This window comes from Nanorana parkeri, unplaced genomic scaffold (assembly GCF_000935625.1).
Source record: "Nanorana parkeri isolate BGI_ZX_2015 unplaced genomic scaffold, ASM93562v1 scaffold521, whole genome shotgun sequence".
NCBI lineage: Eukaryota > Metazoa > Chordata > Amphibia > Anura > Dicroglossidae > Nanorana > Nanorana parkeri.
Window position 1 is genome coordinate 720,308 of NW_017306789.1, and position 72,089 is coordinate 792,396.

Here is a 72,089-nt window from a genome sequence, read left to right on the forward strand (position 1 = left end):
GGCATCTTCAAGGTTGTCTGCGCAGAGAAGGAGGTCATCCACATACTGGAGGAGTACGACTTCCGGGTACAATTTCATCCAGGTGTCCAGAATGAGGGCCATGGCTCTGGCAAATTGAGAAGGAGAGTTTTGGGCCCCTTGGGCATAACAGCCTAAGTATACTCGGTCTAGGAAATTATAAATAAATGTGTACTCTACTATAGGATGTGAAAAGTTACTAAGTGCAAATTCTGCTGTGAGAAATTATAAATCTCGGTAGTGGCTACCATGGTAATACTTGTGCAATACAACAATCAGGTGTGGGAAAAGGGGTTTTCAATCACCAGCCGGTGTATTGATTGGGTGTTTCTGTGTACTAAGTGTACTTGGTTTGTCCAAACGAACCTCTTAATGATGTGAGAATCTATTCAAAGACACCAATCCAAATATAAATGACTCGGTGTCACAGACTGGTCGTGTGAAGAAAAACAAAAATAAATTCTAAAATCCCAATCTATAAATCGTGACAAATTTTAAATATAGTGCGAACACTTAAATAATATAGAAATTAAACAGTATGAAAAATTATCACATATACAGTGCTGCTCCGTGCACTCTGATTCCTCTCAAAGAAAAAGATTAAATGCGGGGTTATTTAGCTAGTGTTCGCACTTAAAATCCCGTCCCGTCCACGCCCACACATGTTACATCAATGGTTGAGAGGAAAGAGGTATCGGCAACTCCTTTGCTCTAATTACGCTGGGGAGGGTTATTTTAGCAAGAGGCCCCCCTGTGTCCCCAGATGATAGAGCCATGGCAGGGGTCAGCGACACAGGCTTGCCGGATTCCTAGCGGAGGAGGTTCATATGATCCGGAGGTGGAGGAGGCCAGGTGTTGGATGGGTGGCCAGGTGGGATGTCTCGTCCCTGGCGTTGATAGTCTCCCCTTGGGTCATACTCCTGGCCGGGATGTCTCTGTACAAACCTTCGAGGACTTCGACATTCTCTTTTGATATGTCCGGGTCTTCCGCAATTGTAACAGGCTCGTGGGTTTCGTGTGGCTGGTGGCAGGTAGGGTGTGTCAGAGGTCATCATGAGAGGTGCTACCTCCCTACAACTTTGTAATGATTCTAGACCCTTTGCCACTAACAGCAAGGTATCAAGAGGCAGTTACAATTGCGGAAGACCCGGACATATCAAAAGAGAATCTCTCAGATCTCTCCTGTCCTCTTGTCAGCATGTTCCTTGTCAACACATGTGCATGCAGGACACCTTTTTTGTCTCCAAGAACTGCCCCTCCCTCTCCTAGTCTCCTGCTTTACAGGGGATTTTATAAAGCTGGCATCTAGATAGATTTAGGTATTTACACATGTTTAGGGCTGCAACAACTAATCGACATAATCGATTATTGAAAAAGTTAGCATGTAAAAATAAATTTAATAAAGGCAGACGTTATTAAAACAGTTGACTACACTTACAGGAATTACACTTGTTCTTTCAAGGGAAAGCAAACATACAGGAACATTAATTATTTGCCAAAACATGGGCGAGTCATAATTATGAATAATATTTTTTGGACAACTGAATGAATGTCTATTTTTTGAGACTGTTATTATATGTAACTGGGTAGTTATGTTCTATAGCAATTTCCACAGTTCCAAGGTTGTGAGTCCACAAGCAAGCAGGTGGAGTGGGATCCTCAGGGTGCAGGGTCTAGGGGACAGCTGGTATTTTGCCAGGGACCCCCTCATGGAAGTTTGGACTTAGCTGCATGCTGACCCCAGGTCACAACCCCTGAGTTCATCTTGCTTGCATTCCAGTCAGCGCTGGCAAAGGTGAGATGGCAGCAGGGAAAAACATAGAGATCCAGAAAACAGACCAAAGGTCAGGGCTGGTAGCAGACAAACATAATCGGGGACTAAGCTGAGTCAGTACTTGAAGTGTCAATCCAGGCAAAAGCAGGTCAAGAGCAAAGGCACAAATGGCAGCTCGGAGGTAACAGGAGTGTTGCAACAGGAGTTACAGGCAAAGGGAGCTGGTCTGAGCAGGATTTAAATAAGGGAGAGAGATAAGGTCTGGACAGGTAGCAGCCAAGAAACAAGGCATATTAAGCATTTGGTGAGGCGGGAGACACCCTTAGCTGCTAACTCTGTGCAGCAAGAGTAGAGGATATGCTAGTCAAACCACAGGTACCAGCAGACCCACAGTAGCAAGGAGGTAAGAACACCTCCTAGCCTGTGAAAGCACAGGCAACAGATCAGCACTGTTGCTAATCTGTGACATTTGATGCTGAAGAAGAAATAATATGAAGATCTGAAGCATCATATGGCACTTGGTTTCACCATGGCAGTGGTCAAGCTGTAAGTATGGCTTGCTAAAGCGGGTTTAAATAGGGCCACACATTCTAAATACATTCTGTAGACACTGCACTGAGATGCCATAGCTGTAGAGTCCACAGCTCCAAAAAGTACCCATTAAATGTAACCTGTAACAAAACTGGGCAATTCAAATTGAGCATATGGTAAAAAATGTAAACCCTGGTGATCTTTTTACTACCAGTGTGCACATTTGACAAGCACACATGTGTTATGACCACAACCAGGAAGACCATTTGGCACCATAAGTTTGCTTCTACAAATCACAGAGGCACGGAGGAAGATATTCCCATATAGCTAGTAAAAAACTTGTTTACATATTGTTCCAATATTCTGAGCAAGGTTGGGTTTACAGAAACATGAAAATGTTTTGTATGAAAGAGGGTTTTTGCTCCATAATTTGCATGCCTTCCGAGTCCAGTGATAGAAATCCTGCCCTGGCTAAGGTAGATGATAAGGTTATTTACTGCAGTCATCTGTAGCTTCATAGACCAGCCAATCATCACCTAAACCTATTAAAGATAATTTGTTCAATAGCAGATATGAATTGTCTACGGGTACCTCTGGAGATTTCCATAGCTCTTTTTATGGTACCTGCTGTCTGATGCAGCGGTTGATGCCGATTCTGTTGTTTTGTGCTATATACTCAGAAGCAGAAGATAGTAGGGGTTATAAAGTGAGCTAAGAACCATGTTTTTATGCTGCTTTTAGAGGGAGCCTCATGAAGCAAAATGTCCACCTTGTCTCAAAGGAGGAATTATGGGTTGCGCCGATACTAATACTAGTATCGGTATTGGTGCTGATACCGAGTATTTGGGTGAGTACTCGTACTCGCCCAAATGCTCTGATACCTTCCCCGATACCGGAACCTCCGGTCAGAGGAAGGGGAACAAGGAGCCAGCTTCCAGTGCGATCAGGAAGCTGAGCGGCGAGTAATGACCTGCCTCACGGCTTCCTGATTGGCCGGGAAGCCGGCTTCATGCTGATTGGCTGAGAAGTCAGCTTCCCGGGCCAATCAGCATCGAGCCGGCTTCTCAGCCAATCAGGAAACTGGGAGGCGGGTCATTACTCGCCGCTCGGCTTCCTGATTGGCTGGGAGGCCGGCTCGATGCTGATTGTCTGGGAAGCCGGTTTCCCGACCAAGCACAATCAAGCTGGCCAGACAACATGGAGCTGGCTTCTCGGGCAATCAGATTGCCCGGGAAGCCAGCTCCATGCCAGCGGAAGCAATGGTATCGGTACTCGGTATTGACGAGCACCGAAAGCAAAGTATTGGTATTTGATGCTGAAAACCCGCTATCGCTGCATCCCTAGGAGGAATGGCTCTGAGTTTCAAGTACACTCGCTTACAGATTGCTCCTGTGTCTCAGTTTGATTCATTTTACATTGTACATTTATGCACATTTTTGTAATGATTTTTATTATAACTTGCAAATAGACCCATTGCCTTTCTTTGAGAATTCTGAAACATCTAAAGATCTAGGCAGCTATACAAACAAAGAGATATATAACTCAACAATATGCAGTTGGTTAAAATTAGACATGTGAACCAGCAAAAACATTTGTTTTGTTTAGAATTTTTCTTTCTTTTGGGTTTCTAGGATCGGCTCCGAACACTGTTTAGTTTTGTTATTTGGATTCGTATCTTGTAAAATTTAATTTTCATTTTGGATAGGGTTTTCTGATTGGCCAGAAAACAGTCACATGTCTGGTTTAGTTTTATTTTTAACGAAATTTGGATGATCCAAAACATTCGGGCATTCAGATGCATCCAAATATCCGAATTCACTAAATTTCGTCTATATTTGCATTCGGAACGAAACAAAATTTACATGTCTAGTAAAAGTCCAATGGGGATACTGTCTAAGAGGGGAATTCCCCTCACTCTGTAGATATTTATATATCACTTCCTACCAACTTTTGTCTCCAGGACAGGATGTGAAGGGCATAACTTTCTAAGTCACCTGAAACAAGTGTGCAGATCAGGAAAGTCAGGACGGTATAAGAAGCCTTTATCTGCTTACTTGCGGAGGGTCTGTGACTCAAAGTATTGAAACAATAGGTGAGCATTAGAGCCAGGAAACTAGACTATCAAAGAGGGCCATCCATGGCAGCCTTCACATTTCTCTAATGACAGATTTGACAATCTATTGTTATCTAATAACAGGGTTTCTTTAAAACAAATCGAACTTTACAGAAACTTTATGGAAAGTTACATTGATACATAAGCATCTTAGTGACCTACAAAGTCATCCATCTGCTTTTCTTCTGCTATTGAACAGAATGACCAGTGCTTACAATCCATCATTAATTCTTCTAGAGCAAATGATCATTAGCAGACTCCTATTATTGTCACATCTGCAAAAATGTCTCCACATTACTTGATAAATGATCACCAACAAATCTGACTTACAAGCAATATTCTGAGCATTAAATGGAACAATAAACCAAATAAATGTATACGTGTTTTCTGTATTTCTATGTTTAGTCAAATAAAATCTAATTAGATGTCTTTGGTTTCCAGAAAACACCTCATTGCAACATTATATAGGATTACTACTAACTTGGAAAAACACAGAAAAGGGGAGACATGTATCAGAGCTTCTGCATGGATAGCTCTGAAAAAGCAGTAATGTTTTATGACAGCGTATCATTTGACAGTGAATTCTAAAGGTACAAGATAAAAAAAATATGATTTTGGTTAATACTTGTAATGAATATTATAATGTAGTATTAAGCATATGAATTTCTCTGTAATTCATGCATTTTTATACTTATCTCCACGCGTTAAATGCTGTCCAGCAGAAGTGCCAGTGGCATCATTTAGTTCAAACACTGCCAAAGGTGTGTACAATGGTCAACGTTTATTCACATGGTTTAAAATGTTCCTATAAAACAAATCTGCTTTAAATGCCCAGCACTTTTGTCACTGGGGAAGGGGGATTAATCACTCCTGTAATTTATTGTTGTGTGTGTAAATTTTAGCATGAGCTATTGAGCTCTATAAATAGCATGATTTAAATTGTATCTATACCCAAAACCAAACTATTTAATATATTACAGCTTCCCAGTCCGGTGGCTAAAAACATATCCTTGTCACTTCCTGTGAGCTTAACAGATAGCAAAACAATCTTATCTTTCTTGTGTAAACTAATATTCCCATCAATCCTAATGTAATGAACATGAACAAAAGCAACATGTTTGATGTCCAGTCAGGTTGGGAACCATGTCTCCATACATAGATACAGTGGATAAATAAATGTAGCCACCCAGGGACAGGAAATGTGTTATTTGCAGGATCACCAGGTGAAAATAAAGGAAAAAGGTCTGAAAAAAGAAAATAAATGCACCCACCTCATCTAAGAATTGGTAAGCTGCAATATATAACATTTTTGATTTTGGGTTTAGATATGATTATAATATAACATTTAAAATAAATATGTTGTACATGTTACTGTGTTACTGTAATATCTCAAAAATATTTCAATTAAATCACACTTGGTAATTCTACCAAGTATATCCATAGATGTATCCACAGCCACTTCTTTGCCTAGCGGGACAACTCAGTTCATCTGCAATGTTGTCACCCTTCCCGATATGCTCCTAAGTTGGACTACAAGCAGACGTTTTGAATACATAATGCATTGGTATGTTCTGCCATAGATGCCACAGTAAAACTGTGCCATTATGCTGCTCCTAGAGCATGTATTTATCCACAGAAAGTTCATATGAAGAGTCTACATGGTGTGCACTACACAGGGAGAGAATTCATGAACAAAAAAGGAGGAAAACTTTTTACCAAAAAATAATATGGTCCTGTTTTGCTTACAGTGTTCTACAAGACTAAGTATTCTTTTCTGAGAGTTTAGTTCTACTTTACCAGAGCAGCTGGCAAAGTAGAGCTAAAGAAAAGGCAGGTAAACAGGCAAGAAAAGGCAGGTAAACAGAAAAAGCAATGGTAGCTGCTTGACTGAAAATAGATCAACATGAAATATTCATGCACAATATATGCATTAAGTGGCTAAAGTTGATTGTGGTTATGTTGTGTGACCAATACAAATAGTGCTCAGTGGGGTTCTTCTCGTAAAACTTGGCTCCATGAGAGTTTTTTTTGTTGGTTCATGAATGGGTTGTAGCTACAACACTGTGCAAGGCTATTGCACTTACAATTTAACAAACAATTAGTTAACTAGTTAACAAAGTTGTCAACTACTCACATTGAAGTGAATTCTAACAGGGTTATTCACAAAAGGATGAAGAGATGGGGAAGGCAGGAGAAGTGAGCAATCTAGGACAAAATAGCTGAACTGGAAAGTGAGCTGAACAGAATTTTTCCAGATCAGCTATATTGTCCTAGATTGTTCACTTCTCCTGCCTTCTCCAAACTCTTCACCCTTTTGTGAAAAACCCTGTAAATATCATTCCATGTGTTCCCTACACAAAAAAGAAACCTCTCATTGTCTGCTATCTTATTTAAATTGGATATCAGTGAAAGGATCCCCTCAGATTTATGGTGTGGGTTTGAAGTAATTCTACTTACACTGCTGCCCAAGATTGACATCATATTGCTTAGTTAATGGAGTAACAGATGGATAACTGCTGCAAAAAAAATCTTTGAGCACACTGTAAAGACCAGTAGTGTTAGCAGCATACCGGGCTACTGTATGTAAAGAAGGCATGGTGGGAAGCCCTGAATACAGAATGCTGAAACAGCAGCAAAGTGTCATCTCAAATGCTTCACTGACAACCGTATTGATCATCTCATTTTCTTGGCAGTTACATTATGCTACCCTCATTATGTGGACCCCCATTGTTTTGAATATTATTTAATTTTTATTTCCCTATTCTCTACTTTGTTTTGATAGGAAATGCATAAAAACGTGATCAGCAGCTACTAAAATGTATTCAGCCTGAAAAAAAAAGCTAAAATGTATTTAGCCTGGAAAAAAAAGAAAACTAAAGCAGCCACCATGTGCGAGAACTGGTAAGCTGCCATATATACAGTGTTTGTTCTTGAGTTTAGATATCCTTTAAATCCTTAAAAAAATTGCTTGATCAATGCTGACCTGGTTTTAAAACAGATCTATTATTATTATTCTCACTAATATGCTCTCATACAGTCCTCATCAACTTTATCCTACCTTTAACTCTCTACTTTGTCCCCCATCACCTCCTAGCTCCTAACTTGACTAACTAATTCACTGCCCGGGACATCGCCAGTCATTTAAAAAACAAGATAGAAGCAATTCATGATGAGATTGCCACTGTCTAGATATCTCCCCCATGTAGCATACCACGCCGACCACTGCATTCAATACTTTCCTTCTTTTGACCCTGTTACTCTAGAGGAGATTGCTGAACTTTTTTCTGACACCCACCTAACCACTTGCCCCTTGGACCCCATCCCCTCAAAGCTACTCCGGTCAATCCCTTACTTATGTGATCTCTAACCCACACCTTCAATCTCTCCTTCTCTACTGGCATCTTCTCTCCTCTAAAACATGCACTGATCACCCCCATACTTAAAAAGCCATCGCTGGACCCCACCAGTCTAAACAATTTAAGACCCATCTCCTTGCTCCTGCTTACTTCCAAACTTCTATAACGGCAGATCTACTACTGCCTGAACTGCTATCTCACCAATAACAACTTTCACAATCCCTTACAGCCTGGTGTTTGCCCTAAACACTCCACAGAAACTGCCCTTCTAAAACTTACTAATGTCTTACTAACTGCTAAAACCAATGGCCGCTACTCTGTACTTATATCATTAGACCTTTCTCCTGCCTTTAAAGGAGAACTATGGGGTCAGGGCTTTTCCCCATAGTTCTCCTTAGGGTAACGGGAGGACACAAACTAGCATCCTCCCGTCACCCTAAGCTCAGTATACCGCGAGCTACAGCTCGCAGTATACTGAGACGCCGCAGCCAGAGCGGATCCCGACATTGATTTCGAGATCCGCCCAGCTGCGTGAGTGACAGCTGGCTCTGCCTATCTAGAGGCAGAGCCAGCTGTACCCACCCCCTCCCTGGTCCGTTCCGCCAGTCAGCGCTGGTGGATCAGAGCGGGGAGGGGGGAATCCAGCCCCTCCCCTGTCACGGCAGAGAGCCATGACAGGATCGAGAAGTGAGCAAACACCGGTATGTGTTTGCTCACTTCCCGATCTACTGAGCCGACCTGTGACAGTCTCATTGTCACAGGTCGGCTAGAACTATGAGGTGAGTGAAAAGCACTCACCTCATAGTTCTCCTTTAATACAGTTAAACATGCACTCCACTTTAAAAAACGTAATTCTCTTGGCCTCCAAAACTCTGCTCGTTCCTGGTTCTAAGCGCTTCTTCAGTGTCTTTCCTCTTCCTCTTTCCATAGGGATCCCCCAAGGCTCTGTCTGGACGGTGCAGATGACACCAAAATCTATCACTCTACTCTTCAGCTCACCCCTTTAATCTCCTTGTACATTACTAATTTATAAAGTGACATATCAGTATGGATGTCAAACCACTCCATAAAACTTAATCTTTCCAATACCAAGCTCATAATATTTCCTTCCTCCTAAACACCCTCCCTTGACTTTTCCATTGAGATTAATAGCACAACTATCACTCCCTCCCCTTATGCCAGAGTGCTAGGTGTCATCCTGGACTTTGATTTCTACCTCAGGCCCCTCATCCCATCATTGTCCAAATGGCTTTGCCTCGAGAACACTTCCAAAATATACCCCTTCTCAACCAAAGACACTTATAGATATTTATTCACTCTATTGTTATCTCTTGACTTGCAACTCCCTCCTTGTTGGCCTATCGTTACACAGGCTAGGCACTCTGTCTGTCTATCTAGTGTCCACCATCCCTCTCTGCCAATCTACTACAAATAATCGAACTACAATTAATACATCCTGGTCACCCGCTTAGTCTAAATTAGGCTATAGATGGCCTGAATTTAGCTGATTCCTCCACTGAGCTGGGTGGAAAATATTTGGCTGAGCAGCTCCAGGTGACCAGGTTGTATTGATTAACTGCAGTAGAGAAAAATCAGGTCATCTACCTGGCTACACTTTCTGGCATGGTTGTGCAAATCTCAGGACTGAATGGTAAAACAGTCACCTTATATTTATTGCAGATGTGTATTTATCTCAGCTTTAATATGGTTCGTTAGGTAAATGTACCAGTTAGTTGCTAAATCTGTTGCATTTATATGTATAGAAAAGCACTTACAGAATGTATGGCTGAACTGTATTCATCTTTGTAATATATTAGAATATCTAGCGACCATATGCCTGTTTATCCTTCCTCTTTGCAGTTTATAGATTTAGCTACTTTCACGGGCAGCTTGTTTATTAAAAAATATAAGACATGGAACGTGTCCTATATATGTGGGTGTTCTGAGAGTTGATCCTATCGGATCAACTCTATAGGCACAAAATCATGCAGATTTTCCTATAAGTAAGTGTGCTAAGTTGCCTGCCAAGTCTACAACATGCCTAATTACTAGTTTGCTTTAATGCAGTATAAAGCATAATCATTGAAACAACAACATAAGTGTTAATAATTCAAAGTGTGTTTTAATACAGAATTAATTCAATTATAAAATGTTAGTATTACACTTGACATATGGAGAAAAATGTTGGCTTGTGTCTGCCTACACACTTATGTGGGATTCAGTTTTTGAAGCTCAGGTATTATGGAAAGCGTTAGTACCTTGAGAAATAAAATCAGAACGCTAAACAAGCTGCATAAGGCAAGTTCAAGACCTTATTTTTAAAATACACATTATGTTATTGCTTAGAACTTAAAGGAAATTGGATTGTGAGAAGAAACAGTGAAAATGAGGCTTTGCTTTTTGGGACTTAAAAGCAAAGGTTTGATGGGACCCCCTGGTGACCTCCCTCGGTGGCACCTGACAGTGTAAACTGTGTCAATAATTTCATTAATCTTAACATAAAGTATGGCTAAATCAAGGACAAGTAGCAGTAAAACTGTCAGCATAGTCAGTACATTACCAGGGACCAGTGCTGCGGATATAAGTTGTCAGGGAAGAGAAAAAGCAGCTTCTCAAATCTCAAGGCCATAGTGTAAATTCTAAGCCCTTCCACCTCTTCCATTAGCACAGCAAGTAAATGCTGAAGGAGTAATTCCCATGCAACAGCACAGTCTTCCCAGGGATGAGCACAGCCTGGCTGCGTCTTGTGGAGCAACACCCACACAACTCCACAATATATTTTCTCTTTCAATTAAGAAAATGTTCTCCTCCCTACTATAAACAGGGCAAATATTACTAATAACTTCAGTCTTCATTTGTGGTACAGATTATTAGGACATTGTATTAGCTGAACTGAACAGTAAAATGTTCAAATGTTTTCTTGTTTGCTTTTTTATTCTTATGCGTTAACTCTCTAATGACTTTATATCTTTATGTAAAACTGAAAATCCTAGGTAAGGCCACGCCACTTCAGATACTATATCCTTCACAAATGCCAGCCAGTTTATCTTCTTAATTAAAAATGAAAGCTGCAAAGCTATGATTAATTGTCTGAGGTCATATTAATTAATCCAGGTGCTTCGTCTCTTTCCTCTTATCTGGTTGATAGATTCAGAGCCCTGGAATGAAACCCGGTCATCGGTCCATGAATCATTATTGTACTACAGGGGGTTATAATTGTACTACACTGGTAAGTGACTTCTGGTGTATGAGGTTAATTTGGCTCCTGTGTTCAGGGCTTTGGTCAGGGGCAATGGCACTATTGCGGTTGTTTGTGGCAACATTAAAAAAAAACCTAGAAAACCTATTTATAGTAAGTGTATGGTGTGAAAACCATGCCAGGAAATGAACTAATCCATAGATTCAAAAAGAAATGGCAAGTTTCCAAAATAAGCTAATTTTTGTACTGTACAATTGGTTCTGTTGCCCTTCTGCGGCCTGGTGAACTAGATCCCTCTAACTGCTGGTGAACAATGGGGCAGAAAAATACACATAGTGGCTAATCAACTGTAAGCTTTTATTTTCCAATCTGCATTTGAAGAATGGTATCTTAAATCTTATTAGTGGTAGTGGATAAACATTAACTGTCCTTGCTTTTTTAGACCTTTATCATTCAATGTAAAATCTATTTCTCTGAACTTCATGTACACTATTGGATGTATGCTGTATCCCACAGTATGTACAGAACCTATTATTGGCACATAAGCTTTCATCACGTCACTAAAGTGCTGATAAGCAGGCGGTTAATAACAAGAGATGCAACACAATTGTGTGGGACAATTGGGCAACTGTGGAGTTCCACAGGGGCTGCCAAAGGTGTGATGACAAGCAATTCTAAAACTTGGAAGTCCTTGTTACTGCACGCAAAGCATTTACAGTATGATAAAAAAAAATCACTATGTGACTGAGCACCAATTGTTCTATAATCTTTGTAGAAGTGGGAAGAAGTTTCAATTTGTCAGCCAAGTCAGAGAAAAGAATATAGTTGGTTTGGCACTCTAAGGGTGCAAAGAAGGTAGGTATCAAGTAGAAGTATCGCCTTTCTTTAATCTTAGTGAGACTATAGTTACCATTTGAGTTGGTTTTACTGTAGACAACAATAGATTTTTTTTTCTCCAACTGATAATCATACACTAATATATGTTCTTATTCCATAAACCTGCAATGTGTGAGGATTAACAATAAAATTATGAAAATTTCAACTAAAAACTTTTTCCCATTGAGCACATTGGCTTCAATACAACCCACACCCCCTCCCACCCCTGAACGCAGGTAGTTGGCCGACTTACATTCCAGTGCATCCTAGAGGCCCCGGCATCCTGTCCTCCCGTGATGCTCGTGTGGCCGACGTTGCACATGGGGAGAGGTATTCTGCCCTTTTCCATCTGCAGCGTCTGACACATTCAGCCGCACGAGCATCGCGGGAGCATAGCCGTAACCAGCTCCTTTTGCGCCTGAGGCAAAGCGATCGGCTGGTAGATCGCGATCGCCCTTATAGGCACCCCTGCTCTAGAGAAACAGTGTTGTCACCCTAAGACAGAACGTGTGTTTGGACTGCACAACACCTTCCCATCGCTATAACGTAGAGGGTGTTCTGTAGTTCAAAAAGTGATCTAAGCAGGGCCCGACAATGCCTGGGATAAGACTGCATGCCAACACTGGAATTCTAGCAGGAACAACAGGTATTTTTTGCACTCTTTGAACAGATATAATAAAACACTTCCAATGTAATATTTAACAGACCAGAAGAAGAAAAGTTCATTCTTAGGGTTGACATACACTTTAGGAATCAGCAAAGGCAATTTGTTCCACTAAACTTAATCAACAGATCGCCTGCTGTTATAAAAAAAAAAAAAGAGAATGTGTAGTGAAGAAGTGGTTAATGACAACATTAATTGCTCTTTAAGTTTGGTTATTTCCTTCTGGGGGCCAGACCTCCGTTAGAGAGAGTGCCTGCAGCAGCATCTGTCACCAAGACTAGAAGAAGCAGGAGAGTCAGAGCTATGGGATAGGATATGTACAAAAGAAGAAAGACAGGAAGGATATGGAGCAAAGGAGGAATCATGAGGAAGAAGGGTGTACACCTGGGGAGGGTGGTGATGGGGGGAGGGGGGGGACATCAGAGCGGCGTAGAGACCACAGAAAGGAGCTCCATGCTTACCGCTGCAGTCCTCGGTGTGGTTAATCATGCTCTCTCCTCTCAGTACTGATTTGCAAGAGCAGATTAATCAGGGAGCTCAGCTTGATGAAATTTCATGTTATTGTACTCATTTTAGCAACATCTTTTATTATCTTCATTATTCATTTACAGGGGACTGGCATCAATTATGCAAATGAGTTCACAGACTTTGCAGATTACTTCATTTGCTACCATTGTTTGTGGAAATTTAATTATTAAATATTATTAAGCTTGCGTTTTCTTCAATTTTCAAGGCTCAGCTTCATTTGATTTTTTTTCCTCCAGCTGCTCTTCTTTCCGTTTGGTGCCAAACCGCTCTGGCATGATAGGAAGACCAAATAAAAATCTCCTCAATTTAATAATTTTGATGTTAGTCCCCTTGTTCTCAGCTGCTTGCTCAAAGCTACGGAGAAAGAATAGCAGAGCACATTCAATTTAATGAGAAGAAATTGAATTCAAGTTTGTTCAGAATTGACTTCAATTAAGCGGAGTCTTAATGATAAATTAATCTCCCTTTTTTCTTTATTTCCTACAATTTGTTATTTTTTTTATTCCAGGAGATTGGACTACAGTGAAAGACCAAATGAAGAATGCCCATTTACACTAGATTAGGATAGCGATAGGAAAAAAAACTGCAGTGCTATTTACAGAAGCAGGTCCTTGGCAAATCAGACTTGTTCAGCAGCAGTGCCTATTATAATTGTAGTTCATTATTGCTACTTATCCATTCAAAGAATTATGGATGCTGTAAAAGATTTAATATTGTTAATCTTTAAATTGGTGCATAATTAGTTTTTTTCTTTTTTTGAAAGAACCACTGGGGAACTTAGTCAATAAAACCCAGATTAAATAGTTAAGAATAATCAAATAGTGGCTATTCTCTAACATTTTAATTTAAGCAGGTGATTTTTTTTCTCATCAAATAAGCACTTTTTAGCTCTGCATAATTGTGTATAATGTATTGACACCTGTTTATTGCACTGTCTGTGAAGCATTAGATGCTGAGAAGAATTTCTGAAGGCAATAGGAATTATATGTTAGTATTATGGTCCAATCACACAGAGTAGGTAGGATACTTGAAAAGTAAACCAAGACGGTTTCACAGGGCCCAATGGGTGAATTCTCTTAAAAGTTCTCAATAACCCTCCAGCCAAAATAGAATATAAAGTGTGGAGATGCAGACAGGGAGAGAGTCTAACTGCTTATCCAGGCTTAGCTGTAATGTTCCAGTCTGCTACAGTCCCTTGTGTGATGGTGATCCTGAAACACAACTGCTTGTAATGCTGGAAAGCCCTCCTCAACCTCTCACCTACTATCACAATCAAGCGGCTATGGTGGCCTTGGACGGCAGCTGCGGAACTAATTTAGTAGGCTGTATGGGATTCGGTCAGTCAGGCGACTTCCTACACACTCAGTGCGCTAGGAAGTCGTTCCACATCATGTATCCCAGCCTTAGCTCAAGGGAAGTTACTATAGTGTTAGGGGTCTGATGGGACTGTAGTATGACCCAGCCGGAGGAGCTATAGATTGTATCTGACACCTACTGAAAACCTGATGCACAATAAAAGGGAAAGGTGTAGCATTAAATGACACTTATCTGTAAAGTCCTGGTATGTAGATCCAATAACTATTAAGAAATCTCTGTTGTGAGAGTTATTGAATATGTAGACTTTTATTGCCGAATCATTTTAAAAATACTTTTTGCCTGCTGATCCAATATTAATCAAGCTTTATTGAGTCATTAAAAACAGAACAGTATTCATTTAAAATATTCTGACTGTCACCCTTTCCTGTGTTCTGATCTAGTGCAAAATGTTGCCTCTCGTCCGAGGTGCTCGACTACCAGCCAATCAGCTCTCAACCACTGTGTTAAATTGCTAGTGCACTTGTTGCTCGGTGTTCGAGCAATGTGTCTCCACACTAACGGCCGGACCTCCTTTGTTTTCTCTAGGTTATTTGCTCCTAAGTATTTCCCAGTTTTCTGTTTCCTTTGCTCTGTTGTTCCCGGTGTTCTTGATTCTTGCTGTGTTACCAGTGTTACCAGTGTTAACATGTGATTTCTGCCTGTGACCCTCCATGGCATTTCCTGTGTGCTGTGTATTCACCCTAACTGCTTCATCCCTGCTCTTCTTCCTGTTCACACATTCCTCCTGCTTTCATGTGTCTGCTCTTCCTTATTCACCTGCATCAGCCTGCTGTGTCTGTTCCGCTCTGCACTGCTGATTCGGTTTCTCCATGTGCATCCTGCTTTACTCATACCTCCTGTGCATTGTTCACTGTGTTTTCCTGCTCAGTTCACTGTAGACCTCTTTCTATTGCTGGTGCATCTTGGGTGTCCCTGTTTCTTTGTGTTTGTCTGCAATTACACAAAATCACCTGCACTCCATGCAGCGTACAGACAGAGGGTTGGTGCTTGAAGTGACAACATGGAATAGCGCCGTGTTAAATACAGTCCATAGTAGAAGTCACCAGCACTTGATGATACGTGCAAGAAGTAAAGCAATTTTTGTTAAATTGTCACATGCGTCATACAGCCAATGTTTATGGGCCATGCACGGTTCCTTCTTCAGGTCACTATGTTGTCCTTCGTAGCTTTGGCCGATCCTTCGGCTAGCTTCGGCCCCAGGACCCCTTCGGTTCAGTAGAACCGAAGGGCTGCTGTACGGGCTATTCACTATAGCCCGTACAGCTCCCGAACTTGGCCGAGCGGCTCAGTCGAGCCGAAGGCATATGCCTCGGCTCGGCTGAGCCACGCTGAAAGCCTAAGCTGGACGAGCAGCCGGCCATTGGCTGGCCGACAGCCTACTTCTGACAGCTGGGCGGAGCCAGCCGTGATCTTACAGATCAGAGAGATCAGCGTCCCTGGTTACCAAACTAACCAGGGACACTGATCTCCAGACAGCCTAACTCTCCCGGGCGCTCCGGTTGTCTCCCACTCCCGGCCGCCAAGGAGAGAAACACTGCTTTTTCTTTTTTTTTTTAATTCTGACACCGAGCCGTGTCAGAATAGAAAAGAAATAAAAAAAATTTGGCCATAGGAATGCATTGCTAGATTCCTATTGCCTATTTCAATTTGCAATAGCAAACGAGTATTGCACCAGCCCTCTGCTGCAGTTCTCCATCAGGTCCCCTCTACTAATATCAGGTCCCCACTACCAATAGGAATCTAGCAATGCATTCCTATGGCCAACATTTCTTTTTCTTTTTTTTGACAGCAGCAGAACCGCCGGCCAATAGAAAACTGTTGGGGGTAGCTAGCTGTCATTGCTAGCTCCGCACAATTGTTTTGTATTTGTATTTTTCTACTTTTTTAGCTATTTTTCTGTTCTGCTCGGTCCCACAGAGAGACCAAGCAGAACAGCCGAGCCGAATGCCGACCCAAAGCCGCCCGATGTACGGCTGATTTCAGCCGGTATACGACTGAAATCAGCCGTACCAGCCTGAAGTGAATAGCCGAACAGCGTTCGGCTCACTTCGCTTTAGGTCGGTCATTCACTCGGCTGACTACGGCAGCTTAGTGAATAGACCCCTAAGTGTAGCCATAGACAAATTTCTTTCTTTGTTTTCAAAAAGTTGGAGGTGTCAAAAAGTGAGACTGAACTCAAAAAGTAAAAATTTGCTACATTATAGAAAACATCTAGAAATGTTATTTGGCCTAAGCAATTGCCCCCCCCCAAAATGTAGCTTTTGTCTTAAATTCCTCCTGAAAATTAGCAGTGCGGTTTCTTGTATGTGAGTGTTCCACTCACAAGATTAGGAGTGGCACTTGTTGGGGTGATGTCATTACTGTTCTGGTTGCTCATTCATCTCACGGGCCTGTGTTTCCTACACTTCTTCTGCTTTCTGAATTTACCCCACCAGTTATCAGATCACCAGTCTTCAGGGGGCAGATCTGACATGAGGAAACAAAGTTCTGCCTCTATCAAGATGGGCACCACCACACAGAGACACAGTACAGAACATGATTGACTGTGTCTACATCCTGCTTCTTACCAGTGTCCCATCTGAGAAGTGCCTCAGAGTGTCATATACCTAGATGGGAGCCTGAGATGACAAGTGTGGCCTCTCTTGCTGCTTAAGTCCGAGCACCCCTGGGTAGTGGGACAGAAATTGCAGGGACGAAGGTGTAGTACAAATGCCAGTGGCTGATACGTGCTATACGCCTCCAACTCTTATGCCTAGCAGCTAGAATCCCCCTGACTTGTTCTTTTTATACTCTATAATCTCCTATGTCAGTAATGTTTATACATTAAACATTTTTAAATAAGCCACAGAGAGCAAAGCAGATGACCAGTCATGTGCCCAGATGTCATGTATCCAAGTCTGTAATAAAACAAAACAAAAAAAAGAGTACCATGTAATGCTTCATATCATTATATGTGAAAATATTAGCCAGAGTGCAAGAGGAGAACCAGTCCTGGCTTTCGATTAGTGAAGGCAGTGTGCATACACTAACCACGTATGGCTATTCTCATCAGAGCAGATAGAATATTGACTTAATGTATGTACAATAATTAAGCTCCATTGTCACCTTATCTATATAGGTACATTGGGGAATACTGTGCTTACCTCCTAATAATCATTAATTATTTAAAACTATAGATTTCCAGTTAATTGCTAGTTGTGGAAAATGTTCACAAAACCAGCATTAAGAAACACAGTGTTTCTAAAAAATACCCAAAGGCAACAATTTTGTGTAAATATTCATGAGAATACATTGTAGCATTTTTACATGTAGGAAATTAATTGATAAGTAATTCATTTCTTATGAATACCGATAATTGTGTATGATGTCAAAACAAACATCAGTGTTGTATCCTGGTCTACAAAAAGGCTGGCACCTTACTGTCCAGGTAATTTTGTCTCTAAAGAAAATCTGAACTTAGAGAAATGCAGGGCATGCTATTGCTGACAGCCTTCTAAAACTACTGATCGCCTGGCTATTGCTTCAAAACGTTCAGGTTTACTGAACATGGAAAAAGCATGTACATCACAAAGTCAATGATGACACTGGTTTCCAGGAGTTGGAAGGGACAGCGGCCAGAGCATCCCAGGTTGCTAAGAGCTGGGCGGGGAGATGTGTATGGCCCTTATACATCTCCCCACCCAGCTCTTAGCAACCCGGGACACTCTGTTTGGAAAGGGGGCTGCAGGCACACTGCAAACATTGTGCAGCAGAACGGCCATACCTCTCTGCCCGCTGCCTCCCCATGTGACCCCAGGAGGCAACAGCCTAAGTCTGCCTCATCATAGGGACGGCCTTGGGTCTAACTTATTACATGCAGACTTTGCTTCAAGCCCAAAGAAAGTCTCCCACACACAGCCTCTGGTGTTGGCAATGCCAAGAAACCTGTATTTGCTTGACATCACACATGTATGGGTTATTTCCGCCACATTTGCTGACCACGCAGAATACCATATATGCACAGTGGTGTCCCTTGAAGCCTTGAATGTCGGTGCCATTACTGCATGCATTGGTGTTAGCGGCAGTGACAAACCCCATGTTAATGGAAAGTTAAGGTGTGCTGGCTGCTTAAAGGAGAAAAGAGCATTATAGTACAATTTTCTCCTTCCACGGGAGCTTCTTTATCTCTACACATTGACCCTGACAGTGTCCTTCCTGAAATCTTTTAATATGAGTGCTGAGTAGGATGAGATAGCTTTGTATTGCATGATTAGCCCTAAAAAAATACCCGCCCCCTGTTAACATGCACAACATCGATCCATGCCATCGCTCCATGCCACGGCCTCAGGCGGCAAAAAGCCTGGGGACACCCAGGCACTATGGAATGCATCCCCTCTGTCTGCCCTGAACTACACGGGCGAAGGTGCATTTTTGTGACAGAGGTCACAGCTATGGCCACAGGGCAGACTGAGCGGCAAAAAAATGGGGGTGGGGCTGACTTTATGGCGGCTAGAGCCCCCTACCTCTGCATCTATCTATCTGTCGCGATCTGCAGGGTCGGTGCTAGCATTTTGCCCCCCCCGCCAGTGCACTCAGGCGGCTGCTTGTGCTGCCTTACACTAGTGCCAGCCCTGGCCCTGAACATTATAGAGAGGAGCTGGACCTTTGCAGTCATGTGGCCGCACTACAAAAAAAATCTTAATAAAAAAGGTATTTACACTGTGATTTATCACTAAAGGTATTGGGGAAGGAATATTTAAATGTTGATTTGTTAGTTAGCCTTTCTTGCCACTTTAAGTTGACACATTTATAAAAAAAAGGACCTTTTTCTGCAGCTTGTGACATGCCTCCTCACAGTGTATATATTGGTCCATCTGGTTAACTGCATACATATGTAAATAAAAATAGGGGGACTAAACATAAATGGATTAAACATTATTGTCTTGTGCATAAAACACTTTACAACCTCATTCCTGATCCAATCCACAATACTATTATCCCAAATTAACCTAATAATACAACCACTTCATTTTCCCAGTTTATCCTTTTCTGATACTTCCAGCTTTGGTCATCTACTAGCAATGTTACCAGCAATTGGGAAAATCACAGAGCAATTTCAATTTGCATTCAGAAGGTATGAGACATTATAGCAGAACTGTAAAAGTTGTAATTTGTTAGAAAATGAACTTATCACTAGAAAAATTTCAACAATTTATGCGAGGCCATATTGCCTTTATGATAGTAAACAGTATAATCGTTATGGGAGCCACAATCCAATGATACTGAAACAAAAGGGATAGTCAGATGTATCATTATGTTCTCATTTAGGTTTTGTTAGTGGAGTTTACAGCCGATACACAAAAGCAAAATATTGGAGCAGATCTGGGTTCTGATCCAGGTTATCTTTTTTTTTTAACCCTTTCAAAATGTTAACACTTTATTAGACATGTTTCCATAATGCATTAATATAAAAAAAGGTACCATAACTGGAGTTTTAAAATAATCTTTTTAAAAGGTATGCATATACATGCATAAAAATGTAGCAGTTGCTCAGGGGATATAAGCAACCTACTGTGTGGCCCTTAAAGAGGAACTATAGTGGCTTTTGTACAGTTTTACTTTATTATTTTTGAGACCGTCATACGTTTATAAACTGACATATGGCAGTTTAACATATTTTTCAGTATTGCTATAAATTCCTCATTCAAATAAACATTTAAAGCTGAACATCATTTCACATTTTAGTAGCCCCCTGCATATAGTAAGGTGCTAATGCTTTTTTAATTTAGAGGACATGTAATAGACAGAAATACTCATTACTCATATATGATGCAAGACCAGCAACTCTGCATTGTACATTGGTACATGACGATGTTGAGGGTTCATCCACATACTGGAGCTGGAACAGGGAAGAGCATATATTGCCATAGACTAAACAAGAATTAAATCCTTATGTGGGGTATACACGGTTCTATTTTTTTTTTGCTAAACCCACAGGCTGAACGAACAAAATAGAACAGATTCCTCCATCAACTCTTATGAGTGTTGATGGATGAATTCCCTGCTGAGTGCATTGTATTCTGATAGTGGCTGCCGGCAGCAGCAGATTGGCTGGTTGGAGAATTTTCCAACGGGCTCCTTCGATCAGCTGATCGAGGGATGTCGGGTGGAAGGGTGCCGACAGCGGCACTCATAGTACGGATTTCAATCGGTTCATCAGGAATTGTCCAAAATTCAAACTGTGTGTACCTAATTTTAGTATATGGGAAGGGCAGTCTTCCACCCGACATCCCTCGATCAGCTGATCGAAGGAGCCCGTTGGAAAATTCTCCAACCAGCCAATCTGCTGCTGCCGGCAGCCACTATAAGAATACAATGCACTCGGCAGCGGATTCATCCATCAACACTCATTTTTTATTCAGCTGACTGTAGTTGAGCTTTAATACAGTGTGCTTCCATACAGAATGCTTGGCATTCTAATAGGAAAAACTTGGAATAGTCTGCTAAGAAATACCTAAAATGGCTCAATATTCCCTTTTCAGAACATTGACAGTCTTGGGATGCCTGTTTAGTTCAGTTGGTTTGACGTCTTTACATGCTTTCAGCAGTGAAGTGGTTAAAACCTAATTTTTGTACGTGTTTCTAATCGCAGTACATTTGAACATTCGATTTAGATTTCTTTCTTTACTGGCACGACAGTAGCTGTTATTTTCTTTTCATTTGGCATAGATTCCTTAGCATACTGTACACCAGATTTCATAAACCACAGGAAACAGGCACACAATTTAAATATGCCACTGCATAAAAATAAGATGCTATTTTCCTAGCTTCAGTCATGTATCCAAAGCGATAACTTGTCAAACAACTCGCATTGTGAAAAGTTTTCAGACAAGAAAAAAAAAAGACTAATTTTAATAAGCCATTTCAACGCAAATTAAGTTTTAGGAAGTTTATGTAGAAAATGTTTCTCTGGCGACAACAAAGTATGTTATTAAAAAAAAAAAAAGTCCACTCCAATTAAAGTGATGTAAATGATATATGATATAGACTGTTTTTAAGCTATTTCAAATGCTGGTTAAATCACTTACAATGAATGCTGCTTCTTTTAGTTTCCTGCAGAATCAGCTGGTCCCCAGAGCGCTGGCCCTGATATCCAGTTTTAGGGTGACTCCTTTCCCTTGCAGGGTCTTATGGAGGCACCCGTGTGTGTGCTAGTAGGCTGTGTGTGTGTCTCCACAAGCACAGGCACAGCAAGGCAATCCACTCCCCTGTTTCCCACTCCCCACTGCTCCTTCCTCCCTCCTCTTTTCTCCAAGCTATTAGATGGAGAGCTGATGGAGACTGTTTATCCCTTGTCATCTTGTACTGGACAGGAAGTTCAGAGAAGCCTAGTTGAGAGAGTGGGAACCAACTATTTGGAAACATGATGACTGTAAGTGTTTTGGCTAAAATTGAAAGAAATACATTGTGGGCAATGTATATTTGTTTGATCTGGATTCAATATTGAAAAAAGTTTGAGAGTCAAATACTAATTCAACTCTCCTCCACTAATGTGACATCTGGAAGCTACCTTATCGCTTTACACCTTACATCTTTGCCCGGTCTTCTTCCTGGTTCCGCTTTTTAGGCCATCTTGACTGGCTGGCCCAGGATAATGCAACTTGGCTGGCAGAGGATGATGCAACATGGAGGTTAATTCATTGTGACATTGAAGGCATGCAATATATAAGGTATGCAGCTCGGTATACAATCTAAAGAAACCTGCTAACTGGTGGGAAGGAAACATTTATGACAGTAGAAAGTCTCTTGTAACAAAAGCCTTCTTGCTAGCATTTTAGCAAAATTACTAAATGTTTTTTGTAATTTTCTATTCATTATTGTCAGGATGAAAAAATTAAATTTTTTACAAATACATTTTTTGTTGTTGCTGCTATCTGACCGTTGTGAAAACTCTATAACTAGACAGGAAGTGAGGGAAATCAATAACAGGGACTCAAACAGCAATACAAATCTGACAGGGGTCCTAGCCTTCCGCTAATCTCCTAACAAGAAAAATGTAAATTTGCTGTTAGAGATGTTTCCTCACTTTTAGTTTGGGGGAAACAATTGTCAGCAGGGGTCCTTTTTAAAAAAAAGATTTTCACACAAAATTCAGACAGCTTTCTCAGATTTTTATAACTGCATTCACTTGAAAAAATGTGACAATGCAGGGAGAATCGACCCCTATACAAATCGACCCCTAAATAAAGAAAAATCTGTGTAATAGAGTCCCAGATAGCAGTCAAATACAACAGGGGTTCTAATCCTTCCCCACACTGACCAAAAATAAATAAAAAAGTTTTAGCTGGACATACACTTTAAAATCGTCTGTTGTATACAGAGCTCAATAGTCTCAGCTGAAATTTACATTAGCTTCAGAGCGGTTTAGAAGATTGACTATTCATTTCCTGTCTGTTTTATTCAGATTGAGCCTTACAGAATTTCAATCAGAGAGGGAGAGTCTAAAAGCATCCACTGACTATCATGTCAGTTTTCAGAAGCCGGAAACCATTGCACCACAAAGCTGCTCTTTGTGCATTATTTCCTAAAGGTTTACATTGGAAACAAGAAGCTGGTATGTTAAAACTGGTATGTTACTGCCCTCAGGACAGGGCCCCAGGCTCAGACTACCCCCCACTCTTCTACACTCTTATCATTCTTACGTGCCAGACAGTGAGATCATTATATTATAGAACGAAGATAACAGTGATGAGGATAGATGCTGGCTGTAGCTGCCAATGAGTATGTATACAGTTTCCCTAATTATAACCATAACACTCACTAATGTATAGCTTGCTTACATTTAGGCAGTTATTCTTTTAAACTGACAGCTGAAGAGCGGTCTATTCATTGCACTATAATAATGAGCAAACGGAGGCAAAAAGCATGCATTACCTATGGTATATGCTCTCTCTCATATTGACAGTGGCTGGTTTAAAAAGGGCTAGTATGGAGTCAACACTGTATTATGTTTAATTAGGTGCAGTTTGTATAATGAGGTGCTCAGTTCTAATGGAAAGACATGCTGTGAGCAACACATCTGCAGAAACAACTATTACAATCAGCATAGCAGAGACCCATGGAACTGCAAATTACACTTACTTATCTAGAAATAAATTACATCCCAATGCCTTCATAAAACTCATTAATTAATTCCACCGGCATAAAGGTCTTTTTCTTAATTTCATGTTCCATTAGCATAATAAACACAATTTGTGTTACAACACTATGATCGCTTTAATGGCTGCTATTTATTTCAGTCTTTTATTTAAAGACCCCTACACTGCACCGAGCACCATAAATCTACGTTGCCCTTTTTATTTAAAGGTTCCATTTATAAACAAAACAAACAATGCATTCCATAGTCTGTTACAACCTCGTAATCTTAAATTACAGCTAAAAGGCAATAACAAATAAGAGAAAACAAGTTTAAACAAATAATAGCGCGACAATCAGAAATGGATTGCAGCACCGGCAAGACAGTAATTGCACGGCAACAATCTGTTATTCAGTATTTGCATTCAATCAGATTGTCCATGTCCAATTTAATGCATTAAATGGTATGTGAAACGTATGGAGAGCTTTCATTAATGAGAATGCAGCTTGTGTGCTGTCAGATCCAACCTTGACCCATCAGTCTAATGAGCTGATTGAATACAATCAACAACGCTATTTATTCATAGTCAATGCAGGTGAAAACATGTGTGGATAGGTCAAAATAACCCACTTCTGGCAGATAAATTAGTTAAGAGAATCATTGTAACTGGAATGGCATCTTGATGACTGTGAGAACCATTTTTACTGAATAGCAGATTGTACAGAATATTACTGAACGCTATTTTATGTATTTTTTGTATGAGATGGACGTAAGGCACTATTGTATAGCGCTTAATGTCATGGGTTATACCCTTATGCCTTTGTAAACAACCACTTAGCATGAGAACATTACTCATTAATTTATAAATGCATCTGTAAAAAATTATGTGCAGGAGCATTTAAAAGAAAAATAAAAAGCAAATGGATTAAGGCCCTCTTCATTTAGCTGAACAAATTCTCTAATTCTCTCCATACTAGGTCATCGGATCCAGTGACCCCAAGAAGGGTCACATCCAGTAGAAAGCAAAAGTAAGGCAGGGCTGTAGCTAGGGAAAATTGACTGAGGCGAGTGCCTCGGGTGCAGGTGCGAGGGGGGGCATAGCCAAGGATCAGAGCGGCAGGGAGAAGTGGGGCAGCACGGCCTGCAGCTTCTCCTATGGATCCCCGCTGCTCTCCCCCTCCTGTATGGGCAGAGGCAGCGGGGATCAGAGAAGCTGCGCACTGAAAATGGCCGAGGAGTGAGGGGAGAGAGAGCTGCTTGGCCATCTGGAATGACTGTGCTCCCTCCTCAAACACTGGAGCGATCAGTACTATTTGTCCCCAGTTGTGAATGAACAGGAAGTACTTTACATCACTTCCTGTTTCTGAATGGGTAGTAGCACTCAGTAAAGAGGCTTCTCCCCATTCAGAAACTGGTTGATAGTAAATATTATCTGAATGAATGGGAAGCCTCTGTACTAGATGCTGCAGGAAAAGAGATTGAGGACTCTGTGCCCGCCATTGGATTTTTATTTAAATCTATCAGGGATGCACCCATAATGGTTTTTCGGTATCGTGTATGAATACCGATATATTTTTTTTGGTACTCGCGGATACCGAATAGCGATGCCGGAAGTCCCATTAAAACAGCCGGGTGGCGGATAATGACTCTCTGCCTGGCTTCCCTATTGGCCAGCTTTGCGACAAATCAGGAAGCTGGGTGGCAAGTCATTACCCACCCCCTGGCTTCCTGATTGGCTGGGAAGCCAGCTCCATGCTCCCTGGTGATGAGGTAGCATGGAGCCAGCTTCCTGTCCAATCAGGAAGCCAGGCTGCATGTAATGACACGCCACCCGGCTTCTAGATACAGAAAGTTTCAGTATCAGTAGTACGAGTACTCGCCCGAATACTTGGTATCGGCACCAATACTAGTATCGGTAAAGGTGCATATCTATCTATCTATCTATCTATCTATCTATCTATCTATCTATCTAGCTATCTATCTATTCCAACAGTTTGTGCAATGCTTTACAAAAAATTATATATATATATATATATATAATACATATGATCCTCAGCATTCTTTAGCAATAATTGCACAGAGCACTGCTTGATAAACAATATAATAAGGATAGGGGTCCTGGGGCAGAAAAGAGTAGACAAAGGTATTTTTTAAAATGTTATTTGATATGTGTACTGATTGTGTTTCAAAATCACAAAAAGTATTCTGGATGAAAAACGTACTGTGAAAAATAAAGCTAATAATAACCGAGAATCTTTCCCCTTCGGAAAGGCTTCACTATGAAGCGGTCTCTAATTAGATAAAATAACATGTTTCTGCCGAGTCTGTCAGTGTCAGGATTAATGTTATAGACTAATGATTATTTTACTCTAGGTGCAGCAATGTGGCTCCGAGCTGCCTCTATGCAGGTGATCGGCTCCTTCTGCAGAAGTGTTGGACAGTTCAATAAAAGATGCTAATGCCCCCAGATTTCCACTGCTGATCACTCTGCAACTGTAGTGTGTATTATATGCAGACAGTGGCATCACAAGGGGGGTGCGTCAGCACTGGATGACACCATCAGAGGGGGTGACATGAAATAACTGACAATCAGACTGAAAAGTCAGAGGGGGTGCAGACACTCTGACTCTCCAAGATACTCTTAAAGAGAATCTGCAAATCATTGCATTCTGTTATTATGTAGATTTTACACAGTGTCCTAGCGTTTTTGTAGATGGGGTTGTAGTTAAAGCAACTCTGGGGAAAGATATAATTAACCCTTGCAGTGGAGATACCTCCGCACTGCAAGTGTAGAGTGCTAATTTTTGTCCAGGTTCCAAATTAACAGTTGTTTCCTGATCCTCTGAGCTGCCTTGCTCTTAGACAGGTCCCTTCCACCTAAGGTCCCAGCAAGCGCGGGACCTTAGGCAGCCGCTTCAGTTTAAAAATTTAGTGCCGGTATCTGCGCTTAGTATCAGGGTACGAGTGATGGTATCTGCGCTTAGTATCAGGGTACGAGTACTAGTGAAAATGCCCAGCACTGGCACTGCAAGTGTAGAGTGCCTCCGCACTGCAAGTGTAGAGTGCTAATTTTTGTCCAGGTTCCAAATTAACAGTTGTACTTTCCTGATCCTCTGAGCTGCCTTGCTCTTAGACAGGTCCCTTCCACCTATCCCCTCCTCTGCGGGAGCAATGATATCTCCCTCAGCGTCCTAACGTGTTATACACATTGTATAGAATGTGATGACTCAAGGATCCTCAGACCCCTGCAGCGGAGGGGGAGAGAATCTCCAGGGACTGGTCTAAGAGCTCAGAGGGACAGGTGAGTATAACTTTTTTATTTTTGAACCTAGACAAAAATAAGCATTTAATCCTTGCAGTCCATGGGTAGCCCCACTGCAAAGGTTAAGAATTATTTTCCCCGGTGTTCTGCTTTAACAGTAGGGTGCATCCCTACTTTATAATATAATGTATTGCTGGGACTTGTAGTCCTGCATAGTTGGTGCTATTCTGTATTGCTGTATGATCATTATACAGCAATGCAGAATACCACCAGCTAGGCAGGACTACAAGTCCCAGCAATACATTATAATGTAAATCAGCAATGCTGAATACCACCAGCTTCCACCCCCCCCTTCCTGGTCCAGCCTTCACCTACAGCAGACTCACCTGACTCCTGCAGCACCTTCTTCGTCTTGGCGGCCAGGTGGCAGGACTAAGTGGAGAGGGTCCTCTCCCACACAGCAGAATGTGCTGCAAGGCGGTGCCGGCAACACATTCTGCTGGACAGGTGACCGATCACAGACACAGCCTCTCCATCCCCGCACAGCCGCCTGTGCATTGCCCTGCTTCTACTGCTGCGGGTGGCAGAGCGGCGGGGAAGGAGTGGCACTATCTCGGGCATGATGGAGCTGCGGGCCCTCTTCTTCCTCTTCGGGTCCTCCCCAACAGGCGGAACGCCAGGGCCCGGTCGCAATTGCAACGGCTGTGACCCTGGTAGTTCCGCCAGTATCAGTATCTGAAATCTACTAAGTCTAAAAAAATGTATGAGCTACTGTGTGGCAGCTTGTCCCAGGCCAGTCACTCACTAGGTACTGATGCCAGGATGCATGACAGCCCTAAAGCATCATATTTAAAAACCAAGTCAGCTATGGCAGCCATTATGCTTTTATAATCCCTTTCCTGTACCTGGATCAATATTCTGAACTACAGGTAAAGGACTGATGACTATAGTTTGTAAGGTAAGTTGTGTTACCTTAACTACAGATCTAAAGTATTATACTTTGAAAGGCTCATACAGTACCCTGTCGTATAAATGCACCTCATGTTAATCAATGTAATGTGTTTAGAAGCTTTCTTACAGGCTTAAACGTACTGAGTCTATTTCTGCTCATAGTGTGTATCCATTAAATATCCAATAGAGGGAGAACAGTACCTATGAAATAGAGGAGAGCATTGCCACAGTCCACTGCCAGAGTGCTCACTGTTCAGTTCATTCTAATACTAGCACAGTGATCTTCTACAAGGTAACTGTTAAGTGAAACAATTAATTTTTCATCTTTATCTAATGAAGCCATAACCTGTCATAATTATTTCTTCCAGCGGCTTTGGGAGAATGTTTTAATTGTGGTCATCTTACAAGTCATTAAAGTGAAGCACTGATTTTCCTCTGCAGCTCTCAATATATTCTAAGAGGGCAGAATTTCCTTTGCTTCTTATATCGCTGCTATTATTATATTGTCTTACTTCACAAAGCAGGCCTTGCAGACAAATTAGTCTTGCTTGTATATATTATACATTCCTAAGAAGTTGGTTTCTATATATATTACAATTCATATGTCAGTAATGTAGTAGCTGGCTAAATTGTATTTGCTCTTTAATTACTACAGGCAATACAATTGTACTTGGAGTACAGCCGCCCCCTTGCCTTTTTGGGATGTCTGGGCTGAAATTTTGCAACATTGAACTTATATAGTAGAAATCTTGCACTACCAATAAGTGCAGAAAAGATTCCCACTCTCCCTTATGGCATCACAAGGGGGGTGCAGCCCACACTGGGTGACACCATCGGAGAGGGTGACACCAAAATGACGGATAGTCATTCTGGTGTAACCCCCTCTGAAGAGTCAGGCACTTGGTCATGGACCGAGAGCCCCACAGTTGCACGAGGGAGGAGGCACTCCTTATCCCACCGGGTGAACGTCCCCTCCTGTCTTTGCCGGTGTCCATCACCAAGATGACCACTGGCAGGTAAGCGCGCATGACATCATTACGCGTATGTGCAACGACATCACGCACATGCACGAGGACATCCCAACGGAGTATCACCAGGCCATCGCTCCAGGTGACCCCCTGCCTTATGGCACAACCCAGGATTAAACAACCTCAGCTCTCCAGTTGTGGGGAAACTACAAATGCCATCATACCTCTGCATCTGGGAGTCATGCCTGTGGACTGTGGCATGGCATTTGTAGTTTCACTACAGCTGGAGTGCCAAACTTGCCTATCCCTGGCATAAACTATGATTTTGCCTATAGTCAGGTGCCATGCTAGGAAGGTACATTAAAGTAGTATTAAACTCTTTTTTCAATAGTGAATCCAGATCAAGCAAATATATATCCCCCAGTAAAGTATTTCTTTACATTTTGCCCAAGCACTTGCAGTCATCATGTTTCCAAACCACTGGCTTCAACTCTCTCAGCTCTGCTTCCCTGAACTTCCTGTCCAGTACAAGATCACAAGGAACAGAGCAGTCTCCAGCAGCTTTTCATCTACTAGCTTGAGGAAGGAAGGAGGAAAGAGAAGGGAGCAAGGGGGGTGGGAATGGTGTGACTTGCTGTGTCTGTGTGTTTGTGGAGACACACACAGCTTACTAGCACACAGAAGGATGGCTCCATAGGACTCTGCAAGGTAAAGCAGCCACCCTAAAACAGGATATTGATACAGTGCTCAGGAGACCAACTGATTCTGCAGGAAGCTAAAACTTTTAAACATTAGAAGCAGCATTCATTGTAAGTGATTTGAAATAGCTTTAAAACATTTTGGCTTTAATATCTCTTAAAGGAAAACTCCATTTAAAATAAGTTGGGGCTTGAGCCTACAACCCACTAGAAGCCAGATCATAGAGGTCCAATGTCTCTGACACATGGGGAGCTCAAAGTAAACAACTGCAGAAAGCCCTCACCAAAGTGACTAGTGGTATGTGGTACTTGCAGCTTTCTTTCCTCAAGGGGTCAAATGTAAGAAATTTTGAGGTCTTATGACCCATACCCATACATTCATTACAGAAAGCTGACTGCAACATACAGTATATATCTATGAAGATTCATGTATAAAGCCTACTTTTCTGCACTGTGATTTACATTCTATGGATTTGTTCCATCAAGGTGCTTCTGCTCCATAAATGAACACTGCTGTTGCCAGGGGATTGGCTTACATCCAGGGCCGGATTTACCACAAGGCCACAGATGCCCGGCAGTAGAGGGGCAGCACGTGTGTGGAATTCCTATCGCCCGGTGATAAATAAATAAATAAAGTGATACAAAAAAGTGATAAAAAAAATAAATAAAAAAAGTGATAAAAATGAATGGTGTTGATTGCGTGTATTATTGTAATGTCAAGGCTTTCTTGCTACTGTAAGGTGCTTATTTAAAAACAACAATTCATAGAGACACCAGCTTTGCCCAGCTATACGTCGATACAAACGCACATATAGAGTCTATGAATTGTTGTTTTTAAATAAGCACCTTACAGTAGCAAAGTGTTGATTGCGTGTATTATTGTAATGTCAAGGCTTTCTTGCTACTGTAAGGTGCTTATTTAAAAACAACAATTCATAGAGTCTATATGTGCGTTTGTATCGTTATTGTATGTAATGTAATATTTGTAATGAATAGACATGTTAATAAAAGATAAAACAAGTACACAAGTAATGTAAACGTATAAACCTTGAAGAGGAAGCGCTAAGAGGAAAAATGATCACTAACTACAAATACTCAATGTCAACTGTAAGGGAGGTAACCACTTGATTAATATTGAGTCACTGAAGAGGATATGTGGGCACAATGTAAGGTTAGAGGAAAGGAGGTTTTATTTAAAATTGTGGCCAGAGCAGGAAATATGTGGAAATTCCTTCTCCAGGCAGTGGTGACAGATTGGAGCATTGACAAATTAAAAAAACTTCTAGATATCTTACTTGATGAGCACAACATACAGGCAAATGAAGAATAGATAACTTAAAGCAGAACTCCATGCAGAAGTGTTCTTTACCTGGGATTGGGCGAGTATAACTTTTTCTTCAAACACCTAGACATAAATGAGCACTTAATCCTTGCAGTGCGGAGGTAGCCCACTGCAAGGATGAACATTTTTGCCTGGAGTTCTGCTTTATTCTGACACACACACACACACACACACACACACACAGAAAGATCTTTACTATCATGCTTTAAAAAGGTATTTTTTAAATTCTGCAAAGAATACACAGGAAATATAAAAAAGAAACAGTATTTCCGCTTGCACATGATTGGTTGATGGAAGTTAGCAAAGATTTATCTCATTCACTTGACTAAGGGAAAAGTGACTAGACCTTCGACTGGTGAACAGCCTATGTGCTTCTAGTAAATCAACCCCTATGCATTATTAGGGCCAGAAACACAAGCCTATTACTATTGCTTTTGTTAATGAACCTTTAAATGCGACAGTGGTCTGGCTGTGGACATTCATATATTTACATATTCTTAACAAGCAGTGATTGAGTTTTAAAACATGCACTTACTGACCTCTGTAGTTGCAGCCACTGTGGAGTAATTTATCAAAGTTAACAGCAGAATCACTTTTAGCAACTTAGCACATCCTGCTCCCCCTTGCAGCAGTAAGTTCACAGCCTGCCGGTCTTCTAATCTGTACTGTAAACACAGAGCGATTCACACGAAGAGGATAGAGAGCAGAGTACTGAGACCTGACTTTAACAACTTCAGCTTCTGTTATGAACTTTACGGTTTAAAGTGACATTAAAGGATACATTTTTTTTCCATCCCCCCATGTTAATGTCAGCACTTACATTAAATGATGTCTCTTAATCCGATCTTCTTCTTCTTTCCTCATGTTTTCATCTGTTTTCATCTGTCCCTCTCTCCGATCCAGCGCTGACTCCTCTCTGCTTGCTGGCACTTCTGATCCAGCGGTGTCTGCATGCGGGTGCAGGCGTCCATAGACTTACCTTGCATCCCTGCTCGTCTCCCGGCCGAGAATCCGAACTGCGCATGCGCCCGCCCCAAGATCCTTTGCGGCAGCACGAGCAGTTCCGGATTCTCGGCTCGTGAGCGCGCAGCAATAACGAGGTAATTTTAAACTGCTGTTAAACCGTTTTTTGTTTTTTTAAAACTTCTTGCCTATATCGACTGCTTGCTAGCAGTCGATATAGGGGAAAAAAAACGGAGGCTTTAGAACCATTTTAAGTGCTTTACAGAGCCTGCAGCTACAAAGGTCAGTGAGGACTTTCTTTAAATCTTACTTACTGCTTGTTGATAGGATATAAATACTTAAATGTCCATATTCTGGCCACAGGTTTATAACTGAAGGGAAAACGGGAAGGGTTTACTGAACCAAAAACGACTAAGTAAAAATTGCCTTACAAAAACATTAAAATTGATAAAATTTGATCATTTTCCTACAAATGATTTTTGCAATTTGCAAAATTGTTTGGGGAATAATTATAATTTGCCCAATCCAGAGCTTGACAAATAATTTTACTCTTGCCTAGTGGAAATGCAAAATGAGAACTCTATAATGATTAAACTGAAATAAAGATAACATACTGTATAAATCGGAAGATTTAAAACCTCCTCAGCTGTCTTTTAATTAAACTCTATATTACTTATGACTCACATCATTTATTTTAAAGCCTTTCACACTTTCATACATGTACATCTAATTTCATCTGTCATTATACTTTGATCCAGGGTGTGCAGTATAAATTGAACATCTGTAGTTCTCATCTCAGATCTTAGCTGTATTCCATCACATTTCACACAGTGCCTCAATTTACTAATTTAATCTTTAAATTAACTGGTAAACTTATTGTATTAGGAATGTGATGATTCCAGTTTGGGTGGAGTTTGGTAGTTTATTCCATAATACTGAATGGGTTATTCCTACGAACTACATCTATTCTAGCATTGGAAAGTTTTAAATGAATTGGCAGTTTCAATTAGGTTTTTAATTTTACGCTGACTCTTTTTTGCTTTTCTGATACTTTATTCTCTGGTTGACCTTTTAATAATAATTAGTGCTCTCTGCTGGGATTAATTTTGTTGCCAATCAGGTAAATCCAAACCTATGACCCACTTTGCAAGTTGGATAAACTGCCATGGATCCCTGCCTGTCTATATATGAACTGGTAACGGTGTCCTTTGGATCTCTCACCACTCAAATTCCATATCCTGTGTTCTGCTGCTTAACATAGGTCCTCCTTTCATCAGCATTCACAGAAGGAAGCAGAGGTCTTCTAACACCGTTGACCTAATGACCTACATTGATTGTATATTAAGCTGATTGCATAGTGCATAGCCTTATAGGTAAGGCACATTATCATGGCATAGATGCCCTTATTTGCCAAGTCTAAATACAGACTTAATAAAACAAGTAAGGTCACCTACCTCTTGAAAGCATGGTGAACTCATACACTCATCAATAAAATGTGATCACCTGATCTGATTAATTTGCCTCTCAGAGTGAATTGACAATCTCGGCAAATGTTTGACCACTGCATGTGTTCCAGGCAGGGCCGGATTTCCCACAAGGCCAACCAAGGCCCAGCCTCGGGGCAGCAGGGAGTAGAGGGGCAGCAGAGGTGTGGAATTCCAATCTCCCGATGTCTGGGACATGCATTTCCGGGCGCCGGGCGGTTAGTTTTCTACATTTAGTCCTGTTTTGGGCAAGCAGAGCTAAATGCACAGCGGGGATGCCTCCACTTGTTTGGTACAAGTCATCTCAGTGATGTTGCAAAGATTACTTGTATTCAGCCTGCAGATTTGCCATTCTCCATGCGGGGCGCATTGAGGAACCTGGCTTTGGGGCAGCAGAGTGAGTAAATACGGCCCTGCTTCCAGGTTTGGGTAAATCAGTTTGCTGATCACTAATTCTAACTTTACATATGCATTGCCATGTCTGGATGCCTAATGATATCAGGAAAAAAACCTAAATGAAATTGTCAGCCTTCAGATAAGTTACAGCAGGGGTGGCAAACTCAAATTCATTGGGGGCCGCATCAGCAGTATGAACGCGCGAGGGGGCGTGGCTGAGTGGACGTCTAAAGACGCCTGCTCAGATCTAGAGAGCTCCTGGGAAGTGGTTAAAATCAATTTTTTAATTTATTTTTTACTGTTGGGGGGGCTTTGGGAAAACATGGGGCAGATTGGGTGCAATATCTGATTTTGAATAAAAAAATGTTTTAACAATTACAAGTGGATTGTAAGATTCCAGTATCTTAAAGAGTCTATTTACTATTTAAAAATCTTAGTTAGTTTTAATCAGACCGAAGCTAAGGATGTAGGTAGTTTTGCCCCCGACTTATAACTCTTGATGGGTCCCAAGGACACAGGAGGAAGAAGCCAAAAGGCCCCTGAGTTTTTTTTTTATATTTGTTTCTACTTTATTTAAAACATGATGAGGGTTGGTTGTGTGTATGTTTTTTTTTTTTTACCAGATAGCAGTAAAAAAGCTGTTAACGTTACTTTTAAAGGGTGCAAGAAAATGGCCTCTGAGTTAAAATTACCATTGTTATGATTGGTTCCCCCCCCCCAAGATAGCAGTAAAAAAGCTGTTAACGTTACTTTTAAAGGGTGCAAGAAAATGGCCTCTGAGTTAAAATTACCATTGTTATGATTGGTTCCCTCACTTTAATTCCTTCCAGTTGTCATACCAGAGACTCCGTTTTTTTTATTGCAGCTGCTAGCAGTGTATATGAATAACTATATATTTCTGTTGATGACACATCAGGATTGATCTGTATGTTGACATTGCAGTGAATTTTCACTTTGCATGTGAATTTTCACCTCATTCACTAGGCTAAGGAAAAATTATCTTGCAATGTAAGAATGTACTAGGTGAACAGCCTATACTCCTTTAGTAAATCAACCCCATTATAATAGTTACAATATATTTGGCTTGATATAATTTATGAAAATCTCTAATAACCTACAGATCTGAATTATGTAGGTGGATCAGTATGCTTTGGTTGTTATAGTGGAACATATGTTGTAATTTAAAACATATTTTTTAAAATTCTCAACTCCATGTCTTCACCTTAACAAAACCAAGCTTTATAATGAGACTTGACTGTTGCTTAATTTCTCCATGTGCTATTTTTGTATGATTCAATGTGAATATTACAACCACTCATGTCCACTGCTGTGATTTCAGCATTAATTTGTTAAAGAGGTCCCTACAGCTGACATAATCTCCATAAACACATGCTGGGCCTCTCTAAATTCCAATTGTATGATGCATTAAGCTTAAGCATGATTTAAGTTCATCAATGTGAGCTATTTTTGAACGTGGAGATAATGCCAAATTATAGCATGTGCAACTGTTACTTTAACCTACTTTTTCACAAATACTGTAAACCGGCTTCTAACATTTTTAAAGCTTGTGAAATTGTGTGATTTTATGTGTTTTTGACAAGCTAAAAGAAGGCATTCCAGAAATTGTCAAATAGTATCTGTAGTAGTATGTTGTGTATCTGAATTGTATTTGTGAAATCCAACAAATCTATTTTTTAAATGAGTAATTACTAAATAATAAATGGGCTTTAAAATATATGTATTTGTAACAAGAATTTGGGTAGATGTTATTCCATGTGTTCCATTTTTTGGGGGACAATCTGTTCTGGCATATGACATAAGGTAGTTATCAGCCTAATATTTTATCACTACTAAATAAAAAGGATTACTAAATAAAGATGAATATCAGTGGTACCTATGCCAGCTTTTGTATCAAATTATAGGTGCAGCCTATGTTTAATAATATGCTATTGTTATCATTGTGAAACTCCAATTTTCAATTTAGGGAAAACTAAAACAATCATTCTTGCTTACAATTTTTTACATAGAAAAATGAAAGGGGAATTTTAAGAGAATAAAAAACATCAATTAACTCAAGATTGTAACTTCTGTGAACATGTTATTGCTGTCTGTTCCCCACTGGGGAGATTTGTCCTCTATTTGTCCTGATGACCAGTTTACCTGACACAGAGAGTGATGGAAAATTCAAACTGTTATGGTTGTCACAAGAACAGGGGGTTCTTATAATGGGGTCACCTGTGCTAGTAACAACCATCTAACAATGGAATTTTTCTCACATTGGAGAGATTTTCTCTCACTTTCTATTGTGAGTAAAATGAAATGTCCTTCAAAGAACCAAGACTTTCCCTTCATAACAAGGCCGAGGACAGAGCAATCTCCTCACCAATATGGCCCCTTTTTTGTTCAGTCAATAGGCATGGGCCCAAGATAGTGACCAAGCCATATTGCCTAACAACAATGCAGAACATTTTGGCATGGAAACTGTATTGGGCTGTTTTCTTGGAGTTCAGGTTTAACTTAAAATAACATCAAACATTTATCATTATAATTCTTTATAATGATTCTATATCCACAATTTTATTTGAATCTCGTGTTATATGTTTAGAACATGAAAAAGATGAGATATTCCTGCATGCCCTTCTTCTCAATTAAAACTGCTGTTAACTGCACTGTTTATAGCTTAGGAAGACTCCAATGGTTCTTCTTTTCTGAAATCGGAAATCAATGGTGTCATAATAAAGAAATTAAAAAAATCCCACCAATATGTCACTGGTACAAATGTTGAAAGAGTTTGTTAAAGTGTTGTGAAATTGTTATTTATCTCAAAAACATTTTTCTGGCTAGGGTAGGAAGCAGACACCATAAAAAAACCTGACAGGGTCTCTATGCCCACACTGGGAAGATTTTACTTCACTTCCTGTCCTGGAGACACAACAGGTGTGTGGAAATCTTTCCAAAGTAAGTGATAATCCCCTCTAATGCAGTTATCACCGGAAACAGGTGTCACAATTGGATTATTTTTGCTGTACAACTTTTCAGTGGCAGTTGCAACATTTTGGATTTCCCATTACTTTTTGTTTAACTAACAATGGTCACCAGGACACATAGAGAGAATGCATTACCTCAGCAGGCACATACTGTAGACAGCAATACAAACTTGACAGAGGTTCTAATTGGGCAGCCCATTTAAAATGAATAGGTGTTAACGCACAGAGAATTTCAGTCCTGCTGCATTTTTGCAATGTACGGCAATGCACACTGAAAAGAAAGTGGAAGTAAAATAAGCCCTATCATTGTCAGTGGTAGTAATAATAACTCCCAGCATCAGTGGCTGCAATAATAACCCCAAGCATTGGTGCCAGTGACCACAATAATAATCCGCAGCATATGTCATTGCCACAGTCTTAACCCCGAGAGTTGGTGTTAGTAGATGCCATAATATACCCCCGCATTGCTGTCAGTGGCCGCAATAATAACCCCCAACATTGGTGTCAGCGGCAGTACTATTAATCTTACCTTCACTGATGGTCAGTAGTAGTGCTGTAAGCCCCTCCCCCTTGCATTGCTGGTCAGTGACAGTACTGTTAAACCCACTCCTCCCTCTGCATTGGTGCTCAGTGCTTACTTACCTGATCTTACGCTCCTGACACGCCTGACAGGTGTTTTTTTCAGTGCTGTGAGCAGGAAGGTAGAGAATGTTCCAGCACCAGGCACCCATACTGTCACTCTGCACACTGCCCGCTTGACCAACAGGTGACGGACTCAATCAAGGACATGGCGGGCTGCACACAGAGAGTTTACAGGCTGCAAGCTTTGCACTAGGAATCTAAACCTTAAGAAAAAGATGACACTTTAAGATTATTACTCACATAGTTCTCAATACCTGTAAGACACTGAGCAGAGCTAGTTTTAGAAAAAAATATTGTTGCATTACCAATTTATAATGTTAATGTATAAAGCTGCTCTAGGAAAATGTTCTTGCTTAAGAAAATCACTGCTTCATGTTGGCTGATTGTCAACTAATCAATTGCTTCCAGTATCACAGAGTAAAATCAAACCTCAATTTGGCGATCTCTGCTGAACATTAGACACTTCTGCTTGAAGAAGATCTAAAGCTGCCCATACATTATACACACCGATTGTACAATCTATGTAAAATATCCTTTAGATTTCACAAAATTGTGTAACATGAGGACAAAACTAAATGATGAATTCAATTTGTATCAAATCAGACAGGCCATTGCACTACATAGTTGATGGTAGATCTATAGGAGATGATAAATTCAGATATTATAGTCAGCTTAAGCCTCTCATTAGCAGAACAGAGGGTACATAAAAACCTGTGACACAGACACTTTACACTCCATAAAAACTACAATTGCTTGTGCCCATAGTAGAATGGGTGCCAGGTACTATTTTTTGCTTTATTGTTCTTCACCATCATACAAAGTTATAGAGTAAAATAAGAGGAGGAAAATAAAAGGGAAAATGTTTAACCCAAGCCAATGGAGAAGCAGCACCATCTGTATATGCATTATACCAATTGTGCTACTTACTTTGCTCAGCTTATTCTGTACAGACCTTCTGGAAAGTACAATGACATCAAACTTTTGTTAAGTTTTGACAGGTGGCTTAGGTTTTCCTCATGATGATCTTAAAAATTGTGATATATATGTAAAGGTGAAATAACAAAAGTGAAAAAAAGTCAAATCTTGAAAATTCCAATAAATAGCTAATTTAAATTTAATACATGAGGGGAAAGAAGTGTAGACAGCTGTGAAAGATTTTCTTACCTTTGTCACATTCTGACACCAGCAGTCACAGCCAGTCATCATAGATAACAATATCTCTCCCCGTGGTTGGCAGATTGAAATATACCTAATGTTCACCATAAGCAGCAAACATATCTATAGTTCACAGTTTGAACAAGACATCCTACTTAATTCCTTTTTTGTACCTCTGTTTCCTTCAGCCAAGAACTATGCATGGGGTTGATTTACTAAAGGCAAATAGGTTGCTTGCGTTGCAAGGGAATTTTCCCTTAGCTTCGTGAATGTGGTGAAAATTTACTTCACATAGAATTCCCAATCACATGCAAGGAAAAAAACAAACAACAGTATTTGGCTTGCACATGATTGGATAATGGAAATCAGCAAAGCCTTACCTCATTCACTAAGCTAAAGTAAAATTCCTTTACAAAGTGAATCTCATATTGTCCTATTTGCTTTGGTAAATTAAGAGCCTTGTGTCTGTGAGGTAATTCTTGCCCCTCTGCTTACATAAAGCTACTTGAGAGCTTTCTCTTATTTTTGTCTTATTATGAAAGTAGAACAAAATACATATAGGGGTCTATTCACGAAGCAGCCGAAGGATCTAGCCGTAGCTTCGGCCGATCCTTCGGCTAGCTTCGCCCCCAGGACCCCTTCGGTTCAGTAGAACCGAAGGGCTGCTGTGCGGGCTATTCACAATAGCCCGTACAGCTCCCGAACTTAGCCGAGCGGCTCAGTCGAGCCGAAGGCATATGCCTTGGCTACAAGTACAATGCTAGTTTACTATTGGCTATTGCAAATTGAAATAGCCAATAGGAATCTAGTAGGGATTTCCCCGATACCGATGCTAGCATCGGTATCGGGCCCAATACAGGGCATTTTGACAAGTACATGTACTTGTCAAAATGCCCCGATGCCTAGCGTCGAAGCTTGCGCTATGTTTTTTTTTTCTTACCTCGCCGAGCGTCCCATCACTGCTGCTCCAGTGGGCGGAGCACCAGGTGGGGTCCTAATTTAGGTGGCCGGAGACTGCCAGATGACCCCGCTCGGAGCGCCGCCCACCGGAGCAGCAGTGACGTGACGCTCAGCGAGGCAAGTAAGAAAAAAAACGCAGCGCCGAGTCAGCGCTGGTCCGGCGAGATGAGCTACAGGTGGGATTCTAATTTAGCTAGCCGGCACCTCTGATCCAGCTAAATTAGAACCCCACCTGGAGCTCCTCCTACCGGATCAGCGCTGACTCGTCGCTGCTTTCTCCGGCACAGTGAGTGAGGGCAAGGGGGGGGCACTATTATGCTGCAAAGTTTATTTGTAAATGTATTATCTGCACTGTATGAGCAGTAGAGTATAATTGTAAATTTATTCTCTGCACTGTATTAGATGTATTAGCAGTATATGCTCTATATGTACCACATATAGAGTATATATAGAGTACACACTGCTAATACAGTGCAGACAATACATTTACAATTATCCTCTGCTAACATAAATGATCTGTATGTAGCCCTGTACTATGGATCATTTAACCCATTCATGTAAGCAGAGGATAATTGTAAAAGTATTGTTGCAGGCACTCTATATGTACAAGTACTATATACTACATATAGAATGCACTGCAACAATATTTTTACAATTATGCCCTGCTAATATGAATGGGTTAAATGATCCATATTACATGATATGTAGCCCTGTACTATGCATCATTTAACCCATTCATGTTAGCAGTGCAGAATTGTATATCTATTGCTGCAGTGCAGTCTATATGTACTGTACATATACAGCACAAATGTCCCGTACATTGCAGCAATAGATTTACAATGATGCCCTGCTAACATGAATGTGTTAAATGATCCATAGTACAACTACATGTTATTATGTACATGTTATGTTATGCAGCACACACCTCCACTACACTCCAGCAATAGAGTTACAATTCTCCGCTGCTAACATTAAATCATGATCCATAGTACATAACATGTAGTTGTACTATGGATCATTTAAAGTCACCTGTCCCTTTAAGAAAAAGTATCGGTAATTGGTATCGGCAAGTACAAGAGGGGAAGTACTTGTACTTGTACTTGGGCCTGAAAAAGTGGCATCAGGACATCCCTAGAATCTAGCAATACATTCCTATGGGCAAAAAAATAAAATATTTTTTTTTCTATTCTGACATGGCTCTGTGTCAGAATAAAGAAAAAGAAAGAAAAAGCTTTATCCCATTGAGCATGTTTAAGATGACAGTCATTTTCTGTTTTCTGACAATAGGAATAGGGGGTTCTTGCACCACTTAGCTTTATATGCTCAGGGAACATGTAGCACCTCCTTCTCTACCCACATCCTGACAGCTTAATGCCTCATCAATTTTGCTCAATCTCCAAGGTTATGATAGTAGCCCTTTGCAAATTGGAACTGTTAGTTTCTGCAGAGAACTTTGTTTGACTTTGCACGTGAAAGCATGCTGCCTTAAGAATACCATCAGTAATTTCTCACACCTTTCTCCAGCTCACATACCTCAAGTTTAATGACTAGGAAAAGGCTTAATGAACAGCTTTCTTTTATTCTCAAGTAATTAAACAGGTGTTATTAGCACCGCCAGATGTTTCAAAGAAGGTAATCTTTAATGTATGCCACCTATAGTTTCTAATTTTTTGTGTTCCTTTTCAAGATTCAGAAGGTTTTATGATATCCAATCAACCATAACTGATTTCTTTGTAAATCATTTGCATTTGATGACTATATTAGTTTATATACTTTTGTTTAAAGTATTATGCAGATACCATTTCATCAAATGCTGCATATGTACATAGTCATGCCTACTATATAACCCATAATATCGGCAACACAACAATTTTTATTTTTCTCTTTCTGTTTTTAAATCTCTCTCATTTAGCTAACTTTAAATAGAAATGTTTTATCAATATTATAATGTGTTGTCAGTTGATGTAATATTAGTTTAGGGTGTAAACTTGCAATTAGCTTTGACCATTTTTTCCATTTAATTCTCCCCCTCGATGCTTGACCCTTGAAAGTATTACATGACATAAGAAAGGTACACCAGAGCAGCTGAGGACCACCCAATCTATACATATGGCAGGTTAAAAAGGAAACTGGAGTGGGCATCCTATCAACTCCTTAAAAGTAGACCTGGTATACTAAGACTATATACTGTATGTGTGACCTACTTTAAAAATCAGTCCTCTTAATCTATGCCTACAAAATGCTCCTGATTCATCAAAGAATGGTCCCTTACCCGTAAAAGTAGAGTAGATCTGGCATGCCAAGGGGCAACTGCTTGCTGGTTGCTAGCACTTGTTCACTTAAACCAACTTCCAGAGCTTCGCTATCAGCATACCATTGTAATTGGAGGCTTTACTAACCAGTAAGGCAGTTTTGGGCGGTTGAAGGGGGTGGACCAGACTCAGTGGCCAGGAAGCTGGTTGCTCTTGCGAACTCTGTGCAAGAACAGGAAAATTCCTACTCTTTAAAGCAGGTTTAAAAAGCTAACTGTGCCCTCAGGTTTTCTTTAAGGGTTCATTGGAACGTCAGTGTATGCAAGCTTACACTTGTCAATTTTGCTCAGTGCAGCAGAAAGTATGGCATCCTATTCAGATGCTTTTCTGCAATTCGCAGAATTGCAATATCAATATGTGATTTTCTTGAATTGAAGAACTTGATCATGACCAAATATGACCAGTGGTCCTCTGCTGCTTGCAACAATATCCTGCTGGGAGCTCTGTGCCAAAACTTATCCTAGGCCTACCAGATCTGGTCTACTACTTTCTCTTTTTAAAATGTTGTGCCACCCTTTCTGGATCCCAGGATATTTCTGTTCTAGAATAACTCGCTATAAACATCCTTCAGACATATAAGAAATCAGACCATAAATCTCTTTTTGCTTCATACCAGCCTAAGATATCAATTTTTGATTCACATTTTAATAACCTAATGCAAAGAATGTTTTCTGACAATAGAAATAGGGGGTTCTTGCACCACTTAGCTTTATATGCTCAGGGAACATGTAGCACCTCCTTCTCTACCCACATCCTGACAGCTTAATGCCTCATCAATTTTGCTCAATCTCCACCTTCACTCTGTGCTTCCAGCCTTCACTAGTCCATTCTTCCACTGTGGTTTCTTCTTCACTCTGTGCTGCAGGCTGCTAGCTGTAATCTTCACCGTTCCACTGCTTCACTATGTCTCCCTCTTTCCTCTGGCTCTGTACTGCAAATTATGTGCTGTCATCTTTACTCTCTCACTACTTAACTGTGGCTCCTTCTCCACTGTGGCCATATTCCTTAAATTGTGTGCTGTCCTCTGCAATTCTCTTCTTTGGTTCCTCTTTCCCCCGGCTCTATGATGTGAGCTATGTGGTATGTTCCAATGAACATCAGTATAAGAAATCAGACCATAAATCTCTTTTTGCTTCATACCAGCCTAAGATATCAATTTTTGATTCACATTTTAATAACCTAATGCAAAGATAATAGGCATGTGGAAACTCATCGCAACCAATTCGAATTCAGCTTTCATTAACTTAGCATAGGCAAACTAATGAAATGCAATTTATGACTTATTGCTCTGGGTCGATGTACACCATTATTTTTGTGCTGCATTGTAAAATAAACCCGGTTATGATTTTTTGTTCTGCAGAATCTGTTTAGGGATTGTAACTTGCATATCTCATTCACTGGGTCTACAAGGATTCTATCAATTGTGCACAAAGCATATAAATATAAATGAACCTACAGTAGAGACATATTACAAGGACATGAATAAGCAAAGAAAGTGAGCACAATGAGCACAATCATTAATATGTTGATCTACATGCTCTGTGAACTCCACAATTGCCAAGGTAGACAGTTTTAATTAGTAATTGATACTTTTCACTTGGAGAAACATTGCTGACAATTAAAAACAGCACTTTCTTACTAAAGCAGTTGCAGAAATTTAATCTGTCTGCTAGAAGTTCTCTTCTTTAGGGGCTGCATTGTTCTTGTCATAATGCTGGGAGTTAATAGACAACTAAAATCAAATGGCTACATTTCATACACTGAGTGAAGAGGGCTGACAAAAAGCCATTAGTGTCCTGAGAAGAGAGACAAAGGCAGAAATTCTATCGCCAACAGATGAGTCTGTACAATTCCCCAAACTCTCTATTAGTTTGACAGACAAATGGCAGGGCTATTAATCCAAAGGTCACGTAGTACAATTTTAGCCAGATTCACTTTATTGAAAATGCAATGAGAAATTATCTGTAACAGTACATGTAGGAAACCAAACGGATGATCCTTTTAAAAATCACTTTTAATAGCTGAAAGCTTTAGGTGACAATTGTAGCTGTCGTTCCAAAATGGAGAGAAAGGTTCATTTTCAGCAAGGTCTATATGACTGAATAGTAAAAAGTGAAGGTATGATTTTGTTCCCGTCTCAGTTTTGCTACGGAAACTTAAATGTAGTTCCTTTTGCTTTAAAGTTTCGGAACTGTTTCACTGATGTTCTTTGTCAAAGAGTTACAGAGGGCTCAGAGAACATCATACTTAAACAGTCAGACGTAGATATATACTTATAAAGTACTGAGGTACTTGTAATATGTCCTTATAGAGTTAAAGAACAAAGGGAAATGAATGATTCTCTGGTTCACTTGAGGGGAAATGTTAAGTTCTAACAGCAGGAAAATATAAAGATAATGTTTTCCTAGCACTAGACACCACTTTCACAGCACTAGACACCTCAAAGAACGGTATATGGTAGTGCTATTAGGAAGTACCAGTAACTGCTTTGCTGTTGTTAGCATGTAACAGATTGCCTAAAGTGAACTTGAAAACTCTTAATTTCCTTTTGTTCTTAGGTAGAACAAAATGATTTATATTCTCAACTATGCCAGTGAAAAGAACAAGGGCATGCAATGTGGTGCTTAAACACATCTAACCAAGGTATAAAGGGTTCCCTAAATTAGTTTGGAATTTTAATACAGAAAGCTTCTAGTGAAGATATTCCAAGTCTGGCCAAATGAACTGAGGCTCAAATTCAGAACACTGTAGTGGAAATGGATTGCCACGTTAGTCTGGAAATCATCACTTAAGGACTGGAAGCTTTAAAGTATACTGTATGCAAACCTAATCAATAAAAACCTCATGTAATTTAAAATGTTTTTTTTTTTAAATCTGATGTTTGAAACTAGCAAACAGGGAAAAGTGTGCAAGGGCAGGGCTATGTACAAAAAGGTCCCCAGCATACTTCTTAGGGGCAGGGCTATGTACAAAAGGGTCCCCAGCACACTTCTTAACAACTCAGGTTTAAAACAGAGGTTTTAGTTGCATACCTTTGCAAATAAATGTGGAAGCTATACTGCCTAGTCAAGACACCTGTGATAATTGTATACCCTAATTATAAACCATCTGAATTTCCCAACTATGGGACACATAGAAAAATGCACAAACAGAGAGCAAGCTTATCTGGAGGGCAGCACTATCCTTAAAAGTAAAGCAGCACACCAGAAGCCAGGCATCACCTTCACATGACCTTCAGTGTGTCTGCACCAACTCCAAAAAAGCAAATATGGCAGTCTCTCAGATCTGTTTAAAACTAGCAAAACAGGAAAGTGCACATGGACAGGAACATACACGAAAGAATACAAAAGGGGTCACATGTATTTGCAAATGTATACAACTAAAACCTCTATTTTTAACTTGAGAAGAACAGATTAGTTAGTTTGGGCTTCAGATAAGGCTTCTGATGAAGAGAACCAGTGACCTTGATCCACAGTTGTCATCATCAGGAAACATGCTCTGAGAAATGGCATGACGCCATCTCTAGAGTGCAAGTATGTAAACCGGAGGTATCTGTAAAAACACTCCAGGAGAGCAGAATCACTGAAATGCAACAAAGCATTTAAGAAATTAAAACAAGTATTGTAGTTAAAACAATGGTAATTGGATATAGTGAATTAAATGTGTATTGGTTAAGGTTTACATTTACGTAACGCTGAACTCTGGGCACAAAAACATTTCTCAATAGCCACAAAGGATATAAATCCTCTTTTAGCAAATGCCTTTGCAAACCACATTTTACCTTGCAAAAGTAGTAGTGACATCATCATTGTGCAGCCTAGAGAGAGCAGAGCTGTGGGAGGAACCCAGCAGGCCCCACTCACTACAGTCTGCCTGCAGAAAACTACGGGACAGGGTAGATACAAGACCAGTCACCCTGCGAAAAGGATCAGTAAGAAGAGCAACAGTAACTGGTCTTAATGTACAGAGGCAACATTTCACACTGGATTACTGTACAGATCTGGAAGAAATACCCAGAGCACACCAATATTCAAGTAAAATACACAATATTTGCTTACCACAAAAGTCATCTTTAATGTTTTGGCTTGCCAGCTCAGATGCCTGATCTTAAAAACTAATTCAATGATGCCATTATAACAGTGTATATAACTAGTTACTAGATCAAAGAGGAAAATGGAAAAGTATGGTCCAAAGGGAAAGGTTCTGTAGAAAGCAGAGGAGGTAGAACAATACAAATGGAAAGATGCACAGGAGTTAATCGGGTTAGGAGGGAAACTCACTGAGGACACATAAAAGTGGGTGTTACTGGGAGTGAACACAAGGAAGAAGAAGACATAAGAGGTTTAACAATTGGAGGTTATCAAGTAACGGCAACATGCACAGCTAGGTAGAGACAACAAGATAGAACAGAACATTGCTAGACCAAGAGTGACAAAAACACTTAGAAGGCTAGCAAACATTTTATTTTAATTTGATGAAAAATGCATTCTGGTATCTTTTATAAAGAAAACGTGGGTTATAATGTTTCAGGATCCAGAATAAGTGGGTCAGTGGTTCTCTATGGAAAAATACCTTGCGGCAAGTGCAGATCTTTCCAAAGCCTCATCAATTTTCATAAACTGCAGGCATCTGTAAGAAAAGATTCAATGAGGTGGAGAGAAACTCAAATCCTTAATGGCTGCCAAGCACAGTCAAAGTACTGATGAAGAATTATTTAAATTCTATGAAAATAGCAAGCCATGTGCCTTACTGGCTGAGATGTGCTTGCAGGTGTGATGTTGACACTAGTATAAAAATGACGAATCGTTTTGGAGAGACATAGTTATCTAATGGCGGAGTTAGAGGCTCCTCACTGCAGCTCCTTTTCCAGGCTACCAATTTGAACCTAACTGGCAAAATAAATCAACTATCTACCCGCAGACAGACCTTAACAGCCACAGAAACTAAAAAACAGGGCTGCATTATTTGTATTTAATGTGACATTATCAGGCTTCCCTTCCATTTACTCTGACCCAGAAAATCCTTCTTTTTTACTATCTACAGCAGCAAATCTAAAACAGTGAATACATATGCTATGGGGAGGATTTGGTACTTTAAGCCTAGGGGACAAACATGGCCAACTAGGCTTCTTACAGCAGGGATTCTTTTGCACCACACAACAACAAACATTACTGGACATGGTCAAATGTGACTGTAGTGTCGGAGGGTGCTATATACTTATATACATAATACATTATATTTGTGAGCTGAATAAAATGGCCGCTACTCTTTGAAAACCACATTGACTCAAAATAAGCTAAGGGGGCTATTCACAAAGGAGCCGAAATCCAGCTGTAGCTTTGGCTGATCCTTTGGCTATCTTCGGCCAGTTGAACCGAACGCCTGCTGTACGGGCTATTCACTATAGCCCGTACAGCAGCCGAAGGCGGCCGAGAGGCTCAGCCGAGCCAAAGGCATATGCTTTGGCTCGACTGAACCGAAGTGTCAGCCGAAGCGAGGCGAACGGCCTGCCGAAGGGCCAGCCGTAAGCTCCGCAAATGACCTGGGGACACTGATCTGTCTTTAAATAATAACAACTGGCTTGTGACTTCACTAGCTGTGACTTCATGGCCAGTTTCAGCCCAATTATTATTCATGGGCCGGGACCTGCTAGAAGACTCTATATAGGAAAGAGTTGGGTGGAGCTGTCACTGCTAGCTCCGCCCAATTGTTTTGTATTACTTTAAAAAAAATCTTTATTTAATTTTTTTAATTTCATATTTATTTACATTTTTAAAAATATTTTTGCAACTTTGTTTTTCTTCTTTTTTCACTGTTTTCTATTCTGCTTGGTACCAAAGAGCTGTTTCACTCACCCTATGTGAACAGGGGCGAATGGCAGCGAGTGAGCTGCCGGAGTGCAGCCAAAGCCAAAGGCTGAAATCAGCCGTACTGAGCCGTAGTGAATAGCCGAACGTTGTTAGGCTCACTTCACTACGGGTGGGTTATTCACTCGGCTGCCTTCAGCAGCTTTGTGAATAACCCCCTAAATAATACAACACACCATCATAGAATCCTCATCATTTAGCTTTTTTAAACACATGAATACAACACATTCCCCAGCATTGTCAGTTGAGCAAACCCTATCAGACTGGCAAATAAAGCATGTCACTAAAACAATTTTGTTAAAATGAGGCACCTAGGAGAGCAGAGAGACAAAGGATTGTCTTATAAACATTCATACTGAGGCTAGAGGCACGCTAGCAATCCTGTTGCTGGTGGCAACTCTCTAGCCACAGGGCCACTAGAGAGGGCAAAGAAATAACTCACCTTTTGCTATGGCATTGATCCTGCACTGGCCAGGGAGATTTTGCAGAGTGTCAACCAGTGAGGGATTGACCCTGAAGAAATAAGGCAGTTGTTTGCCCATTTTAGAAATCATGTGGCTGTCAAGGTGCCAGTGACGAAACATGCACAGGACATTTTTTTAATTAAAGAAAACAGTGATTTATTTAAGTGAGGCTTTATCAGGGTGGAGGTGAGCTGTACCTCACTGAAATATCAGTTTTGAAATAAATCGCTGCTTTTTTTTTTTGTTGGTCTACATTTGTTTGGCTAACTAACAGACAGTATCTCCATTCTATATGTGTGTTTTGAGTTATCTCCGGCGCAAGACCCATGAGTGCCTCTATATCTACCTTGCATGTTTACCTCACACAGTGTGGTGGCTACCCTTGGGACTATATATATATATATATATATACACAGTATATATGCCATGTGGAACTACAATTCTCAATATACTGTAAATGTTGGTATGTGTAGTTTCACAGTGGACACTGGTGGTTTTGCAAACAATCATATCTTTTCCCTTCTACCCAGCCTATCCCAATCAGACCTCTTTAAAAGGGATTCCCTACATATTATATCTAAGCAACTTACCCACTGGACCCCCACTGTCATTTATTACACAGCTGACACAGGATTTATACTTCTGGCTTCCTGTGCAGCTCTGAGCTAAACCAGAGCACCGTGCAGGAAGCCAGCTGCTTCGATGTGTAATGTGGAGGGAAGGGGGGCCTGGGCCAGTCCCTCTATAGCTCATTGGGCCTTCCCATCCAGACCTGTGTCAGAGCAGACCTGAATGCACTGCATTTCTGTTAAGATCACCAGTATTTTCTGTACTTGCTGAAAATGTTATTGGGTTTAGACATCCTTTAACATTGGAACTGATCAACTCACTGCCGGCTACAGTGAGTTGATTAGTTCCAATGTTAAAGGATGTCTAAACTCAACAACATTTTCAGCAAGTACAGAAAATACCTGTTGATCCTAACAAATGCATTGTCTTTGTCACTTCCTGTGAGTGAACTAAAATCACAAACAGTTTTATGTACCTTCCAAGCTATCTTCTATAAGCTAAAATTTCCCCACCCCCCTATGTAATGGAAATAAAATGAGGAAGGTGTGTTTGTAGTCTAAATCAGGTAAGCAGCTTAGGGTGATAACCACGGCTCGTCCATAGATACAGTGGAGTGAGTGTAGCCCTAAAGGGACAGATATGATTTTATTCAAAGGATTACCAGGTAATCGGTACACAAGCTTATTCAACAGATTACCAGGTTATCGGTACACAAGCTCTGCACAGAACACCAGTATATTCTTTCTAAGGATGCTATGCTTGTAAGGAAGCCATTTTTTGTACAGGTTTACAAATTCATAGCTGGCTACAGATTGGAACAGAAAGAACATATTAATGCTAAATTGCAAATTGACTAGTTTACTAACTATATACAGTATGTTATATAATGTATATGTAATATATTCATCCATTTTGGACCCTAAATGTCCTAGGCACATAAAAAAACATAATGGAAGTACAGAGGATGAGTGTAGTACGCCTTGTCCTTCTACCCCTCTGTAGCCCCCCACCCTTGACCTTGCTGGCAATTCCTGACTGTCAAAATGCCATTTGGGAGTTTTTGGGTGTAAATACAACAGCTGTAATACCTGCTGCTATATAAAAAAACACAGACCGTCAGTGTTTAGAAACAACAACGATACAATGTAACTGTTTGGTTCATCTGCGGCTCAAAGGGATGAGCAGAGAATCAATCTTCGATCAACAGAGAATGTCAGTTACAGCAACCTGACAACTAAAAAAAGAAATAAATTGGACTTAAAAAAAAAAAATTTGCTCCTTTGTTTACCACTTATTAACCTTTATTTTACGCTATTTAACCTAACTAACCCCATCTTCCCCTTCTCCCTTAACTTTAGTTTTCCTGTTGATTTTTTTTAATTTCTGTTCTGATCATTTTTTGTTTTTAGAACATTTGTTCCCTATGTTTTTCAATGTTGCATTTAACAAAGTGAAACATGAAAAAAAGAAAGCCTTTATTTCATTTGTAAATAACTTTGCAATGCTCTGCATCAAAATCATAATTTTAGTGTAATTTTACACGGGTCAATTATTGAATAAATTGTATACTTTTTATCTGAAATTACAATTATAATTTGTTTTAAAATATCACCGATCAAAATGAAAAAAGTGATTTTTTTTGTATTTATTGTGTCTTTTGTCTATGTATTGCATAAAAAATAAAATATTTTTTAAAGGACAATATCACCAAAAGAAAGCCTTGCGTGTCCTAAAAATATATAAATGTATTGCTTTGTCATCTTATGTAGTGACAAAGTTATTTTGCTGAATCAATAGGCCCATAACAGAAATGTAAAAATTGCTCTGGTCCATAGTCAGTGTACAGGTGGGGGAGTTGAAGTGGGAAATACATGTTTTAAGGAATGTGAATTTAGGAAATTATTGCATTTAGTTTAGTTTTCATATTCAGACTCATATCCAACACTTTTTCATTTTCAGGTAGGTACAAAACTTAAGATTTTGCTAATGTGGCTCCTTTATGTAGCGTAAGAAGAGATTTCTATTTTTTTCCTCACAATTTGGTTTGTATCAGAACATTACGCTTCCCTCAGTAACCATCTGTTTCACAAACAAGTCAAATGTATTCAGCAAGTACTCAATGTAACAGTAAACAGGCATTATTAGACTTAACTATTTTCTTGTGACTTGATTTTCAATGGCTACATTGAATTTAACATTGTCTCTATTTAATAAGGAGTGCTTTTCCTTTTGTAATACATTTTCTTCCTAAATAGAATGCAGGTGTTTTATTACAATATGCTGTTGATATCTGTTTATAGCCATTCCAGTGCAACATATTTAATCTGAAGACCAATAATATGAAAAAGTGAGATATTATTGTGTCAATGAACCCAAAACTAAGATTTTGGTTTTGGATGGATGTTATCAGCTTGCATGACCTTTTGGCTTCTTTTAAGACTCTAGCAATGTAAAATCTACACATGAATTTCTTAATCTGCCCACATGTTTTAGCCAGTATTATGTCCCTAACTAAAATATTATTCTTGGGTGGGCCAATAATATATTTTTATGAATATATTTAAAATATTTTATTCATTTTTATTCAAATATATATTAGGAAAACATTTGCTTTGGAAAGAATAGGGTATGTGGTCTAATGTAAAAACAATTAGAAAAGCCAGCAAGAGGTGTAATGTGTGTTAAAGTACTGTATATGTATAGCTAAAAACTTTATTCTGTTTTGGTCTAGATAGGAAAGGTTTTGGACCTCTGTTTGATTTGTTTTGTTGTTTATGTCACTGGTGTGGATATCTACTCTATTTTCAGGGGATCAGAAAGGATTTTTTCCCTGTTGGGGCAAATTGGACCATGCTTTATAAGGGTGTTTTTGCCTTCCTCTGGATTACCTGTTGGTTTAGGGTTCTGTATATGTAGGTATTTAGTTATTGATTAATTAATTTTTCTATTCGTTGAACTTGATGAACTTGTGAATTATGTCTGACTATCTATGTAAAGTTTTAAATTGACCAGCTCAATCATGCATGCTGGATGTAAGTATGCAAAATAATGCATACCTGGAGATCAGCTTTAAGGATTGCAAAGGTTGCTTTCAACAGTGACCCTGTACCCTCTGTGACATTTCTAATCAAAAAGAGCTGACATCAGACAGCTATGAGGACACATGATCTGTAGCTGAAAACTGGACAAGAGGGGCAACTGTAACCCATAACCACTGAGAAGGCTTAATTTGCCGAATTATGAAACGAGAAGTTTGCTATGGGTAACAACTCCACATTCACTTCTACTTTCCCTACTCCAGTTTTCATAAACCAACCCCAATGTAAATAAGAGCTGCCGATTTCTAGCCCCGATCGACATTCTGTTGCACTGTGATTATACATGAGACATATCTGAGATTAAGAAGTAGACCCCTAAGGGTGTAATTACTTTCCTTTCCCTGAAGTACATTTTATAGCTGTATGCATTGGCTGCTTCCTAATTTGCCATCCTCCAGTGTCTGTTCTGTAAAGCTCTGTGACTGTGGCTGATACTATATAAATACAAATATTCATGCAGGCAGGCACTTGTGTGTGCTTGAAATTATGCAGAGAGAAGCAATTATACAGCTACATATGTTACCTTATGATACATCCCATCGTGTCAGGCCTTTTTATACCACTTGTCATTTGTTTTTAGAGATCGCTTGATAGTGCTTACAGTTTCACATTGCAAAACACAGTACTTAACCGGTGATGAGATAGTATTATGTGAAATCTTATATGACAGGTTCTCAAAGAGGTCAGCAAACCTATTCCGAAAAAACTCTTGGTTGCTGCATATTCATTCACATTGGATATGTGCACTTTGAATATATATATAGTTCTCTGTTTTTTTAATTGAAGGCATGTGCATACTTTTACAGTGTGCATGTTCAACTCTATTTTGAGACACTCTAGTGACTATTTTCCATGCTAACTGCAATTTAATTGTAAACCACTGTGGGAGCCACTTTAGGACCCAGAATGTGGTGATGGTGTTTCTGCATCTAGCTCCTTTACTACTGAGTATGCTCTAAGCATAGGATGCTGATTAAAACATCTACAGTTCCTATATGCCTTTGGGCTGTAAAAGCATATATAACCAGCAAGTACAGCCAACAATAATACATATGATATTACAGGGTCTGTATGTCTCAAGTCTGTAGAAGCTTTTCCTGCACTCTTAATCATAAAATGCTTAATCTGGTTTTTGAGGAAGATGGGGGCCATTTGATATCATCCTCTATCTTATTTATTAAAAACAAAATTTTTCAATTGAATATCCTTTTCAGAGTACACTACTTTTGCTAGTCAGCCATGTTTGCAAACTATTTCTGACCTAAATCCCTTCTGTAATACAGTAATCACATAATGTCACTAGGCACATGTTAAAATACACACTTACAAACTCAAATTAAAATAAATCATATAACACCATCTACCAAAATGTGTACAGAAGAAATCGAGGTCTTTACAAGCCATATCCTTCTTGACTCGGAAGCACAATAAAATCAATTGAAATCACATCAACCCTCCTGCTGCGTGCCATCCCCAGACATACAATATGTAGAATATAATCTAATCAGAAATACAACTATGTGGGGTCTATTTAGCAATGTCTTCACCCAAGATTCACACAACTTTCACCCAAGAAAACTAACATGAAAGTTGTGTGAACCATGGTGGAAACATTGATAAATAGACCCCTAACACTGTAAGATGGAGAGAAATAAACCTCACAAAGCAGCCATCGCTCATATTCCTTGTCAAACTTCTCAAATACTTACAGTAAACAGACTATGGCATAGTCCATTGTTGTCGAACTTGATGGTCGTGTATGACTTCCACACCGTGCAAACTGCAGTAAATAAAACGTATACTGTATAACTTTTCCACATCATTCAATAACTTCCATGCTGGCATAGTTGGGTTTCTTCTGTGGAACCTTCCAGGAAGTACCCAACGTTTGAATCACAAAACTATTGATAGACTATAGTACAATGCAGGTGGACTTTTTGGTTAGTTTATATAAAAAAAAAATGTTTGGTACTTTGTGTTATGTGATTAACTTTCACATTAGTCTATAGTAGCCATGTAGACTAGGTGTGTTTTTTATTTTATTCTTTATCTTGGTTTTGCATTTTCTTTTCCTATATTTGTCTTTTCTCTGTGTTTTCCTATCAGGCCTTTTCTTTTAAGTGTCACTAACTATCTTTTCTTGTTTTATCTCTTTGTGTCCTTTTCTTTATTGTTTGCATTTTCATTTTTTTTCCCTGGTTATTACTTACATTACCTTTACCATGCATTTTTTTTGTTCACTCATATATTCATTTATTATTAATCTTTATATTTTTATTTCACTTTTTTTGTACTTTTATCAACAGGAGCCAGATTGAGAGGGGGACAGGAGCTGAACTGAGGGGGGGGGGACAGGAGCCAGACTGAGGGGGAGATAATCAAAAGAAAGCCATCGCACACCTGACCAGATAAGACCCCCGAGTATCAAGTGGGTGCCAAGCAACCACGGATGCCTCTGCAAATCAGTATAAATGTGAAGAAGTCACTCGCACTCCAGCTCAAATTCAGTCAATTCAGTATATATATTATGTGTTGTAATTATGTGTTGTAATTAGTCACCTCATTCAATAATCTAAAGGAAAAATAACTTGCAAAGTGAAATTTCCTTGCAAAGGAAACTGTCTATTTGATTTTAGTAAATCAACCCCGCACTGTCTATATATAACAGTCTTTCCAAAGAGTAAATTTAAAGCGGACCTTTACACTGCAGTATGGGATATCTAAAAAAAACATTCCCATAACCATTAATAAACAATAAACAAATTAAACACATTTAAAACACTTTATCCTCTTAAAAATACTTTTTTATGTGTAAATTTTGGCGCCGCAATGCTGAGGGAGGTTAAAGAAAGAAAAGCCGCTCCATCCGTGCCTTCTTCTTGCGTCAGCAAGGTAAATCATTAATTATTTACAATGGCCATGGCCTTCTGACGATGCATGTGATTAAACGAAACTACCGATCCACAGTGCATGCTGTAAAAAGTAATCTCGTGAGATCTTGCAGCCATTATTTTTTTTTCATGATCGAGATCTAATTTCAATGACAAGGAAATCCCAGTGTGCATTGCGTTGGCAAACTGAAGTAATTTGCACTTTCAAAGCCGGAAGTGAATGCTCTGCAAGTGTAAATAATTAAAAATCACAGCATTTTTACACCTGACATGTCTATGTTATTATTAATCAGCATAGATAGAGGGATGCATTGGATTTGAGTTTTGAGTGTAAAAGTCCGTTTTAAGGCAAAGTCAAATTACTTATGTACGTGCTGTTATTCTTGTGTACACTTTTTCCAGAACAGTGGAATAAAAACCTCTCATTTTAGCAATTAGTCCTCAGTTTGTGCGATGAATAATTGAATTACAATGTCTATTAATATCTAGCTTCATTGTAGAGGTGAATTGAAGTGGAGAAACTGTGAATCATCACATACTGCCCACATATAGTAATTTGTGAATTGGAGAGGGGGTGTTGGAGGCTAATCACAGATGTCCACACATATGCATTTGTGCATTGGGTAAGGTTTTTGTAAACGTTCAGTTAAAACAGCTACAAATAGGTGCTTAAAGTCTCACAGTTTGTTGTCTTTAGAAAGTAGCTGCAGCCTGAGTGGAAATGCCTATCCCTTGCCAATATGCTAAAGAGAAGGACCATTTATCTCTATGTGAAAGCAGAAGATCTCTGCAGAGGTCCATTAGAGCTAGAGAACTCCAATTGGCAGTGAGCATGAGCTTTACTGATTGGAGACCTCTAGCTCAAATGCAGGTAGTGTGGCAAGCCTCTGCAGAGAGACTACTGCTTCCATACAGAGAGAGCAAGAGTCCATCTCTACAACATGCTGGCAAAGGAAAAGCTTTTTTTCTCAGGATGGGCCTTTCCTTGCTGGAAAAAAAGTAGGACTTTTTATGCACCAACAATGTATTAAGTTGATTTAAAGTGACATTAAAGTCGCAATTTGTTTCCCCCTTCCCAATCCTGCTGTAGGGACTTACCTTAAATGATGCCTCTTAATCCGATCATCTTCTTCTTTCCTGTAGTTTTTAGCTGTCCCTCCAGCGCTGGTGCGGCTCTCCGATCAAGCGCTGACTCCTCTGTCCTCCTCTTCTCTGATGTCCCACGCAGTCTGTGCGGGTCCACACTGCTCCATAGACTTACCTTGTGTCTCTCCTCATCTCCCGGCCGAACATCTGAACTGCGCATGCGCCCGCCCCAAGATCCTTTGCGGCCGCCCGAGACTCTTCAGATGTTCGGACGGGAGTGGGCGGCGAAGACACAGGTAAGTTTACACCTGTTTCAAAACTGTTTTTTTTTTCTTAATGTTTTTGCATATATCAAAAACATGCGAGGGTTTAATAACCCTTTAAGCTGGATGTTTAAATGGGTACGGTAGACTAGAATGCAAAATGATTAGCACTAGATCACAAAAAATTTTTGGATATGACCTAAGTGAAGAAATAGATTTTTAAAACCTGAAAAAATTGAATATTTCATTGCATCAGCCCCACAACACACATATATGCTGAAATGTGGAAAGAACATCCCCTACATCTTTTAAGTCGGTATTTTTTTAGCTTAAAAGATGTATACAAAAGATTTATAAAAGATGTATTATTTCATAAGTCTAGTAAATGGTAAACTATGAAAACAACCTATTTGGAAAAATAGTCTTTTAATGAAACTTTCAAGTCTTCAAAATATATTTGCCCCTGGAGCCAACTTTTTTCATTTAATATTGTGTCAGTTAATTAGTGCTTCAAATTTGCAAATTCTTTATTGGTTTATATCAATGTAATACCCACAGCTCATCTCATTGCTGGAGCTGAATGAAATATGATCGTGTTTATTCTATTAAAACGAAGCCTTGAAATTGTTACCCAAGTGCCACAGGAATTCTTGCCATTTTCTAATCAAATTCTTCATCAGATTTTTTTTATGTTAAAAGTCACATTGTTTTGGGTTTTTCTGCCTTGGCATATAAATTAAATTTAATGTGCCCCAGTAGAGACAACATCTGTAGGGATATTTTATGTACAATATCCATTGCAATGAAGGAAGTGAACATAGTAACTGAATTGAAGCTTGCTTGTGTTTCATTTAAATGTTCGTAAGGCAGAATGGAGCCAATTTATGCTGCTGATGTTAAGGAAATTAAAGCTAGATACAGCAAATAAACACTTCTTTGCGGTGCATTTTATTCTGAATGATGGTTGCCGTACTGTCTTTAATAATAAACCTTGTCTGGAAAATCTTACTAAATGGGATCTAAGTACAATAGCTTTAGGGATTTAGGGCTACATTTGTATGCTAAGCAGATGAACCATGTTTTGGGAATCAGTAAGTCTAGAAACATTGCCAGGTGCATACCCTTTGACTATCCCATTTTATTGTTCCTCATCTGTGCTGCTGTGGAATAAACAACAAGGAATGGGGAGAAAAGGGATTAAAAGAAGAAAAAAAAATTGTTTAATTACTTGTGTTAACTTTCGCAGATGCTTTCACTAGTTTAAGGGGTAAGTGATTCCTTGGGGGCCTTAAACTGGTGATATATCAAGGGTTCTAAAAATAATGTCACAGGAAGGATTCGGTCAAAAACTTTATAGTTTGACATGCAAATCGTCTCATAGAGATCTATATACAATATGGTCTCTATTTGTATCAGTGTGCTAAGTCAGGCGACATTTTTCAACTGAGTGACTACTTCCGTGTTCTTACACTTCACTTAAAGTCAGATTACTGTATACTACATACACCTAGAAGCACACAATTTTGTTACTAGTTTGGACACAACCCAATTTAAAATACTGTTGGATTTTTTTTAAATCTTCAGGGATAGGTATTTTGAACTCCCTCTCCCAAAGGTAATCAAATCTATTTTATGTGGATGCCCCATATAGTTCCTGGACCCCATAAAAATATAATTACCTGCATTATAATATCCAACTGAGTGTATGACATTTCTAATATCCTGGGGGCTCCAGAAATTAAGTGGGAGTAAATGTGTGGTCTGAACTGACTGGATTAGCAGGTTTACCTTACATGACCTGATTATAACCAACAGTGCTTAAATCAGTTGCTGAATGTTCATTCAAAGTTAAAATGATTTTCTACTTTCTTCTGTTCTGTTGAAGTCCCATCTGTGTAACAATAGCAAGGTCCCTACCATCTGGAAGCCTCTTTACTGTTATATAATCAAGAGCTGTAATTTCAGATTTCACCTGCAGCACTATGACTATTTTTTCCATTTTAAGTTTCGTGACCTTTAAAAAATAAGAATATCAAATTTTCTTAAGAAATACTGTAGATTGCTGCTAATTGCTGTAAGTTCTTTTCTTAAAGTTACCAAAAGTAAAGTTGAGTTTGCAGAAGCAGAACCCTTTCCTAATTGGAACTCTGAGTGCAAAAGTTATTAGTATAAATACCACCAGCACATTTTAGACAGTTTTGCTAGAAAGTGCAACTAATCACAAGATGTAAAACTATAACATTTCTCCACATCCTCCTTGCAGCTTAGTAATTAATTAGTAGGAAGCATCCTGACGTGGAAGTAATTAGCTATGGTAGGAAAGAGCTGGTATCCAGTGGCACAAGTAGGTTTGAGTTCAGATAAATAAATCTTAGAAAACCAAGAACAATTTAACCATTCAGAAACATGACATTTGAGATATCTCTGTAATGAAAGACAGGGAAGTAAATGGACCTTAGCTGTAACATGGCGTGGGTAACAAGGAGAGCTGCCCAGAAATAGTAACAGTCTTAAGTGGTGGAGTTGGAAAAAAATTGCAAATGGCATTGAAATCTGCTGATATATACCCTAAAATTAGGCATACTTACAAAATCAACACAGACGTGGGCAATATGAGGGCCAACCTGCTTAATGGGGACAGTGTTCTTAAATGTTTATGAGGAAACATATTATTGTAGGAATTCTAACATAACTTTTGTAAATAACTGATTTAACCAACACATGCAAATACATTATTGTGGGTAATTTAGGTTTCACTTTACACAACAACTGCATTTAGTGACCTTGGTCTCATAGATCTGAAGTCATAGATCTGAAGTCAATGAAATATTAAATAGTCAAATAAAAATAATCTCTGCACCACAAGTTTGGAAATCCGTCATAATAATATATTTTTCAAAACACCAGAAGGTTAAAGCTGATGTGTTCATTCTTTTTCATTTAGACACATGTCACTTCTGTGGTTGAATGAGATTGCACTCAAAACAATGGGGTACATGTCAAAATGAGACAGAATCCAGGTATATACTTACTTGCATTGACTCTAATTTGCCATCAATCACTTCACTTGTCAAGCTTCCCAGAAGTAAGTGCAGACAGCAAATGCAAGCACATACAAATTAGGATTATAGGCTAAAATACTAATTTGCGAAGGGTTGAACTTGTGTTGTGGGGAGCAAGTGGGATCGAGTGTAGTGGGTGATTCCACAGGAATCCATGGTAAAAATTGGATCAAATCATGAGTTGTCATCTGAAAACCATAAAAAAGATAAAGAAAGATAAAAATCACTTTAGGCCAGTGGCTATAACTTTCACTATTGTATAGTTATAAATGGTAAATCCAGGTGTGTGGTTGATGAGGATGAAAGAATCACAGGTCTATCTCTTTGGCCCCAACCTATGCTTGTGGCTACAGCTATTCCTGCTGCTGCAAATTTTTCTGCTGCAGGTAGGTCTCAGCAGAACCAACCTGTCTCTTACCTGGTCTACATACCTACTTTTGCTTTATTTTTCTGTGCATAATAACCTTTCTTGGATCTCCTATTATTTAGATAATTAAAAGGGGCTTTTATATTAAAATGTATCTAAAATAATATACTGTAGTGATAATAACATATTGCCAAGAATAGTGTTGCACAAAGAACCATTTCTTTTATTTTTTTTGTTTTAGCATCTGCATTATAATAAAAATCTGCCTGTGACCATAATTTGGAAGCATCCTAACAATCAGTGTAGGAAATTAGCGACTACTTTTTTTATTTTTGATCAGTTAATTGAGTTTTGCCAAACTTTTTCATTTTCATTCTCCACTTTAATGTCCTACTTAACTGAGCACACTACTTCTTTGTTCTGCCTTGATAACACATTTCCATTCTGTGTTGACTAGCAGCATTTGTATAATGCATTTTGAAAAGAAAGAAGAGAAACATATACATATTGCTCGTAGTGCACAATGTAATCTGTTTGAAAGCAGAATATTGAAATATAGTAAAAAAAAATCTCCAGTTTCAAATCAAACTTAATTTCCCTTTCTTTTGTTCTCAGGCTTATCAAAAAGACAATTGAGACAAAACAAGCCATTGCACAACGATCAATGATATCTGCTATGTTTCTAGGTAAAAATCAATTATTGTGCAAATCCAGTTATTATCTGTCTTCCCTTTTACTTGGAACAATGTAGAACATATTTGTAAGTAAATTAGCGTTGAAAATTAATTAGCGATTCAATGTCCGGTAAATGGAAGCCGAGAAACATCTTGGTCCTTGTGACATTAACTGTAAGGTTATATGAGTATCCTACTTATCATTTGTACTGGCGTACATGTAAGCATTACAGTTACATTCGAGGCAGATTAATACATACCAGTTCTTGTATATATGTGTAATAAAAAAATAATTAAAGTGTAACTTTTGTAACTGATTTTTGTACATTGCAATGGTTTTATTTATAATATATCAGTAAATGTATTTTTTATATGCAAGCACTGTAACTACTTGAATCTCACCCGGTCTTAGCCTCTTGCAGTACCTATAGAGCAGGACTAGACTGTGAAAGTAAGAAGCAACAAAAGTATCCAATTAATTCATCTGCTGACAAAAAGCATGTTAATAGGAGGAGAAGGCAGAGTAACAGAGAGATAAACTCATCATTACTGGAGCAGGTCAAGGAAACCTGGGTGAAATGAGGCTAGCCATCACACTAAAGACATCCAATGGCAGAAAAAGGTACAGCAGTGAAACATTCTGGATTGAAGGTTAATATTGCAGCAAAAGCTGGTTTTGTTATGTTATCTTTTACTGGCTTTTAATGTTTATCTTATTTTTGACTGGATTTCTGATTTAACAGACACCCGTCACTTTTTTCAGAAACAAAGGTTGTTTGTTTCCCCATGTTCTTTCAAGACTGATTCCTAATTGGGAGGATCATACTTTATTACAACCGCTTCATGCAGTGTTCTAGGGTGGACATGTGTGGTGTTGGCATCCTTTTAGTAGGGCTAAGGGTGTAGCTTACCAAAAATGCCTATTGCTGGGGATGCCTAAACATTTACTTTTAGTACAGGCTTCTAAGAAAATTAGAGAGCCGATCACAGAAGCAGGAAATTACATTTCTGGGGGCATTTAATACACCAGCAGCATACAAAACTCCTCCAGGTTGCCAGAGTGCATTACATTTTTTGACAGTTTAAAAAAATTACAGTTGCTGCAGATTGCAATGAAATGATAATTTGTAATCACATTTATTTACAAAATGGCTTGTATAGCAATGTATATGTTATATTATTTTGTAATGACAGTGGAGTTTTTATTTAAGTATATTTTAAATGCAATGTAAGTACCTGAATTTTACTTGGTATCAGCTTCTTGCAACCCCCGTGTACAGCACAGCACAGACTGGGAAAAGGAAGAGCAGCCTAAAGTAGAACTTTGCATAAAAATTAAAAATTTGCAAACAGGCAGGCCTTTAAAAAAAATAAAAAAAATATTAATCTTTTTTTGCAATGAAGAATTGTTACCTCTCCGTTCACAATCTTCTTGACATTGTACACTGAACTGAGCATGGTGTTCAGTCCCGGTGTCTTCTGGGATGGATGAACTCCCATGTACAAAAGTTACATCATCCTGGTGTGGCCAATCAAGATGGCCAAAGATCCCAAACCCAGAAGAAGACCAGGCAAATATGTCAGCACCAGCGAGAGAGCTTGAGGACGTCACATCGCTGGCATGGAGGGGAGTTTCGTTCTGCTTTATGGAACCAATTGGTTGTACTGCTGTGTTTATGTACTAATAAGGAACATGCTGATAGGAGGGCAGGGCAACAGAGAGATAAGCTCATGACCAAGCTATTTTTCCTATATTGTCCTTTTACATGTTGGGAGGGGAAGACTACTGGGCAGAACAGTAGTGTTGTGGTTAGCACTTCTGCCTTGCAGTACTCAGGGTCCCCAGTTTGCATGTTCTCTCTGTGCTTGCGTGGGTTTCCTCTGGGTACTCCACAATTCTGGAAGGTTAATTGGCTCCTGTCCAAATTTGCCCTGTATGCATATGAGTTAGGGACCTTCGATTGTAAAGCGCTGTGTAAAAATTGACGGCACTATATAAATACCTGTAATTAATAAATATAGAAAAGTCTGAACTCCAGGCCCTTTGGCTGTGTAAATCTCGGGAAGGAATGGAAAGACATACAAATTATTTGGCAGATAAAACTGCCCTCATATATGAATTTATTTTTGGCTGTGTTTTTGGCTGTTTGCCAGGTGTTCAGCTGTAAAAAACAATTTTGGCTTCAATTTAGGTAAGAAGTTGTTGAAATAACTAAATATAAACAGTTTAAACTTATTTTGCTTGCAGGGGAAGGACAGCTAATATCCTTGTCTAACACCATTGAATATTTGGTGTCTGACATACCTTCCAACATTCAGAGACAAGAAACAGGGACACCTTCCAGCACAATGTATTTAAGCAAAGGACACACCCCTACCACACCCCCAGTTATGCGGACCAATAAGAATTTATATGCCAAAAATATTTGGTTTAACCCAAAATTGTTTTCTTTTCCATATTACTTTTCCTTTTTGCTGGCTTATCTAAATAGCTGACAAGATAATTAAAAGTTAGGATGAAAGTTTTTCAGGTGTTCCGTGAAATTTCCTTGCTACTAAATATTCCACGGTCAACGGTTAGTGGTATTATAGCAAAGTGGAAACAACTGGGAACAGCAGCAACTCAGCCATGAAGTGGTAGGCCACGTAAAATGACAGCGGGGTCAGCGCATGCTGAAGCGTACAGTGCGCAGAAGTCGCCAACTGTCTGCAGAGTATATAGCTACAGACCTCCAAACTCTGTGTGGCCTTCAGATTGGCACAACAACAGTGCATAGAGAGCTTCATGGAATGGGTTTCCATGGTTGAGCAGCGGCATCCAAGCCTTACATCACCAATTGCAATGCAAAGCGTCGGATGCAGTGGTGTAAAGCACGCTGCCACTGGACTCTGAGAAGTGGAGACGTGTTCTCTGGAGTTACGAATCACGCTTCTCTGTCTACAATTGGATGGACGTGTCTGGGTTTGGCGGTTGCCAGGAGAAGTTTTTGTGCAGAATAACACCATTGGTAGTTAAATTGTAAATTTTTATAGATATCTGTACATCAGACCATGAAGAGGGACTACTGAGACTACTCCCTCCAAAATAAGGGAAAGTTCAGAGGTATTCTTATTTCTTTCTATTAATCATGACAACTGAGAGCACATCTTTATAGAGCAGGGAAAGGTGTGTCCTGTTGCATTATGGGAGTTAAGCTTTTTTTTATTTTTTATTAACTAAGACCTGCTAGAAGGGAGGGATGAAAACACAGGCATAGAAATTCAAATCGTTCCTGTGATGGACTACAATCTCCTGTTTAGTTTACTAATTTGTATTGAGATTGTAGTCCATCGCAGGAACAAGCTTAGAGTGGTGGCTACCTTACAACATACACAGAGACCATAGGGAAAAAAACTAGCCACCCTCCAGAAGGAAGAACAGTGTCAGCATGAATTCAGAGATGATTTGAGGATCTACAGCTAAGATACACAGATAAGGTGCAATATTGTTAATATTTAGGGTACTTGAATGTATTTTTAGGGTTCAACTCCTGAGTTTAGTGTCACTTTAAGTACCAGAAAAGGTTCCTAAAATTGTACATACAAATAATGTTTGGTGAAGTTGTTCTTTGAGGCCGCATATACACACTTGTTGATCCAGACTGCAAAAAAAAAAAGAAAAACTGCCCACAGATGGAATTGCACATTTATGTAGGTATATTGTTGATGGTGACCATTATTAGTACTCATATGGATCTTTGTTGACGGCTTTAGAATCTTTCGAAGTTTTGCACTACTTGTCCAAAAAACAGCACTCTATTTCTAGTTCAATGCTTAAAATAGACAGGTAGGTCTGGGATTTGCTCATTCTTCCAACATACACTATATTGCCAATAGTATTGGGACACCCCTCCAAATCATTGTATTCAGGTGTTCCGTGAAATTTCCTTGCTACTAAATATTCCACGGTCAACGGTTAGTGGTATTATAGCAAAGTGGAAGCAACTGGGAACAACAGCAACTCAGCCATGAAGTGGTAGGCCACGTAAAATGACAGCGGGGTCAGCGCATGCTGAAGCGTACAGTGCGCAGAAGTCGCCAACTGTCTGCAGAGTATATAGCTACAGACCTCCAAACTCTGTGTGGCCTTCAGATTGGCACAACAACAGTGCATAGAGAGCTTCATGGAATGGGTTTCCATGGTTGAGCAGCGGCATCCAAGCCTTACATCACCAATTGCAATGCAAAGCGTCGGATGCAGTGGTGTAAAGCACGCTGCCACTGGACTCTGAGAAGTGGAGACGTGTTCTCTGGAGTTACGAATCACGCTTCTCTGTCTACAATTGGATGGACGTGTCTGGGTTTGGCGGTTGCCAGGAGAAGGGTACTTGCCTGACTGCATTGTGCCTAGTGTAAAGTTTGGTGGAGGGGGATTATGGTGTGGGATTATTTTTTAGGGGTTGGGCTTGGCCCCTTATTTCCAGTAAAGGGAACTCTTAAGGCATCAGCATACCAAGACATTTTGGACAATTTCATGCACCCAACTTTGTGGGAACAGTTTGGGGTTGTCCCCTTCCTATTCCAACATGACTGTGCACCAGTGCACAAAGCAAGGTCCATAAAAGACATGGATGAGCGAGTTTGGGGTGGAGGAACTTGACTGGCCTGCACAGAGTCCTGACCTCAAGCTGATAGAACACCTTTGGGATGAATTAGAGCGGAGACTGCGAGCCAGGCCTTCTCGTCCAACATCAGTACCTGACCTCACAAATGCGCTTCTGGAACAATGGTCAAACATTCCCATAGACACACTCCTAAAGCTTGTGGACAGCCTTCCCAGAAGAGTTTAAGCTGTTATAGCGGCGAAGGGTTTGCCAACTCAATATTGAACCCTACGGACTAAGACTGGGATGCCATTATAGTTCATGTGCATGTAAAGGCAGGTGTCCCAATACTATACTATACTATACTACTATAGTGTAGGTTCTCCAGCCTACCTTTTGTTCTGTTTTTTAACCATAGATTCTAGACACGTGCAATTCGTTTAGTTCTGAATTGAAATGCGTAAAAATTTCTGTAAATTCGGACATTCAGATTCATCCGAATTTCCGAATGACAGAAATAACGAATCTGAATGAATCCGAATGTTTGATGAGGAAATTCGGATACATTTGATATTCTTTTGGAAATGAATGAAACACAACAAGCGGGAGAGCTGTCATTTACTGTTTTCTGGCTTCTCTGCATTTGTATCTCAAATGAAAACAAAGTAACACAATATTGTTACAAAATGTAAATAATGAAAGAAGCTGAGAGATCTGTGTTATTCTGTAACAGCTTCTGCTTCTTTGAGGACACTTCCATCCCGAACGTAAAGAATCTGACAGCTGTCACAGAATACACTAAAGTGTTTAACTGATCACAGAAATAATAATAATGAAAAAAAAACAGCATGGGGTGTCCCCCCCTTCCCCAATTCATACCATATCTGTTAGGAATGTTAGGGGGACCCCACGTAATACAAAAAAAAGTACGGTTCCTGGGCAATTCATACCAGACCCTTTAGGTCTGGTAGGAATTTTAAGGAGGAACTCCAACGTTAAAAAAGTGAAAAAAGGGGTCCTACCCAAAATCCCATACCAGACTGTTAATCCAGGCAGCAGCCTGGCAGGGCAGGAAAGGGAGGATAAGCGAGTGGCTCCCCCTCCCTTTACCATGCGAGGCCACATGCCCTCAGCATTGGGAGGGTGCTTTTCCAGGTAGTACCCAGGTAGGAATGGGGAAAGAGGCGTCACTTCTTGTTTGTCGGACTTGTGCATGTTTTTCTGTGCACGCATGCGCACCAAAGCACGTTTTCCGATCACTCGGAATGTGGGTTTTCGTGCATGCGCGGCCGTCATCTTTTCCTTACTGGAGCGGACCTGAAAGAGAAGGTTCTCTTTCAGGCCTGCTCCTCTGTTGATTGACAGCAGGCAGTGGGCGGAGCAATAACCATTCTGTTATTGGCTATTGCAAATTAAATGTACTGATCTGTGCAAGCTCGGCTGGGTATCTGGGATCACAGCTGCGGAGCTTAGATGGAGACGGTTCAGGAAGAGGTTCACAGTCACACTTTAGTGTAGTGAGTGAAGTCGGAACCCCTGTCACATCATACACCATCAATTCACTAAGTAGGCAAGTATCAGTTATGCAGTTTATCAACCCCAATTCTATAGCATTGGGGTGTGATATGATTTGTAGTTTTCCACTCACTAGTTCCGTTCACTAATGATGAAATTGTAGTTAGCTCTAGAGTAGGAGTGTATGGCAATCACAGTCTCAGTATGAAAGTAATGCACCGTTGGAACAAGATCACTTATAATCCCCAATCCTGAATAACTCTCCCTTAAGCATCAATTGGATACGACAGTCCTATGCAGCAGTGGAATCAATAAAACATTGTCTTCAGAGAGAACTGTATGTTAGCTTCCTCCCTGGTACTATCTTCCCCAGAGCACTAATTGGTTACATGTGCTAATGGTTACTTGCGGTTTGGTTGGAAGATCTGAATCCACACTGCCAGGTATGCAAGGTAGAAGGTGCCAGGTATCCAAGGTAGAAGGTGCCAAGTCTCAGTGGTAGAAGGTGCCAGGTATCAAAAGCCTTATAATGGTTCTGGGTAGTATGTGTCCCTAGCAAGCTTGCTCGACGTACTACTTTGATAGAACGCCGAGCAAGTGGTCAGCCTACAGTTTTGTAGGCAGTGAGCGGTGGCTGGGGGAGGAGCCGGAGATTAGATCCGACCCGAGAGTCTCCTAGTAAAAGGACGCCGCTGGGGCGAGCTCGCCACGTCATCACGCCGGCTCAGCTGACGAACGGGAGGAGGAGTGGAGCGCTGAGTGGAGGCCGCCCGTCGCTTGGCAACGGGACGCTGCTGACGGGGCCGGCCCCGCCGTGGTATAATACTCCGAGGCAATGTAAGTTCCTTATATTAAAATAGCCATTAACATAATGGCTATTGCTCCTGCAGAGGAGCCACCTGAGAGAGAAAGTTCTTTCAGGTCCACTCCCCTGTTACTGACATCAGCCAGTGGGCAGAGCATTAGCCAGCCTGCTATTGGGTATTTCAATTTTAAATAACCAAGAGCATGCTTTGTTTATTTCTGCCCACTGCCTGATGTAAACATTGCATCAGGGAGTTTTTGTTTTTTTCTTCAATTGTCGCCCGATGCCGGAATGACTTTGTGGGACATTTTTATAATTTATTTTAAATAAAGGAATTGTAAAAAAAAGGTGTGATGTGCTTAGTTACATTTTATTCAACCCTTTAGTGAATTAATAGGGGTACATATTACTTAAAGGAGAACTATGGGGTTAGGGCTTTTCCCCATAGTTCTCCTTAGGGCAACAGGAGAACACAAACTAGCGTCCTCCCGTCACCCTAAGCTCAGTATACCGCGAGCTACAGCTTGCGATATACTGAGACGCCGCAGCTGAAGCGGATCCCGACAATTTTGTCTGGATCCACCCAGCTGCGTGAGTGACAGCTGGCTCTGCCTATCTAGAGGCAGAGTCAGCTGTACCCGCCCCCTCCCCCGTCCGTTCTGCCAGTCAGCGAGCCAGAGAGCCGTGACAGGATCGAGAAGTGAGCGAACGCCGGTATGTGTTCGCTCACTTGCCGATCTACTGAGCCGACCTGTGACAGTTTCATTGTCACAGGTCGGCTAGAACTATGAGGATGAGTGAAAAGCGCTCACCTCATAGTTCTCCTTTAGGTACCCCTTACTCATTCACAAGGGGGGTGGCATCTGGGTAAAATAGCAAAAAGTTTTCCTGGCACACTCACAAGCTAGCATGTAAAAAAACTTGTCTCACACTAAGGTTAAAAACAGAGGTTTGGATACACGTCTTCTGCAGAAAATTTGAAAGACGCACAGCCGTGCCAAGGCACCTCTTGTAGTGCGGTCCTAACTCTAAACTATCAGAGCCTCCATCTTGGAGCACATGGGGCAGAAGATACAATTGGGTGCAGGTTTGTCAGGAGGAAGCCCAACCCCCTTAAAGGCACTCTTGCGGGATCTCTTGTGCGTCCCCCCTGGAAGCACACCCTCCCAATGATGAGGGCATGTGGCCTTGTATGGTAGAGGGAGGGAGGGAGGGCTCTCGCTTGTCCCCCCCTTTCCTGCACCGGCAAGCTGCTGCCCGGATTAAGGGTCTGGTATGGGATTTTTTTTACCTTTTTGGTGTTGGGGTTGCTCTTTAAAATTCCTACCAGACCTAAAGGGTCTGGTATGAATTGCCAGGAAACTGCACCCTGGTTTATTTTTGTGGGAGTTTTTCTTACATAAGGGGTCCCCCATAACATTCCTACCAGACCTAAAGGGTCTGGTATGAATTAGGGGGGTCCCCAAGCTTTTTTTGCTTGTGATTTCAGAGATTAAAAAGAAACAAAGTAAACATGTAATGTCACTTTTCTGCAACAAATTTTAGTTCATAATAATAATTTAACTCATCCTAAATTGGCGAAAATTGGAATCATCCGAATCCGAATGCTGAAACTAATTGACTTTCAGACCCGAATCCCGAAAAACAAAATAACGAAACATCCGAAACAAAACAAAACTAAACTAACAAATTTTTTGACAGCTTACATGTCTTATACATTCTCCAGTCTGCTATTTGCTTAATTCTTCTACCAGTAACTGAATTATCACTTTTTTGAGAACTTACTTTTTAACTACCAAGTTTTTTAAAACATCAGGTCTGAGTTAGAGAGACCCTGCCCTCTAGAAACAAAACTAAAGGCCTGCATTGAGACCAACTTTCACGATTGAATGCCAAGTCATTCTGATAAGAAAAGCTTCGCCACTTCCTTATAATGTAAAAGCTTGACCATCCCTTTCTGCTTTGTAACCTTCTCTCTTGGGCAGCAAGGCTTCATGGTGGAAAATTAGAAATGTATGGAGGTAGGGCTTAGTCATAAGCTCTGACACTACCCAAAAATATCAGCATTTCTGACTGCACTATGACTTTAGTTGTTAAATGCTTGTTTTAGGTCAGTGGCTCAAGAGAAACCAGGCAATTAGAATTTAAAGACTAACAATGGCAGCCTGTATATTGCTCTTGATACAGATTTCCTTTAACCAAGTACAAAAATTTAAACAAAGAATAAAATTGCTTTAAAGCACATTCTCACACATTCGGTCTAAGCCGTTAGAAATGATAAGCAGAACCATTAAGCAAATGTAAAATTTTGGTGGAGGATACAAAAGATTTTTATCTTTATCTCGAGAATATATGCAGATGATGTATTCAGGAGACAGATGTTGCTTGTGATATTTATTGTCTTTTCGTGTATTTGTAAACAAATAGCATCAATTAGACCAAGTCAAATTGGCTTCAAAAGCATCTGGTAAAAATGGATTTATTCAAGTGAATTTAAAATAGGAAGGAAAAGAACCTTGAATCATATAATTGTATTTTCTCTTGTTCGGAACAGGCCGGATGCATTAGAGTCTTGCAATGCTGCATACCAACGTATACTTCAATCTTGACTATTGCTTATGTACCCTTTGTTAGTAAGACTGTATTTTAATTTACATAGTAAGCCTCAATAAAACGGAGGAATTTTGATTAAGACATTTCTGATGTAATATTTTTTATTATCAGAAACATGTACATCTGTTTCCTTGTTCAATTTACAATAAAATAAATATCTATGGTGCAGCCAGTCTATAAAGCTTTGTGGCAATTGCAAGGAAAGAACATTTTAATGGAGTCTTTTCAAAGCTCCTGACATTAGGAAATAACAGCATTTGAAGCTGGAACCATAAGGTTTTCAAAGTAATTTCTTTAACTTGAAATATGTATTGAACCAAATGCTATTGCCAGGCTTGGCTTTGGAGTAAAGTCGTTTTAGCTGCCCAGTATACTTTATATGTCAGGGATTAGGCAGCATCCTTTTGCACCTTTTCTTTTAGTTTAAAAGTTGCTGCACGTATGATATACAGGAGATTAGGGCATTAACTGGGTGTCAAGAGGCAGCGAGGCCGAATTGATAAAATACACCATTGAAGTGCTAAGATGTAAAAAAACGAAAAAGCATCAAAAAAAAAAATCTCAGTTCAGTGCTCCAAATCCCTGAGGGAGCTGCAGGACCCGCCAGTAGCGTTAAAGTGACACTAATCTCAGGAGTTAAATCTTAAAAATGCATTCAAGTACCTTAACTATTAACAAAATTGTAACTTATTTGTACATCACTCAGCTGTAGATCTTCAAATCATCTCTTGAGTTGTGCTGACAGTGCCCTTCATTCTGGAGGGTGGCTACTTTTGTTCCCCATTGCTCCTGTGTGTTGTAAAGTAGCCACCGCTCCAAGCTCACTCCCATGATGTACTACAATTTCACGTTTAGTTTACTAATTTGTATCATGAGTGTAGTCCGCCATGGGAGTAAGCTTGGAGCGGTGGCTTACAACACACACAGGGACCATGGGGAACAAAAGTAGCCCCCTCTAGAATGAAGGACAGTGTCGGCACCAATTCAGAGATGATATGAGGATCTACAGCTGAGTGATACACAGATAAGATACATTTTTGTTAATAATTAAGGTACTTGAATGCATTTTAAGATTTAACTCCTGAGTTTAGTGCCACTTTAAATGTGTGCCCAAATTCTCCATATCTGTGATAAGGGAAGAGAATGATACTGTTCATAATTGCTTCTCCATACTAGTGGACAGATGGGTTAAAGTATATTGCTAGCCAGAACTTTGGGGATCATTTTCTGATAGGATCAGGCAATGTTCAACTGATAGTATACGAACAGACCGCACTATCCAGAGAACGCCAATACTTCAGACTTGATTGAAATTCACAGCAAATCCAGTATAACAGTATATTAAAGTGTGTAAAGCAGCAAATACCAGCACTGCAAACCCCCAACCAGCTTCAACCTCTCACATGTTTCATCTGCAGGCTTATTCATAGAGTTCTCTATGAATAAGCCTACGGGTGAAACATGTGAGAGGTTCTTACGCTGGATTTACTGTGAATTTCAATAAAGTCTGAAGTATTGGAGTACTCTGGATAGTCCGGTTTGTTCGTATGCTACTACATTCCAAGGTGGAGATGCACCTATTAAACCAGCACCTGGGGAATTCTGATGGCGGCTAAGGAAGTGAAGTGTTGAGACAATGGTCAACTGATGTCTATAAGTACTTTATAAAAACCAATCCACCCAAAACTGTTATTTCAGGGTCTATTCATCTGCTATGGCTGTTATAGGGGGGGAAGGTCCAACTCTCCGTTAGATATTTTAAAATTATTTGATAATATAGAGAATGCAACAGCATGTTAAGGTGAGTGGGAACATCCAAAGCTCCCAGGAGGACATGAACAAAGCCAAGAGTGCTCACTTTAACTAAAATATCTCCTTTGGATAGATTCACTGATTTTCAGCTTACAGAATTATGTCACACTCTCCGAATAAAGCAAGGAAATAGCATGGACAGAGGAAATAGTGACTGAATAGAAAGAGAATAATTTACAGGTACATTGTGAGTATGATAGTTGTTAGATTTTGTTACTTGATTTCATGTATAAAGAAGACTGTCGTTCAACTTTACCCACTGCCAAGACAGCTTGGCATCTTCAAGTTAGATTATATGGCAACGTCCCTTCCAAGATGTTATATTGTCTAATTACATTTTCTTGCCATGTAGTTGCACTGACTTACACTGGGCACTTTACTCTTTCTTCCTATCATTACTCATCTGTCATATTTCCTATTTGCTTTGTTAGTTAGCAGCCAGCAATACAGCATGGTCTGTGATTTGGGGTTTCTTTCCTTTGAGCCGTTTTTATGTGTTTGCGTTAGTTGTATTTATTCTCATACACAAGAAGAAAGCTATTTTTTCTTATACTCCTATTGATGCAGTGTGTATTATTTAGCCACGATCATTGGAAATTATGTAACCCCAAAAATGAATTCTAGGCAGATATAAAAGACACAGATTAAAGGCAAAGTCCACTTTTTTTACAAAAAAAATTGTAAATGTACACACATTCAGAAAAGAAAAAAAAATGTGCATTCATTTAAAAAATAATCTTTTTTTTAA